Source organism: Podarcis muralis, chromosome 5 (genome assembly GCF_964188315.1).
Source record: "Podarcis muralis chromosome 5, rPodMur119.hap1.1, whole genome shotgun sequence".
Lineage (NCBI taxonomy): Eukaryota > Metazoa > Chordata > Lepidosauria > Squamata > Lacertidae > Podarcis > Podarcis muralis.
In genome coordinates, this window is record NC_135659.1 from 100,826,283 (window position 1) to 100,896,723 (window position 70,441).

A 70,441-nucleotide genomic window follows, 5' to 3' on the forward strand; every position below is an offset into this window, starting at 1 on the left:
GGCTTGCAGCCTGAGATCCAGGAGGGGGCATATGGCCATTGCGACTAGAAGCCACTGGCGGAGTTCTCTTCCTCCTCCGTGAATTAGAGACCACTGTCGCAGTGAGTTCCACAGTCTAACTATATGCATATATCCAGAGATTCTTAGAAGACAGGAGTAAATATATGAACTATCTGGAAAGCAATTGTGATGAACAGATCACACTAGTAGGTTTGCCAGAAGTTTTGTAAGGTGGACTATTGGAAATATTGCAAGAAAGACTATGAGATGAACTATTAGTTAATGATAATTAAGAGTAATAGAGAAATTAAGAAATGCAGAATAAGTGATAAAGCATGGGAAATCATCAGAGGTGTTGACAGAAGTCTAAAACATGGTATAAGAAGGGAAGTTATGTTGTATGACTGGTGGAACTGATATGTTAAAAAAATCAATAAATATGTGTGTGTGTATATATATAAAATAACTATATGCATACCCTCCAACATTTCTCCAGTGAAAATAGGGACGTCCTATTCAATAATAATAATAAGAAGAAGAAGAATACCCCGCCCACCTGACAGGGTTGCCCCAGGTGGCTTCCAACATACCGTATTGGCCCAAATATAAGCCGCACCCAAATATAAGCCACACCTTTAAAATTCATGGGGGGGGGGGGGAGAGAGAAAGACAATACCCAAATATAAGCTGCTCCCTTAAAATTCTGCAGGCTCTCACACCCGTTCCGTTTTACTCTATGTCTGTTTCAGCAGCGATATCATAAAAGCCAAATTTTGTAAGGTTGCGAATTGAAGCCGCGCTTTAACTTTTCACAGTCAGAATTTTTTGCGGGGGGAGGGAGGGTTATATTCAGGCCAATACTGTATATTAAAAAATGTAAAATCCCTATACAGGGCTGCCTTCTGATGTCTTCTAAAGGTTGCAAAGTTACTTATCTGCTTGACTCTGGGGTCGGAGAACTCCCTACCCTCCAACATTCCTCTGGTGAAAATAGGGATTTCTTAAGGAAAAGAGGGACATTTCAGGATCAAATCAAAAACTAGGATGGCTTCTGTAAATCCAGGACTGTCCCTGGAAAATAGGGACACTTGGCGGGTCTGTATGTGCCCTCTCTGTCCCTGGAGGGGAGTCCTGGCTGGGCTTGTTGCCTTATTGTCCATTCTGGGTGAAGACTAAAATTATCAGTCTTGCTGTAGACAAACCAACACGGCTTCTGTGAGGTTTAGTTCTGTCTTACTAGCCTAAACTGCTTTGAAGGGTTTTTTTATGAAATGAAAATTAATAAATCAATTTATCGCCAAGGATCTCCTCCACCAAATCCTCTCCTGACTCTGGCCGAGAGAAGGAAAGCCTTTAGTCAGGATGAGTCCCGTGAGGCTGACGCTTGCCTCCTCTTCTCCCCACAGCCTAACTAGGATGCTGGAGAAGACAAGATTCCTCTGAGCACCAGCTGAGAAGCAGTTGAGAAGAGGGGAAAGATTCTGCACCAGGCAGCATCTCCTGCTGGGGCTTCGCTTTGTGTTTCTCCTCTCCAAATAAATGGAACCTGACTAGTACCTGATTCTGGGTGAAATGGTGTTCTTATCAGCGTGAGTGCAAGGGAACATATCTTCCAGGCAGATTTCCCTGGAGGGAAGTTTGCAGACAAGAGGAATCAAATCTATTTAATTCAAACGCTCCACATTTGGTATGTCTTATACCTCCGTTGAAATGGTATGGGGAAATGATTGTTCGTTGTGTTGTTAACAGGAAACATAACTGGCTAAACAAATGAAGCAAAAGGCTTAATATTAATCAGTTTGAAACCAAGTGAAAAATGGTATATACTGGAATGCAGTTTGGGCTTTATGAGAGAACAGGATGCTGCGCTAGATGGGCTGTTGGCCTGATCCTGCAACCTCTTCTTGTGCTCTTATGAGCTGCAGTCCAGCACATATGGAGGGCAGAAGGCCGCTGACATTGAGGTTTTCCCCAGCCATGCTGGAGATCTGACCTGGACCAGCTCCTAAAGACTCCTGCAGCGTCAAAGCCTTTATCAGAAGAGCAGTTTGGCTTGTGGGTGCCTATAGCTGGAAACCTGCATACATTTTTATTTTCTCCAAAGATCAAAACAAGATCATGATGTGTCGGGAGAGAGAAATGAAGGCAAAATGTCCTGCCAGACTCCTACATATCTCATCTTGATGCGAAAGAGACCTTTTTCTCCCTTTGTGTAGGCAGGATAATATGACCACCGAAATTTCCAAAAGCTGCAGGGTGCATGGCAGAGCACCTAGCAGGGGTGAGCATTGGGCTTGGTGCAGCCAAAGACACAGACCTCAGGGGCAGAAGCAGGCGCCTCTCTGTGGGGAAGGAGTGCCACAGCTCAGGGGACACCACTGAGAAGGCCCTCTCTCCCGGGGCCACCACCCTCAGCCTCTGAGGGCAGAGGACCTACCAAGAGGGCCCCTCTGCTGCTCTCAGCTCCCGAGAGGGTCTGCAGGGAAGAAGGCGCTGTAGCCACCCAGTCTGGGAATCGGGGGGGAGGATCACAGAGCACTCACAGTGATCCTGCAGGGTTTGGGTTTGGCCCACCACAGGGGATTTATTTCTGCTCAAGGCAATCTTGTGCAATATTGCTGGAGACACATGCCATTGCCGGATGAGGTCAGTGGCTAAAGGTGGGCAGCGCCACGTCACCTTTGTACCACGGGTCAGTCTCCGGCCGTGCAAAAGTGGTTCCTTGTAGGGGTGCAAATATCCAGAGTGTGGGGGTCAGGTGGGATTGCTATGAGGAATTATGAAATATGGAGCCAGCCATTGCATCCGTGATGAACGCATTGCGTTGACTGGGTTTAATTCACTAACAATAATTTCTGATCGAATCCCACAAGCCTCTGCATCTCTGCTTTCTCTACACCCGACAGGCACGTATCAGCATTCTAAATACACAGGCCAGTTGTTCATCAGGCATCCTGGGTCATAAAGCTAGAAGGTAGCTTTGATGTACTTTGTTAATCGTTCACAAGGAGATGGTAATACTACCCATCCTTCCTCTCCTGTTTATTGCTGCTTATGACCTCCGGAGTTTCCTAAAAGCATTCCTCCTGGCTTCCTCCTTTATTTACTCTGAATTGCATATGCATGCTCAAGTAGGAAATTAGCTCTTTGTAGTTTTAATCTTTAACTTTGTCCCGCGTAGGGATTTTTTGAAATGCTCAGAGGAAATCTGATTGGTTCTTACGAACACTGTGTAAAAAGTTCTTTTGTGAATAAAATGACCTGGGCCGGAGGGTGGAGAGGAATTATTATTGGCACCCCTCCCAGAGTCTTGCTGGTCAAGCCTCGTGTGTATTGTATTAACCAGAGTCCAATCCTTCCTTGCTTTGGGAACGCTACAGTTCCTCTGTTCACCCCCCTCTCCACCTCTCTCTCTGGGCAAGCAAGGGGCATCCTCAGACAAATCCCAGCCAGAGGAAGGAGTGGAGCCATGGCCGAGTGCGTGTGGCCTCTGGAGCAGATTCCTCCTGAGGGCTAGTTTATCTGCAAGGTTGCCATACCTGAGATGCGCCCACTCAGTTGCTTCCATCTGCAGAACCGGCACAGTTACATCTGCCACATAATACCTTTTAGCATGGCGGCACCTACCTGCATTCAAGATCTTCCTTTCAGTGCCTGCTAAAAGCATTTTTGTTTAGACAAGACCACCCAGATGTGAGTTTTAATCCTGATGTGAGTTTAAACTCAATGTGAGTTTAAATCTCTTTTTAGTTTATTCTTATTTTTGTTACCTTCCCCTCCAAAAACCGCTTTGAAGTTTGTTAACAATCGAGCAGTGTATACATTTTACAAAATAATAAGAAATTTTGGGGAGGTTGGGAGAGTTGCATTTGCTTTCCCGCCCCCCTGCCCAGACCAACAAACTGTGCTCCCATCTTTCTATCCCAGGCTGGGCACCCTCAGCTCACACCCATCAGCACAGGAGGCAGGGCTGAGCGTGTTTACTCCAAAGTAAGCCCCACTGAGTACAATGGGAACCACTCCCTAGTAAAGGTATTTGGGATCGCATCCTTTCTTCGCACAGCTGATGGCCAAGAAGGGTCCAGGGTTTGGGAGAAGAACAGGATACCATTGGAGGGAAGAAAAAGTGAGGCAGTCAGTCAATTGCATAAATTTATTGTTTTGTTCTACCCAGCATGTTCCAGGAGCCCGTCAGCCCCCCAGGGCAGGCTCCCAGGGGCCACAGAGGGGTGGGAGAATGGGGTTCAGGAAGGAGGGAGGAAGGAGCCCAGCAGGAGGGCTCCGTGGGTGCTGCTCCATCTTCTTCCCCACAGGGCAGACCCTCACCTGCTCCCTCCATTGCTCTAGGGCGCACCTGAAACAGGAAGACAAGCAGATCAGGAGAGGCAGCTCCTTGAGACTACAATTCTCCTTTCTTTGGTATGTAGGCTTTGTTCTAAACCACAGAGCCTAGGACTTGCTGATCAGAAGGTCAGCGGTTCGAATCCCCACGAACGGGTGAGCTCCCGTTGCTCAGTCCCTGCTCCTGCCAACCTAGCAGTTCGAAAGCACGTCAAAGTGCAAGTAGATCAATAGGTACCGCTCCGGCGGGAAGGTAAACGGCGTTTCCGTGCACTGCTCTGGTTCGCCAGAAGCGGCTTAGTCCTGCTGGCCACATGACCTGGCAGCTGTACGCCGCCTCCCTCGGCCAATAAAGCGAGATGAGCGCCGCAACCCCAGAGTCGGTCATGACTGGACCTAATGGTCAGGGGTACCTTTACCTTTATGCTTGTATCTATGTAAGCTTCAAAACTTTAGAAGCGAGGGGCCTTAGAAGGGCTGGACACATGTCAAGTTGCAGGCTGGACATCTAGAAAGTTGTATCCAGTGAGTGTTCTGCCAACTACCCTCTGCAAATGTCTGCAGCGCTCTGGTTGGATTTTATATTAATTCTTCGTCTGTAAACCCTATAAAGGTTCTCTCTCTCTCTCTCTCTCTCTCTCTCTCTCTCACACACACACACACACACACACACACACACACACACACGTTCAGCCTTTGTGGAAGTGACCCCGCTGAACCTATTTACTGCAGTAAATAAATTTTGGACTCTTTCTTCAACCCGACTCACAAGTAGTTAATAGTACTAGTGCGACAGCAGATTTGCCCTGCAACAGGATGGCCACCCGTCAAGGATGCTTCGGTTTTGATTCTTGCATTGCTGGCGGACCAAATGATTCTCCAGGGTCCCTTCCCGCTCTACTAGTCTAGGATTCTATACTTGGGGATCCAGTCTTGGCCTCTTTTCTGGACCCCTTCTCAAGGGGACTTTCTCCCCTAGGGCCCCCGCAAAGCCCAGAGCTGGAGCTGTGCTTACCTTGACCCCCACAGGCTTTCTGACACATCTCCAGGGTGTCGAACCGGTTCAGGTTGCCCTGGCAGCCCCCATAGATGAATTCCTCACACCTCTTCTTCCCCCAGTTGTAATACAGTTGCCGTATTAAAGCCTTGCAGGGACCTGTGACAGGAGGAAGTCTGCAAAGATCTGGAGGAGGAAGAAGAGGAGGAAGAGAAGTGCTGGGGGGGGGATATTTGTGGCACACAAACAGCAACACTGCGTGCCACACAGAGTCTCGTTCTGCACAGCTGCCCACCCGCAGCACAAGCCTGGGGTGCCACTTCCCCCTAAGGTCCCAGGGTAGCTTACAGCAATTAAAAACAGAACATTTAAAACAGCTTAAAATGTGTTTCAAAGCTCCAGAGCGGACAGACACATGCAAGCTCATTCCTGAAAGCAAAGAGCAATTAATCAAATGCTGACAATTTTGACTCCCATTTGCAGGTCTTCCGGGACATTTTCACCGTTTGGCGTTACGCAATCTGGCTTTTCCAGTTGCAGGACAGAGTCTTGCCTGGAGGGAGTCTGGAGACGTGAGCGTTCTGAGGAGATAATGACAGGTCGCAAGGTGGCAATAACCTTCCCTGCTTTTCCAAAAGAAAACGAAGGGGGGGGGGAAGATGTGCGTAGTAAACAGGCCAAAAAGGAAAGAAGCACAGAACCCGGAAGGGAGGGTGTTCTTACTCGGCTCAGGTGCCTGGCAGGTGTTGCCACAGGGCGAACCACAGCACTTCTTGCCTGGTGGGCAGTTGGCATCCACGCTGCACTCGTTGCAGGAGCCCCCACCAGAGGGGTCAGTAGAATGGACAGGGAGTTCCTGGCAATAGCCAGGTCGGTCTGGAAGGAAAGAAAGACAAGTGGGGAGCAGTTTAGCCGCTGCGGGAGAAGGAAGACATTGAAAGGAAGGCATAGCTGAGCAGCTGCCCCAAAGGGAAGCTCACAAGCAGGATTTGAGCTAAACAGCCCTCTCCCCTCATGTGGTTTCCAGCAACTGGCGTTCAGAAATGTTGCAGCCTCCAGCCCTGGAGACAGAACACAGCCATCTGAAGAAGTGTGCATACACACAAAAACTCATACCAATAACTAACTTAGCGTATTTTTCGCTCCATAAGAAGCACTTTTTCCCTCCTAAAAAGTAATGGGAAATGTCTGTGCGTCTTATGGAGCGAATGCGTGGTCCCTGGAGCTGAATTGCCCAGGGGTGAAAAGCAGGTGGTGCTTTTTTTTTTGAGAAAGAGGGAAGGGGGCGTTGAAACAAAACCACTGAGCAGCTGAGTGGCAAGCGATCAGGAGGGAGATAAGGGACTCTAGAGATAAAGGAGGCTGTCTGGGAGGGGGGAGGTAAAAGCACAAGGATCCTCAGGATTTTTGCATTGAGTCACCCCAAATTCACCATCAGATCATGGCTACAACCTGCACCAAAAAAATCACGCATCCACTGTTGCCTGGGGCCACAATGGCACAAAAACGTGGTTACAAAGCACGGATCCACATGGATCCTCAGGATTTTTGCATTGGGTCACCCCAAATTCACCATCAAATCACATATCATGTCTGTGGCCACAGCATGAACCACAAAAATCATACACCCACTGTTTCATTCAGAATATTTTTTTTTGTGTGCTTTCCTCCTCTAAAAACTAGGTGCGTCTTATGGAGCAAAAAATACGGTAGTTGGTCTCTAAGATGCTACTGGAAGGAATTTTTTTATTTTGTTTCGGCAGCCATCTAGGTTAGTGGCCATGCCTGCCTCCTGTGGCAGGGAGTTCCATAGTTTAACTGTGTGAAGACGGGCTTTCTTTTATCTGTCCTGAATCTTCCAACTGTCCACAAGTTGTAGGTTTTTAAGCAGAGGCTGGATGGCCATCTGTCCTGGATGCTTTAATTGAAATTCCTGAATTTCAGAAGGTTTGACTAGATTACTTCCAGGGTCCCTTCCAACTCTTCTATGATGCTTGGGAGAAAAGCTTTTCTCTATCCTCGTTCTCCATGCCGTGCATCATTTTATAAATTTCCACCATGCTGCCTCTTGGCCTTTTCTCTAAACTAAAAAGTCCCAAATGCTGCATCCTTTCCCCATAAAAGAATCTCTTCATGCCCTCAATCATTTTGGTTGCCCTTCTCTGAACCTTTGATGCAAAGGATCCTGGGGGATTGGGGGGGGACACTCTCTGGCGCAGCTGCTCTGGGGTTCATAGCTTATCTTTGGTTGGCAAAGCATCAGGGGTTTCCTGATGATCCATGCAGTTGGTTGGGAGCTTCAAGAAAGGATCGGAGAGGGTCTTGCAAGAGCAACCTTGCAGTTTGAGATCCAGGTGGGTCCACTTAGCCCAGCCTCCTGCTTCCAAAGGCGATCAGCTGCCAGGAAGCTCCCAAGGAGGGCATGAAGTCAGGAGATGCTCCCTGCCAGCCACCTGCCCCACAGAAACTAGCCAACTAAAGGTGAAAGAAACATTGCCACCAGACCTCACCCCCACTCACCATTCCCCCCTCCTTCCTAATGTAACACTAATGTCTCAGCAAATGAGACTGGTCTGTAGAAAATGTAACTTGAAAAAAGGAGGCATTGCACATACTTTTGTAAACCAATAAATCTTTAATTAAAATACATTAAAATATAAAATAAAATAGAACAGCAGAAATGTTTTCGACCAGATATTATAATTTCTGTTAAAATCATATCTGACCTAAGTTTATTTTTTTCAAACCACTTGCTTTTTCTTAATCACAGTGCTTTGCTTTGTCCAATGCAAGACAAAGTTAGATGAGACAGTTTGCATATGTATAGTGTGAGATATATATGTATGTGTGTCCTCTGCAAACTGTTCAAATAAATTACCGTTTCATTAAAAAAAGAGAGAAAAATAAAAAAGGAACTAGCCTTCAAATGTATCTTCCTCTCTTTTTGAAAATCAGGCAAATCTTTAAATGATATAGTGATTTCTAGTGGCTAAATGTTCCCATATTTTAAGAAGAAGAAGAAGAAGAAGAAGAAGAAGAAGAAGAAGAAGAAGAAGAAGAAGAAGAAAAAGAGTTGTGAGTCTGACTTAAAAAGCCACCCCAGTAGGCCTAAATAAACCAGCCAGTGAAGCCCTAGTTGGAGGGCATTGGGGAAGCCTAGCATTTCGAATTCATGCCCCACTGGGAGGACAAGGAATGGTCAGGTAGCAAGCCAAACAGAGATGGGAGGGAGCTGGGTTTGGTGGTCTTGGACCGGGAGGCCAGAGGGACCTCTCTTCCCACCCGCCCACCTGGCAGCTCACAGGACTTACCTTGCGACACGATACGTGGCAGGTCAGCTGAGAGAACCAGCAGCCCCAGAAGAAGGGCGACGCCACCTCCTGAGGCCATCGTGGCGCGAAGTGAGAGTGCCCAGCGCTGAGTCAAGTCATCCGGGAGATGTCTCCGTCCCAAGCAAGGGAGGGGCAGTGGGAAAGACTAACCGTCTAACCGTCTGCCAGCCCCTTTCTCTTGCGCAAGGGCACCCGGGCCAGCCAGGGAGGAGCTGTGAGCAGAAAGTGCAAGTCAGCTTGCTTCCCCTCTACGGTGAGCCAGGCTGGGATGCCTGGACACACAGGAGGAACCTGAGCCTCTGAGGCTCCATCAGGAACTCCTGGAGTGTTGGACGTGCTGGATCCCTCTTCACAGAACCCCAGGAATTGCAGCAAAAGAAGACCTGACAGGTGCTCATGCAACCTCTGCTGAAAAACCTCCACTCTCCTTTGTTGTTTTTTGAATCTGCTGTTCAGGTTCCTCCTGTGCAGCAGAAAACAAGCTTGCTCCTTCAGATATTTGAAGATGGCTATCATCATGTCACCTCTCAGTGTCCTCTTCTCCAGGCTAAACATACCAACTCCATCCATTGTTCCTCACAAGGCTTGGTTTCAAGGTCCTCTTGGTCGCCCTCCTCTGCACACCTTCCAACTTCTCCATATAATAATAATAATAATAATAATAATAATAATAATAATAATAATAATTTTTATTTATACCCCACCCTCCCCGGCCAGAGCCGCCAGGGCAGCTAACACCAGTAAAATTACAGTAAAAACATAATAGGGGAAAGAAGAAGAAAAACCGATTTAAAATACAGGTTAAAATGCAATTTTTAAAATGCTGCCTCATTTTAAAGTAGCCAATAAATCAAGACCATAAGGGGAGGGAAACCTAAGGGTCAGACTGAGTCCAAACCAAAGGCCAGGCGGAACAGCTCTCTCTTGCAGGCCCTGCGGAAAGATGTCAAGTCCCGCGGGGCCCTAATGATTCTTTATTGTTGATTAAATTTGCATACTGCCCTTCACCTAAAGATATCAGGGTGGTTCACAGCAAAAAACCCCAAACCCTGTAGTGCCCAGAAGTGGAGACAGCACTCCCCCCAGTGAGAGGCATTTCAGGCTCCCCAACGGCCACCATCGAGAAGGAAACCAGAGTCTTCCCTCCCCAGTCTTACCTGCTGTGAAAGGGGGGGCCTTTTCCTACTCAGGAGGGTAGGACTTGAACCCATGGCTTCAAGTTACAAGAAAGGAGATTCTGATTAAACATCAGAAATAACTTTCTGGCATTAGGAGATGTTCAACCATGGAACGGTGGTGGACTCCCCTTCCTTGGAGGTTTCCCAGCAGAGGTTGGATGAGCATCTGTCATAGATGCTTTAGCTGAAATTTCTGCATTGAAGGCGGGTTGGACTAGATGATCCTCAGGGTCCCTTCCAACTCTACAATTCTATGATTCAATATTCTATTATTCCTATGAGCCACAGTTACAGACTATAGGTCCAGATTCCAGAAAGGGGTGGGGCAGGAACATGCACAGGGCATGGATGGCAAAACGGGTTGTGGGGACCTGGCTGTGAAGGGGATGGGACAGAGAGAGCAGCTCAGGATTTGAAAAGCAGGGGCTAGTGGGAAGCAAAAAGAGATGTGAGTGCAGCCTTGGAGGGGGTTTCTGCTGGGGATCTGCTCCAAAAACAAGACCTTGGGCTCCAGCAGAGCTTGCAGTGATCTGGTGACCTGGACAAGCATATCTGATCTCCCCCTTCCTTGTTCTGTCATGGCAAATTGTCCCCTCTTGTGAGTGCAAGCAGGAGAGAACCTGAAGTATGTAGGTCACACAGCCATGCAGACCCAGAGGGGAAGTTTAGCAACATCTTTTCATACTTTCCAGATGCTTCGTCCATGCCGGCTGCTGCTCATCGTCACCTCCTAACTGGGCCACAATCGCCGCCACTAGCACAGGAATAGCAGGACAAAAAGGACAAGAAAGTAGCCAGTGTAACAACAATTTTTGAAAATGGGATCCAGAGGGCATTCTGGGAATTATAGGCCGGCTAGCTTAACAACTGTTCTTGAAAGTGGAAAGTATTCTTAAATACAAGATATCCAAGCGTAGAGAAGGACAAGCCTTGCTGAATCAGAGCCAGCGTGGCTTCTGCAAGGACAAATCATGTCTCACGAACATATTGGAGTTCTCTGAGAGTCTCAACAAGCAGATAGGTAGTGGTGATCTGGTTGACAGTGAACACTTGGAGGTTCGTTTTCTTTTTTTCTTTTCTTTTCTTTTTTGAAAAATGACCTCACCCAAGACTTCTGAGTAAACTTAGTAGTCGAGGAATAAGAAGAGAGGTCATTTACTTTCTTGGTCTGTGTCCTCACCTCTGGAGCATCTGGAAACTGTTGCAGGAAACCCCCCCCCCATCATTCAGTTTGTACAAACTTCACACACACACACACACACACACACTCACACTCACACACTACATACGCTACGCTTCTGTTATAAATTCATAGAAAATCAACCATACATCGGATTTGCACTGTTCCACTTTTATTTTACTCCATGAAGGAAGGACTACAAAATGGGGAAGGTTTGATACAGGCCAGCCATAATCCCTTGAGCATCCCAGCACATCCACAGGAGCCCTGCCCAGTTGCTATGCCAACCCTGATGGTTCTAGACAGAAGACCATCAAGATCACAAGGAACTTGCATATGGGAGTGGATTCAGCACGGACTGGAACAAAGGACAATGATCAGCTCTTCCCTCTGGGGGCAGGAAACTGCCAACTCCACTTTGTCACCTGGAAAGTACTCATGGGGAGGGGGAAAGGGGGAACCAGCCAGGTGACAGGACACTCAGGTTACCGCCACAACTCCTCCCTCAACCCCTCCTTTTTGTGATGTAGCTGTGATGTAGTCTTAGGGGTGTAGTTTGGGGGATTAGTAACTAATAAAAGTTGGGGTCTTCTTTTGTTCTGGACTTCCATTTTGCTTCATCTTGTTGCGGGTGGGAGTCCTGTCGCGACAGTATTCAATAAAGGCCAAGCCTACTGGCTGCTGTTTTGCTCCAAGTGATCCTGGTTGGTGTCTTTGTTTTTGTCCAAGGGAGCCCTTGGATTTCTCCGTTAACAAAACAAACTTGCTCCATCTTCTGTGTAACAGCCCTTCAGATACTGGAAGGTTTTTGTGATTCTATGAAATCCAGAGATCCACCGTGCAATTGACGCAGCTCTCCTCTTTGGTTTTTCAAAGTATAGGGAATCATTGGATTGAGGGAAGCGAAGCAGCTGAAGAAGAACATGGCACAGATAAAGGAGGTGCTAGAAGGGATCACATCCCACAACAAGCCAAGGGACAGATGTGCCCTAAATTCGTTTCTGGTGCAGCAGGAGAAAGAGGAGGATCTAAACAAGATCCTCCCTCTCCAGCCCAGTTTCTGAGCTCTGCACCCGTGGTTCACACACTAAGTGTGTCATTTGCTCTGCAGACAAACATCCTGTCCCAGGGAAGTCTCAGGTGTAATTGAGATGCATTAGATGCCTCATTCTGCAGAAAGCATCCAAGCGCTCGTCATCATCAGGCCCTGGTCCAAGGGAAGAGTCTGGCGGGAGCAGCACCTGAGCGTCTGCAGGTGCCCCAGTCACCCTGCAGCAATGAGGAACAAGGAGGAGGAGACGCAGACTTGGCAAATGGGCCTCACATGAAGCAGACAGAGGAACTTCTGCCTTCCTAGTGGAACAATCATCATCCCCTCAGGGCTGGGCTGCACCTAATGCTCCTCTGGAAAAGCATTTCAAAAACAATATCAATCCAAGTGTGGAGCATAAGGAGATGATCTTCCTTAACATAAGAAAAGCCTGCTAGATCAGGCCAGTGGCTCACCTAATCCGGCACCCCCTTCTCACAGTAGCAAACCTGTGGGAAGCCAGCAAGCAGGATTCAATCACGAGGGCCTTCTTGCTACCCCCAGGTTCCAGCAACGGGTATGTGGAAGCAGGGCCAGATTTAGGTTCGATGAGGCCCTCAGCTCCTGAAGGTAACGGGGCCCTTTATATGTCCAGCTGCCCTTTGTCAACAACAAATTGTCGCTGTTTTTGTGTGTTTAATAACAACAACAACAACAACAACAACAACAACAATTTATTTATTTATGCCCTGCTCATCTGGCTGAGCCTCCCCAGCCACTCTGGGCGGCTTCCAATTGAGTGTTAAAAACACCCGCGTCCCTATGCGGAATGTAGGCAGCCTATATATAGAAATGAGCAAACCAGTGATATTTTAGGGAGCAGGCGAGCAGGCGGGGTCCACGTCTTACATCATAGGAGCCGACACAACACACAAACACGGTTGCTGTATGTACCGTAGGTTTCATTTTATTTGGTTTTTTATCTTAAATTTTGGAAATGTACATCCAGGTGTGTATTTTTCTTTGATTTTTTTGGCGGGGCCCCAAGAGAGTGGGGCCCTAAGCTAGAGCTTGTTGTACCGTATTTTTCGCCCTATAGGACGCACTTTTTCCCCTCCAAAAATGAAGGGGAAATCTGGGTGCATCCTATGGGGCGAACGCAGGCTTTCGCTGAAGCCTGGAGAGTGAGAGGGGTCGGTGCGCACCGACCCCTCTCGCTCTCCAGGCTTCGCGGACCTCTCCGCAAGCAGCGGGAGCGCTCCTGCTGCTTGCGGAGAGTTGCCGGCATGCCGAAGCCTGCGCACGCTGAGATCAGCGCGTCCAGGCTTCGCGGACCTCCCCGCAAGCAGCGGGAGCCAGCGCTGGGCTCTCACGGCTTGCAGAGAGCTGCCTGTTTGGGGGCTGGGGTCGGGGGAAGCTCAGGCCTCCCCCGCCCCAGCCCCGCGCCTGGGGGGGAAATAATTTTTCCCCTTTATTCCCCCCCCCAAAAAAAACTAGGTGCGCATTATGAGACGGTGCGTCCTATAGGGCGAAAAATCATTTTTGGAGGTGGCGCTGTGGGTTAAACCACAGAGCCTAGGAGTCACCGATCGGAAGGCCGGTGGTTTGAATCCCCGCGACGGGGTAAGCTCCCATTGCTCTGTCCCAGCTCCTGCCAACCTAGCAGTTCGAAAGCATGTAAAAGTGCAAATAGGTACCGCTCCAGCGGGAAGGTAAATGGCATTTCCGTGCACTGTTCTGGCTCACCAGAAGCGGCTTAGTCATGCTGGCCACATGACCCGGAAGCTGTACACAGGCTCCCTCGGCCAGTAAAGCGAGATAAGCGCCGCAACCCCAGAGTCGGCCACAACTGGACCTAATGGTCAGGGGTCCCTTTAGCTTTATGTGTGGAATATAGCACTTATGGAATGCTTAACACACCGTGGGAGGGTGATAAGAGGAATGACAAAGAAAGATGAGTTTGACACCGTATGGTTATGTCATTTTTTAACAACCGAACAGTGCTCCCCCTTCTATCTCACTCACAGCAGCCACTATGGAGAAATTAGCTTAAGGCTTGAGATTGAAGCATACCCTGTGGATGTGAGCCGAATCCATAACATGAAAGGTTTTCCAGGGGCCCTTCCACACTTCCCTTTGTCCCACAATTTCTTCCATTTGGTCCGTGACTTCTAGCCATGCATCCAAGAGGTTTTAGTTTTGTGCAATTGCTTTCCCAGGGGAAAACCCCTGTGGATGTTTGCTCTGATTCATCGGCAAACCTCAGCTTTTCCTGGGGGAAGCAGTGGGACACAAAAAACCCCCACCTCTTGGACCCATGCCTAGAAGTCATGGACCAAACAGAGCCCCACATTTGTTTTGATGCTGTGTGGATGGCTGCATACAGGACTCAACATCTGTAGGTGTATTTGTCTTGGAAGACAACACCGCACACTTGGAAACGGTTCCCAAAATTGTCAACAAACTTTGCAAAATAAAAATAGAAGGCTCCTGCTTGCCAAATGCATGACTCACCCAAGCAGAGAGGAGTGGGGGCTGCATGTGCCAGCCTGCCCCCTCCCTTGGTTGTTTGTCTGGGAAGGGCGCAAGTGCCACGGGGCACAGGGAGCAATTATCTCCTTCCACTTCCTCACACCAGGAATGTTGAGTCAGTGGCTGAATCAGGGCATGGCAAGAGGAGCAGTTCCCTGAAACTGAGCGTCCCAAGGGGGGGGGGGGCTGCTGGGGGGGGGAGGGGGAGAGATTGCACAACTGGCTTTGCCAGGATCCAGGTGTCACCACAAGAGGAAGCGATAGGAAAGGGATTCCCATCATAGGGAAAGTGTCCCATAGAAAGCTCTGGGGGGAGCGTTCCTGAGTCACACGCCATGACAGCTACAACAACAGCAGGGACAGGTTGAGTCAGTGGGATGCAAACATCAGGTCTGAGCCTCCCAAAACCCCTTTGCTAGGAAACTGTGACAGGCATTGTGGGTTCTGGCTGGGGTGATGCAGCAAGTCACCTTGTCCCGATGGAAATAATGATATGAGGTCATTAGGAAACCAAATGCTCCAGTTTCACTGATTCAGGCTGGAAGGGTTGCCATGTCTGAATGTGGCACTCAGAGACATCAGCTCACTTAAGGCCATTCTGAAGGGACACCTTGTTCCATTAAAAAGGTAAAGGGACTCACACCCTGGCCAGCACCTCTTTAATCTTCTACCCTCAGGCAGGAGATATAGAAGTAGAATCAGTCATAGGTAAAGGTAAAGGGACCCCTGACCATTAGGTCCAGTCGTGGCCAACTCTGGGGTTGCAGCGCTCATCTTGCTTTATTGGCTGAGGGAGCCGGCGTACAGCTTCCGGGTCATGTGGCCAGCAGGACTAAGAACCAGAGCAGTGCACGGAAACGCCGTTTACCTTCCCGCCAGAGTGGTACCTATTTATCTACTTGCACTTTGACGTGCTTTCGAACTGCTAGGTTGGCAGGAGCTGCGACCGAGCAATGGGAGCTCACCCCGTCGCGGGGATTCGAACCACCGACCTTCTGATCAGCAAATCCTAGGCTCTGTGGTTCAACCCACAGTGCCGCCTGCATCCCCCTTGTTCCATTATGCAGCATTAATTTGGAAAGGGAAGGAACTTCAAACGGAGAGACGGGTGTTTTCTTTTGCAGACCTCTTGTGTGCAAGCTGCTCTTAGTGCCATGCACACATCTGCTCTACTTCTTCAACCCACAATTCCCAGCGTCGGACATCTGGACAGGCAGGGGTGAGAGCAGGCCAGACACGTACATCTCAGAATCATAGGCCCGTGGAGCTGAAAGGGACCAACAAAGGTCATCTAGTGCAATCCCCTGCAATTTGAACCCATTGGTTTGAGTCCTACCCTCTGGAGCAGCAGAAAACAAACTTGCTCCGTCTTCTGTGTGATACTTGACGAAGGCCATTATATCACCTCCCAGTCTTCTCTTCTGCAGGCTAGAAGACTTCATTCCTCACCTGCTGTAACGACACGTCACCTTTCCAAATTATAGCTGTTCAACACTTATTCACAAGAACGCACTTGGGAGGGAGGGGGAAAGGAGAAGTCAGACTGGTTGCCCAGCTGAGCCTAAACAGGACACAGCTGCTCCCTCTTGACTGGAGGACCCTGGCCCAGACCAGGTGTTCAGGCCAGGTGCTTAAATGTCACCAAGAGGGAAGGAGTCCACTCCAGCCTTTGGATTTCCTCACCTCTCAACTGCCTGGGCTCCCTTTGCTCACTCTCCCCCTGGATTTCAACATAATTCAGGCCATTCATTAGGTATGGCTTAGACAAGGATGGCATTCCTTCATGTCGCAGCTTCTTGCACAACTTCGCTGGGCTGAGGGGGAATTTCCCAGACAAAGAGCGAGAAAGCTTTCACCTCCCCCAGTGAATTCCTGGCTGTCCAGGCAAAATGAGGCTTTTCTTACCAGCCAACTCACCTCTCCACACGGCTTCTCTTTTTACTGAAATCTATCACAAGATTCGCCACTTCCCTTTTCACCTCTGACTTTCGGCTTGCTTCACTTTCCTGACTCTCTCGGGCCCCCCTGACCCAGCTGCCATTTGCCGCCTCCTCCTTCCTTGTTCAAAGAAATAGAGAGTTGCAAGGTACCCCTTGGGGTCGTCTAGTCCAGCCCCCTGCAATGCAGGAATCTCAGCTAAATCCTTGGAAGATGACCACCCACTCTCTGCTTCAAAACCTCCAGGGCTCTTCTTCCCATCAGAAAGTTCTTCCTGCTCTTGAGTCAGAGTCATAGAGCTGGAAGGGACCCTGCGCATCATCTAGTCCAGCCCACTGCAAGGCAGGAAGATGCAGCTGTACTCTACAGGGATCGAACCTGCAACCTTGCCTACTCTGCCCAATTTTGCTCAAGACCTCTGGAGCAGCAGAAAGCAAGCTTGCACCACCCTCCATGGGGAATCCCTTCAGATACGTGAAGGTCCTCCTTGCCTCCCTTCCCAGACTTTTGCCCCCTTCCCCCACCTCATGCCCCACACATTGCCTTGGTCTCTTTGCCAGTTGATGCTCCTGACCTGCTGTGCAAACCCCTCTGTCTGAGCATCATCCGGGGAGTGGACTAGATGGCGCTATGGGTCCCTTCTAACTCTAAAAGGTAAAGGGACCCCTGACCGTTGGGTTCAGTCGTGGACGACTCTGGGGTTGTGGCGCTCATCTCGCTTTATTGGCTGAGGGAGCCGGCATACAGCTTCTGGGTCATGTGGCCAGCAGGACTAAGCCGCTTCTGGCGAACCAGAGCAGCGCACGGAAACGCTGTTTACCTTCCCACTGGAGCGGTACCTATTTATCTACTTGCACTTTGACGTGCTTTCGAACTGCTAGGTTGGCAGGAGCAGGGACCGAGCAACGGGAGCTCACCCCGTCGCGGGGATTCGAACCACCGACCTTCTGATTGGCAAGCCCTAGGCTCTGTGGTTTAAGCCACAGTGCCACCCGCATCCCTCAGGCATAGTAAAGTTAAAGGGACCCCTGACCGTTAGGTCCAGTCGCGGATGACTGTGGGGTTGCGGCACTCATCTCACTTTACTGGCTGAGGGAGCCGGCGTTTGTCCACAGACTGCTTTTCCGGGTCATGTGGCCAGCATGACTAAGCCACTTCTGGCGAACCAGAGCAGTGCCGTTTACCTTCCCGCCAAAGCGGTACCTATTTATCTACTTGCACTTTGACGTGCTTTCGAACTGCTAGGTTGGAAGGGATCCTATGGGTCGCTTCCAACTCTACCGTTCTATGATTCTACCCTCCAAATCATTTTTTTTTAAAAAATATGGGTATATTAAGGAAATAACAAGAGCCTGCTAGATCAAGCCAAAGGCCAGTCCAGCACCCTCTTCTCACAGTGGCCGATCAAATGCTCCAAATGGAAATGAGCAAGCAAGATTTGAGCAGGAGAGAGAGCCCTCCGCTCCTGGTTTTCATCCCTGCTCCTAATTCTTCTACCACCTTGGCCTGGCCAAGCTGTGTGATCCACCTGAGCGTGGAATGGGTCGTTTTATGGGGGGTGCTGGCTTCGGTCCCTGGGGTCAGGAACGGTGGCAGGTGTGCCCAGACGAGGGCAGCCCAGAGGAAAGGGAACAGGCACTACAGGCCAGGGAAAGGATGAGCTCTTGTGCCCAGCCGAGGCTTCTCCCAGAACCCAGAGCAGGAGGGCTATTTTGGGCCAATGCTGGCTGCTCCCTCAGCAGAACCGGCACAGCTGGCCAGGTAGGTCACTGGGAGCCAGCCCCGCCCTGGAAAGCATTTAATGCTCCTCTGCGTGGCTCAGATCTGGATATTCCAGGCTGGATATTCCCCAGAGCACCATGGAGGCAGGAGTCCTCTGGCTCCTAACAGGACTCCTCTTGCTCCAGGGTTGCGCTGCTGCTGCCGTCCAGTCCCCAGATTACGGAGAGGAGAGGACAGGTGAGAACTTGACTTGAGGATTCGGGTCCCCCTGGGGGGAGGGGGGCCATCCTGTCTTGGGTGCTGAGGAGGAGCCTCCTTCCCCATAGATCCAGCACCAGAGGGAGATGTTTTCATTTAGAGAGAAGGTGAGCAGGAGGCATAGGAGAACAAGAATACCCCAGTCATTAAGTTTGCATATGATACAACGGTGGTTGGTTTAATCACGGCTGGAGAGGGGGAGGCGGCCTATAGGAAGGAAGTTGAGCACTTGGGGGAGTGGTGCAGGAAAAACAACTTACTCCTCAACTTAAAGAAAACAAAAGAGATTATTGTGGACTTTAGGAAATGTAAATTGAATATTCAGCCACTCATTATTGAGGGGAAGTGCGTGGAACAGGTCTCGGTGTTTCGATTTCTGGGAATGGAGTTGAGAGATGACCTAACCTGGGGAGAAAACAGCAAAGACCTGACGAAGAGAGCACAGCAGAGGTTACATTTTCTGAGAATCCTCCGGAAAAACAATCTCTCAAAGGACCTGTTGATGGCATTTTACCATTGTACTCTGGAGCGTGTATTAACATGATCTGTGTGTGTGGTTTGGGAGCAGCACAGCCAGGGGAAAAACAATGCCATCCAGGGTTGTAAAGACTGTGGAGAATGTCTTATGTAGATTTTTCAATTTCATTGTTCTGTATGGGACAGTGACAATAAAGATATAAAAAAAATCGAAAGAAGCAACATGATAGACATTTATAAGATTCCACCTGACACAGAGGAAGTGGAGAGAGGTCTTTTCCCCTCTCTCATAGAACTCGTGGATGTCCAACGAAGCTGAATGTTGGAAGTTTCGGGATGGATGAAAGAAAGGAATTGTTTGCACAGCGCAGAGTTAAACTTTGGAACTCCCTTCTGCAGGAAGGAAGCAGCCACCAACAGAGATGGCTTCAGAAGAGGGTCAGACAATTCATGGAGGAGGAGAGGGCAATGGATGGGCTCTGGAGGCAGCAAGGCTTCTGCATCCCAGTTGCTGCAAAACTGCCAGGGGAGGGCTCCTGTGTTCGAATCCTGATTGCATGTTTCCCTTTGGGGCACCTGGTCAGCCACCGTGAGAACACAAGGCTGGACTAGATGAGCCCTGTTAAGTTGTGGGCGAACATAGCAGATGACGCAGCGATTTCTCCAAAGCAGCTCTTTATTTGTAAGCTGGAACAGAACTGAACAGCCAACAGCTCAGCCGGCCTGCTTTTATAGGCAGCCGGCTGTCAACATTGTAGCAACAACAATCCAGGGTTTCCCACCTAAAATAACTGACATGGACCTGAGTGAAAACTACATACACAATACTCCTGGTGGCCAGGGTGAGAACTTCAATACGTAACAAGCCCCCTTTGGCCTAATCCAGCAGGCTCTCCTTGTGTTCTTAAGGTGGGGGTTTGGGGTGGGGAGGGGGCTGGAGTCACAGCAGCTGGAGCAGAGCAGAACCAGCCTGTTTCCCCCCTTGGGGCAACAATGTGCTCCTTGGTTCCCCACCAGCTGGGCCTGCAATGCTAGCTGGGTCCCCTGCTCCAGGCCGCCATGGGGTGGCTGAGCCAGAGAGGCCCCTCCAAGATCAGGAAAGCAAGGTGGGGGGGGGGGTTGAGAGGGATATTCTTCAGGACGCACCTTAATAATAATTAAGCCCATCGCCCAGCCCTTCCCAGCTAGCTTTTCTAAGCCAGGATGAGTAAGGATCAAGGAGACAGGTGGTTGGTTTCACTCGTCCAAGCAGCCTGTCCACATCCTCGGAGGAAACAGATTGGAATTGATCCCACGCCACTTGACTAGACAGGACTCTAGCACTCTCCCACCCCGGCCCTGCTCCCACAGTGGAGTCTACCTCTTCCCGAACCTGAGCGATTTTATCTGCAAAAAACTTTGCAAAATCATTGCAGGAGATCATGTGGCCCCTACTGGGCCCCGATGTAGCAGGTGGTTCCGCTAAATTGCGAACCACCTGAAAAAGTCTCCTGCTGCTGTTTTCTGCAGATGCAATAGAGGCGGTGAAGAAAGTCTTCTTTGTCGTTGTTATCGCCACTTGGTGGGCTCAACATTGAGCTCCAACCCGTGTCTGGTTGGCTTCAGAATGAGTTATCCGCCACCGACGCTCTAGCCATCTGAGCAATTGTTCCATTGCCCTCAGATCCGTGGAAAACCACAGGGCTGTCTGGGCTCCATGCAACCGGAGAGGGCGCTTCGGAGCCAAACTGTCAATAGCCCTGGTTAACTCCACATTCCAGCGGGCCACCAGGGAATCTTGTTGTAGCTACTGCTGACATCTATGTCAATAGCTCTTTAGAGGGACAAGTGTTTGTGTTATCAGCCCACATACTCAGTTGCGGGGAGGTTGGAAAAGGGGGTTTAATTAATTTAGATACTTCTTGATATACTTGGGACCAGAATAATGAAACCCAGGGGTCACTACAAATGGAATAACGTCCCTTCGAGCCCACAAGCCCAGCTAGGAATCTGGTTTGGACTGTGAGACATCTTTTTCTGCAGTGGGGATACGATGGCATCTGTGCAAAGCTTGGAGAAAACATCCCCTCTTGTATGGATGGGGGCAGCCCTGCTATTAGGCAGAGTGAGGAGGCTGCCTCAGGCGGCAGCTGCTGATGGAGAAGGTAAGGGAGTGGTGGCAAGAAGGCACTGAAGGGCAGGGCTGGCACATGCCACCCACAGCAATACAGTGGTACCTGGGGCTACGAACTTAATTCATTCCAGAGGTCCGTTCTTAACCTGAGGCGCGCTTTCGCTAATGGGGCCTCCTGCTGCCGCCGTGCCACCGGTGCACAATTTCCATTCTCATCAATTAAAGTTCTCAACCCGAGGTACTACTTCCAGGTTAGCAGAGTTTGTAACCTGAACTGTTTGTACCCCAAAGTGTTTGGGGTACTGCTGGAAATGGCAGGAGGGGAGAGAGTTCTTGAACTCGGGTCCCCTTGGGAGATTTGGTTAGCTCATGCGAGAGAACAAGATGCTGGACTAGAGGGGGGCATTGGCCTGATCCTGCAGGCTATGTCTATCTAGTCCAGAGCTTCCCAGACTGTGCATCACGACACATTAGTGCGTCGGCTGCAGTGCGTAGGTGTGTCACACAACACACCCAGAGCTTCTCCTGGGGCCAGAAAGGGGTTAGTTTAACCTCTGGTTTGCTGGTAAAACTGAATCACTGCGTCATGAAATGATGCATGTCCAAAAAGTGTGTCACGAAAATGAAAAGTTTGGGAAGCTCTGATCTTTCTTTCTTTTTCAAAAATTTTTTATTGGTTTTCACAAATTCAAAACAAACAAACAAACAAACATACATACATCCTGTTTAAATCTTGGTAACATTATTGAGTGACTTCCTCAAATCCCCTTGGTTGAATTTCATTATATCTCATTTTAACAGTTTTCCAAAATCGATTTTCTCAAAAAATTAACTTGGTCACTTAACGTCTTTCATTCTTTCTAATTTGACTTTAAACATCTTAAATCTTATCCTTACCTATTTAAATCCTAAGCCTATCTATTATTTGCAAGCTTTTCCAATTAAGTTACCTTAACATATTTAACCAAATAGTCTTTAAATTTAATCCATTCTTCCTGGTACTCCTCCTCCTTCTGGTCGGAGACTCTTCCAGTCAGGTCTGCCAGCTCCGAAAAATCCACCATCTTCATCTGCCAATCTTCCACTGTTGGGACTTCCTGTGTTTTTCCAATTCTTGTCCAGTCCCCTGCAGTGCAGGAAACACAGCCAAATTATCCCCAAAAGGCTTCTGTATGTGGAACTGGGAGAGGCAGCCATCTTCTCCTTTGCCTCGGGCGGCAAAATATCTTGGTCTGCCCCTGAACGGGGGTTTAGTGGACAAACTGCCCCCTTGCACCTTCCCTGGGGGGGGGGGGTGCACACCCTCAAAATGCAGAGCCCAGGACTGGCAGGGAGAGGGCCTGGAGCGTGCTCACACCCAGCCTCTTGGCTGCTCAGCCTTCTTTCTCCCCATCTCTTTTGCGTGCAGGGAAGGATGGATTCTGCCCCGCCTCCCCCAATGGGCTGTATGACCCCCCCTGCAAGGTGGACTGCGAAGCGGACAGCGAGTGCACCGGGGGGGAGAAGTGCTGTGAATTTGCCTGCAAACACATCTGCCTGCCTGCCAGCCAAGGTACCTGTGCTTTGCCAGCCACTGATGACGCGTTTGATTTACCTGCAAGATCGCCTTGCCCAGATGCACAGCTTGGGCTGCTTGGATTGGTGGAACTGACAATATTATGAGTGCCACGTTGTACCCATTCTGCACTTGTAAGAACTTGGTATTTTAGTGCGGCAGTGCCAAACTTTGAAACTCCCTGCCTGCTGATATCAAGCAGGTGCATTTAGTATACTCTTTTTGGAAGCCGCTAAAAGCATTTTTGTTAGGCAAGCAGATGTTGACAAAGTTCATGCAAATTTTAATCTGTTTCTAGTCTAATGACATTTTCACTTTGTGAATGTCTTAAATTATTGCTGCTGATTCTTCTAATGGTTTCCTTCCAGATTCATTCCAATAGTTAATAGTTTCATTGTTGTTGTAAACCACCTGGAAGTTGGTTTGTTTGTTTACAATCAAGCAGTGTATAGATTTTATGAAATAACAGATAAATAAAATCTCATGGGGAGGGTCTTCAGCTCAAAGTTGGTGGGTGCAAATGCACCCCAGATGACATGAGCAAATCTACCCATGTTTTCTGGAGGCCTTTTGTTCCTGGGCCAGCGAGAGAAATGGGGTTGAATTTAAGTTGGTTCCTGAGTCCCAGAAACAGTTCTGGAGCAAAGTGCCCTCCCTTGGAACATGACCAAGTGCCAAGAAGATGTGTGTGCTTCTGAGCATGGGCAGAGTGCCTTCCCTGCTGAGCAGCCATAGTCAGATCCCGAATTCTGGGCTTGGGAAGAGATTGCAGTGGGCCTGTGGCTCAGTCACTGTCCTATTAAGAACAGAGAGAGGGGCTGTGCAGTCATCCCATCGGACCATGAGACCTTGCCAACCTCAAGAAGGAAGGGGCACTGGGTGGTACAGAGAGACAAGGCAGGGCTGCGCAGGCTGTGGGCGACCGGCGATACTGCAGTGCTCCACTGTAGCCAAGGTGCTGTGATTCCCACATTGCATGGGGTTTGACATAATAATAATAATAATAATAATAATAATAATAATAATAATAATAATAATTTATTTATACCACGCCCAGCAAAGTATACAGAGTACGGCTTCTAGCAAAGTATACAGTAGTCTCTTAAACATTAAAAGCCTCCCTAAACAGGGCTGCCTTCAGATGTCTTCTAAAAGTCTGGTCGTTGTTCTTCTCTTTGACATCTGGTGGGAGGGCGTTCTACAGGGCAGGCACCACCACCGAGAAGGCCCTCTGCCTGGTTCCCTGTAACTTGGCTTCTCGCAGCGAGGGAACTGCCAGAAGGCCCTCGGCGCTGGACCTCAGTGTCCAGGCTGAACGATGGGGGTGGAGATGGTCCTTCAGATATACTGGACCGAGGCTGTTTATGGCTTTCAAGGTCAGCACCAACACTTTGAATTGTGCTGTGAAATGTAGATGACTGTTGGGGTCCCCTCCACTCTGCAGTTCTGTGATTCGAAGGCAGCAGCTGCCTGTCTCCAAACCCTTCTCAGATCCACCTCCCCAGCACACCTTCCTTGGCCACAGAGTCCCGGCTGCCTGCCCTCCTCAAGATGTGACCCTCTCTTGCTCATTCTCTGCTTTCTCGTCTGCTCCCAGAGAAGCCCGGGAGCTGCCCGCCACCGCTGCTGAAGAAGCTCCAGGCGCCTTTGGTGTGCAACTCTTCCTGCACAGACGACGCCAGCTGTCCCAGGGCGCAGAAGTGCTGTGACTCAGGCTGCGGGAGCCAAGTGTGCAGGATGCCCATTGAAGGTAACGAGGAAACCGGCCCTGACCTGGGGCAGGACGGAGAAAAGAAAGTCCTTCTTCGTCCACTGCATAGTTAAACTATGGAACTCCCTTCCACCAGAGGCAGTGAGGACCACCAACCTGAATAGCTTCAACAAATTATCGTATTTTTCGCTCCATAAGACGCACCTGATCCTAAGCCTCACCTAGTTTTTAGAGGAGGAAAGCAAGAAAAAAAATATTCTGAACGAAACAGTGGATGTATGATTTTTGTGGTTCATGCTATGGCCACAGACATGATATGTGATTTGATGGTGAGTTTGGGGTAGCCCAATGCAAAAATCCTGAGAATCCATGTGGACCTGTGCTTTGTAACCACGTTTTTGCACCACGAAACAGTAGATGCGTGATTTTTTTGGTGCAGGCTATAGCCACGGACATGCTATGTGATCCGATGGTGAATTTGGCTCCAGGGACCATGCATTCGCTCCATAAGATGCACAGATATTTCCCCTTCCTTTTTAGGAGGGAAAAAGTGTGTCTTGTGGAGCAAAAAATACGGTAATGGAGGAGAGGGGCATCAGTAGCTACGAGCCAGGATGGCTTTGCTTTGCCTCCACAGTCAGAGGAAGCAATACATCTGAACACCAGTTGCTGGAAGCTACAGGAAGGGAGAGGATTTTTGGACTAAGTGGGCCATTGGCCTGATCCAGTAGGCTCTTCTTACGCTCTTATTCGGGGCAGGACCAATTTTATTCATGCAGTGCAGTTAAACTATGGAACTCTCTCCCACAGGAAGCGGCAAGGACCTCCCACCTGGATGTCTTTACAAGAGGATTAGATAGGCATCTGGTTGGCCACAGGATGCTGGACCAAATGGGCCACTGACCTGATCCAGCACCCTGCTTTGTTTTGCTTGCACCCTGTTGACTCAATGTCTCTAGCAGTCGTTCTTTCTGCCACAGGGTGTGGCCCATGAAGGCTATCAGTGGCCATCTAGGATGGCTCACCTCTGCTCTCTGTTGTTGTTGAGTCGTATAGTCGTGTCCACCTCTTCGTGACCCCCTGGTCCAGAGCAGGCCAGGCCCTCCTGCCTTCCACTGCCTCCCACAGTTTGGTCAAACTCATGCTGGTAGCTTTGAGAACACTGTCCAACCATCTCGTCCTCTGTCGTCCCCTTCTCCTTGTGCCCTCCATCTTTCCCAACATCAGGGTCTTCTCCAGGGAGTCTTCTCTTCTCATGAGGAGGCCAAAGTCTTGGAGCCTCAGCTTCAGGATCTGTCCTTCCAGTGAGCACTCAGGGCTGATTTCCTTAAGAATGGATAGGTTTGATCTTCTTGCAGTCCATGGGACTCTCAAGAGTCTCCTCCAGCACCAGAATTCAAAAGCATCCATTCTTCGGCGATCAGCCTTCTTTATGGTCCAGCTCTCACTTCCATACATCACTAGTGGGAAAACCATACATGGTAGGAGGCAGCAAAGCTGAAAACTGGCCAGTCTCTAAAACACAGGGCCTTTCCCTGCTGTGCCCCAGGAGAAGAGATGCAAGGGGTGCCCATTGCCAGGGCATCAGGTCTCTCTCCTGAAGGCTGCATCAGCTCCAGACTCGGCTGCTCCTGTCAGTTGGGTTTCATGTGCATGTGCCAGGCTCAAGGTCCCCACAAGACTCTGTGCCACTGTGGCATCTGGCTGGCCACTGGGAGAACAGGAGGCTGGACTAGGTGGGCTCCCTTTGGCTTGATCTGGCAGCCAGGCTCTTCTGATCTTCTGGTGGAACCTCCAGGTCCAGGGGCAGTCTATCTCAATTCCTAGGTTCTCTGAAGCATTTGGCAGCTGAGACCACATAACACCGGTCCTAAAATACCTACATTAGCTCTGGCCAGCCACCTCAGCACCTCGCTAGCTCACTCGCTCGCTCCCGAACTCGTGGCGCAGACCTGCCTGCAGCAGAAGAGCCCACTGCGGCGCTCCGACCGATGGGCAGGCTTTTCCCCGGACTCTAACTCTTGGGCACCGGAATCTCAGCCTGGCGCCCCAGAGAGCCTGGCGCTCAGGTGCCCCTCACCCCTGGCGCCTATGGTTAAGACGGCCCTGGGTGGAAGTAAACCTGTGGGAGAAAATTCCCTTTTGGGGGTTCAAGTACAGAGGCTCACCCCAAATCCCCAACTAGCCAGACGTGATTCATTAATGCATTACCAGACAGAATCCAAAAGTGTCTGTGGGTGCATTTCCATTAGCACACGCCCTTTACAGGAAAGAAACGAGCCATCTTGGCTGCTTATTCTCCAGCCACAGCCCTGGGAAAAACTTTGGGCTCATGCACAATCCCTTCCTTCCTGAAACTCCATCTGCCCAGCGCCAAGAAGACTCACCCCCCTCTCACTCTCTGCCTCTCTGTGTCTCTTAGAGAAGCCTGGGAAGTGCCCCCTGGTGCAACGGAAGGCGCCCTCGGGAGGAGGAGAGCCGTGCAGCGACACCTGTGCCCACGACTGGCAGTGCAAAGGGGACCAGAAGTGCTGCTTCTCCGGCTTCTCCATGGAATGCACCAACGTCCCCCAAGGTGCCAAGGCAGGAGGGGGCAGGCCAGGTGAGGAAGCTGCCAGAGGCGGCACCATGGGAGGATGGGCACTGTTGTAAACAAAATCTGCCCTTTTCCCTTATAGAGCCCTTAAGTGGGTTCCCTATTGGTAGGAGAAAATAGCAGAGGCCAACCAGAGAATATTGAGAAGCAAAGCAGCTAGTAAGCCTGATCTTTATTAAGCTGTTGCAACAGGGTCCTCACTCACACGAAGGAAAGGAGGAGGACCCAGAACCCAGGTGTGTCCGCCCTTATATAGACATTTTAAATTGCCCGCCCTGGAGTCAAAGACCACCCCCAGATACATCATACCTACATCACAGAAGGGGCTGTCTACAACAGAAATCTGAGTGCGTTGTTTACCTCGTGTCTGGCAGGTTACCTGTTAATGCTCACTTGATTGGATACCCTGGGAAGCCTGGCCAGTCTTTCGTAATGATAACTACTTAGTTCCTGAGCCAGGTCACAAGCTCACCCTATTAATACACAGACAGACATACCCTTAAGACAGGATTTGTGAAGGAAAAGACAATGGAGAGCTTTTTCCATTTTCCTTTGACTTTGCAGAGAAAACATCTGCTCAATTTGGGAGCCAAAATGGCCTCATGGCTGTTTTCCTGCGCTGTTTCAGACATGTGGGTTATATATTTATGTACGTGTTTGCTTGGTGCATTCATGAACATTTATTATATATCGAGGACCTTAAAATTCTTATCACACTGGGAAAGGGCAGGGTTCGAATCCCTCACTCAGCTAGGAAGAAGCTCCCGGGGCGTGACCTTCATTGCCCCTCGGCCTAACCTGCCTCGCAAGGTTGTGGTGCAGATTGAGGGAGAATGTGAGAACCATTCAGACCACCTTGAGCTCTTTGGAGGAGAAGGTGGGACAGAAATGAAATAAACAAACAAACAAATAAGAGGAAGGGGCACAGCTCCAAAGGCCCGTGGGGGGGTCAGCCTCTGTGCTTTTTGTGGGGAGGCCTGGTAGGGTGAAGGACAGCGCACACACCCTGACCACTGAGCTTTCTCTTCTAGGGTCCCCTACATCCAGCACTTCCTAAAGGAAGACTCCAAGGACTGCTGGGTCTGGCCGTGGACTTGAAGACTTTCCGTCCGGAACACAGCATGGGGGGGGGGGGCTTCTGCAGGAAAGAGCCCCATGAGGGTCCCCAAGAAACCAGTGCGGCCACTTGGGGTGCATTGTCTTCCAGATGGGGAGCTGCCCTCTTCTGCCCCCCCTCTGGCCTCCTGTGGTACTGCTTCTGGCATGCCCTTTCCCTTCCCAGACTGTCCAGCTAGGCTTGCTTTAACCGGGGGCAAAACCAGACTTTGTTTCACCTGAGTCAAAGACCCAGTTTGGCACACACTCCCATGTGCAATTGCATACACACACACACACAACACACACACAGGCTGGGAGCCTCATTGGCGTCCCTCTGGAGAAGGGGTCAGCAAACCTTTTCAGCAGGGGGCCAATCCACTGTCCCTCAGAGCTTGTGGGGGGCCGGACTATATTTTTGAGGTGGAAATGAACAAATTCCTATGCCCCACAAATAACCTAGATGCATTTTAAATAAAAGGGCACATTCTACTCATGTAAAAAACAAGCTGATTCCCGGACAGTCTGCGGGCCGGATTTAGAAGGCAATTGGGCCAGATCCAGCTCCCGGGCCTTAGAAGAGGGCCTTCTCGGTGGTGGTGCCTGCCCTATAAAACACCCTCCCATCAGATGTGAAGGAAATAAGCAGCTATCTTATCTTTAAAAGACTTCTGAAGGCAGCCCTGTTTAGGGAAGTTTTTAATATTTAGTGCTGTATTGTTTTTAACACTCGATTGGGAGCCGCCCAGAGTGGCTGGGGAAACTCAGCCAGATGTGCGGGGCTTCACCCTGGGCAAAATACCCAGCTAGCACAGCCCCCCCGCCCCCCACTTTAAGCAAGAGCTCAGTGCAGCTGCAGAGTTGCAGGATCTGAGCCAGAGGGGGATGGCTCACACCTCCCTTCCACAGGCAATGACTAAATCTCACACCGGAGGGGGAAGGTGGAGTTCATCCCGTCCACAGAGATGGAGGCCTCCGCAGTCCATTAGCGGGGGAGGAGGGCAGAATCCGGAGCCCAAAGCACAGCTCAGAGCAAGCCCCCCTCTCCAGGCGTGCAAAGGAAGAGCCGGTAAACAATCCTAAACTGCTTCTGGCTCCCTTTGACCAGCGACCCCCTGAAACCAGATGCCATATGAGAATCTGTATGAATGTTTGGCTCTGTATGTGTGTTGGGCATTAATAAAAAGAACCCACCTGTGCCATTGTAGGGTTGCTATTGTCGCTGACTGTTTGTGAACCACCATTTGCATACAGAACCATTGAGTCGGGAGGGACACCATGGGTCATCTAGTCCAACCCCCAGCAATGCAGGAATCACAGCTAAAGGACCCGTAACAAATGGCCATCCAGCCTCTGCTTAAAAACCTCCAAGGAAGGAGAGTCTACGGTCTCCTGAGGTCATCCGTTCCCCTGTCTGACCGCTCTTACTGTAAGAAAGTTCTTCCTAAAGTGTAGCCAGAATCTCCTCTCTTGTGAGACCTGCAGGATGCTCCCCCAGCAGAGTATATTTCACCCTCCATCCCCTGAAATCTCCCTGCCATTTCTCCAAAGCTTGGCATAAGCGCTGCATCTGCCAGGAGATACCAGCCCCCCTATAGCACCCTGGTTCCTTGTGAGCAAACTGAAATTGTGTAGCACAGCGGCCAATAGGCTAAGGAGCCCTGCCCCAGGACGGGGCCTCTTGTTCCCCCTTCAAACTGCCCTAGACAGGACTGTTTGGACAAGACTCACGCCCCACGCCCTGCATTATTTCAGCAATTCCTCCAGAGTCGAACAGTGCGGAGGATTCCCCAGATAACGTAAGTGACATGCCTGGAACGCTCAGAAACGCACAGCCCTTAGCTGGATTTCACGTGGTCCCAAGAGCTCTGTGACTCACACTTCTTTCCTAACCAGCTTCAAAGATTAAAAGGGAGATGGGGTGGGGGGTAGGAGGGAAAAGACCTGTCGGAGCCTCTGCTACAACTGAGCTACTCCTCCTCCTCCAGTCGAGTCCTTTGGAATCGCCTCCGATGATAATTAACGACCTGAGCCTCTGATAAGGCTCCAAGCGCATTCCCATTATGCAGAGAATCAAAGCAGAAGAAGTGATGAGATTTATGAGCTACATGGCTAAAGAGTTTTATTGCTAAGCTACACAGACAGAAATGAAAGACATCCTCTCTCTGTGAGAGCAGAGAGCAACTGAACAACAAAGGAACAGGAAACCAGTAACGTCACATCCGTCTCCTGTCTTCCGTGAGACTTCCAACACTCTGGAATGTGTGGAATGCAAAACAGTGTCTTGTGACTCCAAAGCAATGCACAGTGGCAAACAGAAACTCACAAGACCTTGGCCCCAACTCCCAACTTCCTCCTTCACAAACTGAAAAATTCACAAATCGAATGCCTGGTTAGGCATGACCCTTGCCACCTTGCCCGTATCATGGCAGGTTCCCCATTGCACACACAGTTTTTTATTTTAAGTGTAAAGCAGCTCTGGGAATTGTGGGGAGGGGGGTCCATTGGAGGCATTGGGGGGAACCAGGTGATCAGCAGCTTGTCTTGCAGAAACAGCCCCCTACCCCACCCCCCGAGTTCAAACGGCTATGAAATGCCCCAACCGCCAAAGCTGCTATGAGAATGGCGAAAACCAGAGAGCTGGAGCCCATTTTCCAAGTGGGAAAATTCCAACCTGGACCCGAATACAGCAACCAATTATGCCATAACAAGGTCTAGCAGAGCAACAAATGACAGCAATATGTTGTTGTTGTTGTTGTTGTTGTTGTTGTTGTTGTTGTTGTTGTTAATTTATTTGTACCCCGCCCATCCGGCTGGGCTTCCCCAGCCACTCTGGGCGGCTTCCAACAAAGATCAAAAATACATTAAAATATCAAGGGAGGGAGGGTGGGAGAGCCAAGGAAACATGGCTGTAGTGCAAGCCACAGGCCTTCATTATATACCGGAAGGATAGGGTGAGCCCGCCCCTGGGGGCACATGCCTGCTCACAATTCGCTGATTAGATGAGTGGGCGGGACCAATTACCTGGGCAGCAAGCTCAGCCCAGAGGAAACCTTTACTGCCTGGGAAACAATACCTGGTACTTCCCCTGTCAAATCCCGGCACTGGAGTACTTAAAGAATGCAAATGTGAAGTCATTAAAAAAAAAAATGTAACTTGTCCCTAAGATCAGCCTCTGGACCTTAATTGGACATGCCATGCTATTTCTTTATTTTTTTAAAAAAAGAACCAGGGGGAATCTGGGAAATTATGGGTTGATTACCTTATCATGTGTTTTAAAGGTAAAGGGACCCCTGACCATTAGGTCCAGTCATGGCCGACTCTGGGGTTGCGGCGCTCATCTCGCTTTATTGGCCGAGGGAGCCAGCGTACAGCTTCCGGGTCATGTGGCCAGCATGACTAAGCCACTTCTGGCAAACCAGAGCAGCGCATGGAAACGCCGTTTACCTTCCCGCCGGAGCGGTGCCTATTTATCTACTTGCACTTTGATGTGCTTTTGAACTGCTAGGTGGGCAGGAGCAGGGACCGAGCAATGGGAGCTCACCCCATCGCGGGGATTTGAACTGCCAATCTTCTGATTGGCAAATCCTAGGCTCTGTGGTTTAACCCACAGCACCACCCGTGTCCCTTAACGTGTGTTTTAGAGCATTATTAAAGACAGAATGAACAAGCCTGTAGAAGAACAAGCTTGGTGGAGCAGAACCAGCATAGCTTCTCCAAAGGTAAGACCTTCCAGTCAAACCAGTTTCCCCAGAGACCAGCAGGCCATCCCGTTTACACAATGCTATACATTCACAGCAGCCCAGTAACCTCTCCTTTGTCTTCCCAGTAACTTGATGGCGGAGACCAAGGTTCATGGGAAACTCATATCATTTTTATTGGGTGAGCCTAGGGTTTCGGGCCACTGTACAGTCTTCTACTCCCAAGGAAGCCAGAGAGAAGTCGGCTGCGGTGCCTGTTCAAGGTGAGGAGTCTCACGGAGGGGCTCATCCACTCTGCAGTCCAAGTTACCCTAGGACAGAAGAGAAAGCGTCAGAAGAGTCTGGCAGCAGGATCAGACCAGTGACATATCTGGCCCAGCATGCTGTTCTCAAAGCAGTCAGATGTCCCCAAGAACCTCTGGATAGGCTGTCTCTGGAGGCCCCAGAAGAACATAAGAGCCCCTAGATCAGGCCAGTGGCCCATCTCGTCCAGCATCTTCTCCTCAGAGTAACCAAATGCCCATTTTGGTGAGCCCAGGAGCAGGACCTGAGCACAATAGCAGCCCTCTCCCCACTTGTGGTCTCCAACAACTGGTATCTAGAGACATGCTGTCTCCAGGAGTGGAAACAGAGCATCACCCTTGTGACTAGTAGCCCTTGATAGCCTGAATTTGTCTAACCCTCTTCCAAAGCCATCCAAGTTGGTGGCCATCATTACTTATTCTGGGAACGAATGATGTAGTTTAACAATGGAGGTCACTCATCCCAGATGCTTGTTGGTTGCTAATTAGCCATGGAAACCATCAACACAAAATCATTGTGCTGTATTGTGCGACGGATTATAGCCAAGCAATTCTGGAAACGAGCTTTATCAGCACTCTAATTAGCCGTTTTTCCCAAGCCACCTGGTGCTCATCGTCACTATTAGCTCGCCTCCCCAGCTTTCCTTTAAAGAATTTAAATAAAACAGCAAGCCGCTGGCCCTTGCGGAACCCAAGAGAGGGGGCAAAGTGTGCAGCTGCTATACTATCTAACTCAGCGGTTCCTAAACTGGGCTCCACGGAGTGCTTGGTGCCCCGTGAGGCATCTCCAAGGGCTCCGCAAAGAGACTGCAAATAAAAATAAATAAATATGTGCCTTTGGCATCAGGGAGGCAACTGTGCTCCATAAAATACTTCTCTCCTCAGAAGTGCTCCACGACTCAAAACCTTTGGGAATCGCTGATCTAATCATTTGGTGGAGAATAATCATTTCCACTTTCCATCCTCCTTACCCAACGAGAGGAGTTGCCTCTCCCTTCTAACACCTCAAGCTCCTGGCCTAACTCCCTTCCTGCCACAGCTCTTCTGGGGGCCTTGCTGTGAGTGACGGGCTTGGCACCCGCTGGCTTCTCTTACCTTTAATGGCTGTCACGCATTGGTGGCCACAGCCATTGCTGCAACACTTCTGCCCAGGTGAGCAAGAGGCATCACCCTTACAGAGTTCTGCGCAGACCCCACCTCCAGTGGGCCGGGGACACCGTCCAGGATGCACTGGAAGAGAAAATGGTGACTCCCATACTGGGATGCTCTACTGGGGATTTGGTTTTCAACGGGTAGCAAGCAGTGGAATGAAAATGGAAACTCCACACAGCACTTTGAAAGAATGCTGTATCTTGATATAGAATAAAAAGGCAAGCTTGTCATCAGGCAGCACTTTGCTTGGCTGCCAACAGGTAATGCTGTGAACTACAGTGCGATAACTTCTGAGAGCTGCTGGGCCATGACAGCAGTGCTGGCAAGCGAGATGGGGGGGGGGGGGCTGGAGGAAAGAGATGCAGCTGGGCCAAAAGTGCAAGCAGGACCTGCCGGAATGCTTCTAAGGATAGGGCAGCGGGGCCTAAGGGAAGTATGGGTGGTCTAGTGAGCTCTGGACAGGTAATGGTGAGGTGTCAGGGTACAAGGTGTAAGGTTTGGTGGAATATCAGGGGAGGGCAGTTGGATAAGAGGATGGGGGGTTGGGTGGGGGCAGGTTGGTAAGTGAAGTGAACAGGGGTACAACCCCTGGGCCATCATCCATGGGGTGAGAATGAGAATTTGGACTTTGGAAGATTAAAATATAAAGGTATGGAATACTGTATGCATGATCGAGCTAACAAATGTTTTAAAGAGGGCAGACAAGGGATAATCTTTGTGGAGAAACGGAATGAATGTTTCTATAATTTATTGGTGTAGTAAGGTACAATAAAATTGAAGAGTTAGAAGGGACTCTAAAGGTCATCTAATCCAAAAATGAGCAATGCAGGAACCGCAAGAAGATTGAGTGGTATGGGGGTGGGGGCCTCGATGCAAGTGGTTGTGGACAGAAATGCAAGCCTGGCCGGCATTTTGCTCAGGGGGCTCTGTTCCCCGGTGGGCTGGATTCTATCCTGATTCTAACAATGCCCACTGGGGCCTGTCTTCTCCTGTAACCCTGGCTCTCATTTAAAACAGGAGTGGGGTTCCTCCAGGTACCTCGGCCTCCCCATTTTTCCTGCCCACCTGCCCTGCCCTTGATGCCAAATCTAACGGGAGGTGCAGGGCAGGTGAAAGCAGACCATTCCCAGCCGGTTGCCGTGGACGTGCTGCATGATTGACACGAGGCCCCAATCTGCCTGATGTCACTATGACAGTCGGATGATTGAGCAGGCGGTTTCTTCCACCCACAAGTCACGCCTGGCCCTTGGGATCATGGAGAGAGAAATACCTGGCCCACGTGGCCAAAAGGTTCTCAGACCTTTCTTTGAGAAGGAACTTTCTAGACCATGGAGAACCTGTGATAGGAGGCCAAATACGCCGCTGCTATACCAGCCAATCATTTGGTGAGAAACAAACTCCCGCCTTCCATCACCCACGGCCAGTGAGAGGACTCACTGCTCCCTTCCAAGACGCCTAGCTGCTGGGTCTGAGCGTCTTCCTGCTACTGCTCTCCTGGAGAGAGCAATGGGCTTGGCACCTGCTGGCTTCTCTCACCTTCAACGACTCTTTTGCATGCAAATCCACAGCCAGTACTACAACACTTGCTCCCAGGGCCGCAAGACTCATCACTCTGACAGGAGATTGCACATGTGCCAGGGCCTTTAATCGGAGGACACTGTCCAGGACGCACTGCAGGAGAGAAAGATGACTCCCACACCACAATGCTGTGGAAGTTTTCTTTTCCACAAGCATTGTTGCCCGTGAGCTGAGTGTCCATCCCCCGGAATACAGATCTCAGGCCAGAACAAGCACAAGCCTCTGTGAGAATCCAGGACAGCCCCACTCAGCCCCCCATCCCAAGATCTCATGGGGGTTCAGTATCTAGAGAGAGAGGACCCCAGACAGTTATGTCCAGTCGCAGTTATCTCACTCTATAGGCCAAGGGAGACGGCATACAGTTTCCAGGTCATGCGGCCAGCATGACTAAGCCGCTTCTGGCGAAACCAGAGCAGCACTTGGAAACGCCGTTTACCTTCCCGCCGGAGTGGTACCTATTTATCTACTTGCACTTTGACGTGCTTTCGAACTGCTAGGTTGGCCTGAGCAGGGACCAAGCAACGGGAGCTCACCCTGTCACGGGGATTCAAACCGCTGACCTTTTGATAAGCAAGCCCTAGGCTCAGTGGTTTAGACCACAGTGCCACCTGTGTCCCCCGGTTCAGTATCTACTGGAAGGCTAATGCTGTGAGCCCTTCCACCTTCTGCTCAACCAGCTCCTATGGGAAGATGAAACCATCTATCACAAAGACACCAACACAGTCCTCAGTGGCCAGCCTAAGAGATGTCCTGGCACCCCTAAAATGTCAAACAGCTCTGACCACCAAAAAGTTCTCCCTAATGTTGAGTCGGAATCTCCTTTCTGGCCATTTGAATCCATTGCTTCAGGTCCCCACCTCTGGAGCAGCATCAAACAAACTTGCTCCATCCTCTATGAGACAGCCCTTTGGATATCAGAAGATGGCTATCAGGTCAACTGTGGGGCTTCTCTTCCCCAGGCTAAACATACCCAGGGGCTGGAAACCAAGCCTTGTGAGAAAAGTTGAGGGAGCTGGGTAGGCTTCGCCTGGAGAAGAGAAGACTGAGGGGTGACATGTGGACCATTCTCAAATATCTGGAGGGCCGTCACATGGAAGTTGAAGGAAGCAGGTTTGCTGCTGCTGCTCCAGATTCAAATGACAAGAGCCCAGCTTCGGCTTCGGCTGGGCAGGGTGGGATATAAATAAATAATAATAGTACCGTATTTTTTGCTCCATTGGACGCAGTTTTCCCCCTCCAAAAATTGAGGGGAAATGTGTGTGCGTCCCATGGAGCGAATGCAGGCTTGTTCCATAGCCGCGCGCAACCCCTCCGGCAGGGAGAGGCTATACGGGGCTATGGCTTCTTTAGCTTCATGCAGCCTCTCCCGGGAGGGAGAGATTGCGTGGGGCTAAAGAGGAAGCCAAGGCAGTGAGTGGGATGGATCCCGCTCGCTGCCTTGGCTTGTTCCATAGCTGCGCGCAACCCCTCCGGCAGGGAGAGGTTGTGTGCAGCCTGTACGCTGCTCTTTGGGGCTGGGGGGTGGAGATTTTTTTTTTTTTATTGATTTCCCCGTCTAAAAACTAGGTGCGCCCTATGGTCCGGTGCGCCCTATGGTGCGAAAAAATACGGGTAATTTATTATTATTATTATTATTATTATTATTATTATTATTATTATTATTAAGAGCTTTCTGATGTTAAGAGTTATTCAACAATGGAAAAGACTTCCACAGAAGGTGGTGGACTCTAAGAAGGGTGGAGTCAGATTGGAGCAGGTTCAGAGGAAGGCTGTGCAGATGGTCAACACCACCAGAGGAGAAGGAAGCCTGGCTGGCCTGGGATTCTGCCCTTACCTTGTTGTCCAGCTGCAGAAGGCAGCTCAACACAGATGGTGAGGAGGCCCATGAGGAAGAAGACGAGGAAGAGCCTGGCTTTCATGGTGCTGTTCCTGATGCAGCTAGCAGAAGAGTCTGGGTGCTGTGGCTGATCTGGGCCAAGATTTAAACCCTCGGTTAGAGAGAGGTGAACACAGCCCTTGGTTGGGCAAGAGGAAACTTCAGCAACAAAGGTGACAGTTGGCTTTCATCACCGGGATGGCAGAAGAGTTACACTTGTGCAACAGAACTGCTTCCCCCTATGTGTGCACCCCACACCCTCCCCAAATTTGCCCAGAGGTGTGCAGGATGCAATTCTCAGAGTAGGAGCAAGTGAGCATCTCCTCCTGCAAGGATAAAGAGTTTTTCCTAAAACCCGATGTTAAGCTAATAAACTGCAAGGATAAATGAGTCACTTCTCCTTCATTGCACCCAAGGGCTCCTTGCTGAGCAGGAACTCTGTCCCTTTGTAGGTGAGTGGCCTCCAAAGTAGGTTGCAACAGCTCTACCTCTCTTTTAAATCAGAACCAGTGAAGGCGGTGAAGGTCCTGTGTGAGTGTCTGGAGGATGGATGGCAGCTAACAGATTGAGGTTGAATCCTGACAAGACAGAAGTACTGTTTTGGGGGGACAGGAGGCGGGCAGGTGTGGAGGACTCCCAGGTCCTGAATGGGGCAACTGTGCCCCTGAAGGACCAGATGTGTAGCCTGGCAGTCATTTTGGACTCACAGCTGTCCATGGAGGCACAGGTCAATTCTGCGTCCAGGGCAGCTGTTTACCAGCTCCATCTGGTACGCAGGCTGAGATCCTCCCTGCCCATGGACTGTCTGGCCAGAGTGGTGCATGCTCTGGTTATCTCCCGCTTGGACTACTGCAATGCGCTCTACGTGGAGCTACCTTTGAAAGTGACCCGGAAACTGCAATTAATCCAGAATGCGGCAGCTAGACTGGTGACTGGGAGTGGCCGCCGAGACCATATAGTGGTGCCTCGCAAGACGAAAAGAATCCGTTCTGTGATTCTCTTCGTCTAGCGGTTTTTTGGTCTTGCGAAGCAAGCCCATTGACGGATTAGCGGATTAGCGCTATTAGCGGCTTTTAGCGGCTTATCTGCTGATCGGATCAGCTGATAAGTGGCTTAGCGCCTTAGAAAAAGGGGGGGGAGGAAAAAAACCCAGCAGGAACTCGCAAGATATTGTCGTCTTGCGAAGCAAGCCCATAGGAAATTCATTTTGCGAAGCACCTCCAAAACGGAAAACTCTTTCGTCTAGCAGGTTTTCCGTCTTGCGAGGCATTCGTCTTGCAGGGCACCACTGTATAACACCAGTTCTGAAAGACCTTCATTGGCTCCCAGTACGTTTCCAAGCACAATTCAAAGTGTTGGTGCTGGCCTTTAAAGCCCTAAACGGCCTCAGTCCAGTATACCTGAAGGAGCGTCTCCACCCCCATCGTTCTGCCCGGACACTGAGGTCCAGCTCCGAGGCCTTCTCGGTGGTGGCACCCGCCCTGTGGAACGCCCTCCCATCAGATGTTAAAGAGAAGACCAACTACCAGACTTTTAGAAGACATCTGAAGGCTGCCCTGTTTAGGGAAGCTTTTAATATTTGATGGATTATTATCTTTTAATATTTTGTTGGAAGCTGCCCAGAGTAGCTGGTGAAACCCAGCCAGATGGGTGTTGTTGTTGTTATCAACATGTTCCTTTTAAATGCCTAACTGGGGTGGGAAAAAGAGGGGAGCCTGCAAAACAAGCCCAGCCCCTTAGATGGGCCTTGTCACCCATGCAGATGCTGCCCCCAATCCCCTCTCCCTGACCTTCAGAGGACCAGGAGTCACACAGGAATTCATGGGGTCTGAACTGGTGGTGGTGGATCAGGAGCTAGACCTTGGTTTGATGAAGATATTGACCCAATGTGCAGCAGCTGTTGTAGGACCAGAATAATATGCACGTATTCACATAGCAAATAAAGCATTTTCTGATTAAATACAGGGGATATCAAGGAGGAACGCAAGACTATGAGGACACAGAACCGCAAGATGAATACATAATCATGGCGATAGCGACATAAGCAGAAGTTGAGCTTAGCACACAGAGAATCCTTGAGCAAGATTTTTAAATGCAAAGTTGACACACACAGATTTTGGGTAAGGGCACTTTGATGAATGTCTAAATAAGTAGCCTACACAATCTACTGTGTTAGAAGAACAAATTTCTTCAGCTACTCTCTTCCTCTCTGGTTCTATCTTTTAGAAAAACTGGCATGCAGGACCCAGTCAACATGAGGGAGGGGCAGCATTGGGTGGGCTGCAGGTGTCCCACCCCCTATGGCCAAGATTACAGGCACAAGGTATGTGAAGAGGTTTGGATGTTCTAGGTGCCACACCCCACCCTCAGCCAATCAGCACACGACACACCCCATGATGTCACCCCTCCCTCACCCCTCCCTCCCTGCAGTCATGCCTTAACTAATAATAATAATAATAATAATAATAATAATAATAATAATAAAAACAAACTTTTATTTATATTCCGCCCTCCCCGGCCAAAGCCAAGCTCAGGGTGGCTAACATCAAATATATAACGTTGGTATAAAATCAAACAATAATTAAATTACCTCCTAAAAACAGGTCAGGGTCAAATTAAAATCTAATTAGATGGCTTTCCGCAGGATTAGGCTTGGGAACAGTAAATGTTCATCAGGCCCAACTGTTTATGCTGATCTAATATGGGCCTGTGAGAATGCTAGGAGGCCTCTTTCATACTAGTTCTTATACAAAAAGAAAGCTAGACAATGATGGTTTGACTCTGCCAACAAACCATCCAGATTATTGCCAATTTAGCTAAAAGACATTCATCAAATATACTGATAAAACAGCAACGTCTGAATCTGAAACTGCAAGACAATTTCAACATTCATCACAACATCCAGCTGTCACAGAGGCAGATCAAATATTTGCAAATACATCCATGACAAAAGTAAGAATTTGCAACTCCTTAAGGCACCCGTATAAGAAGTGGAAGATAAGAAGAGGAAGCGAAAGATACCATCACCAACCTGAAAAACAATATGGAAGGATTTATGGTTCGTTTTTTAAAACTCTGCTCTGCAACAATGACAGCACAATACTCCGCAATGATAAACCATTCACTGCAACTGAAAACACTACCTATGAAACCTGACACAGTTAAGGAAAAATACAACTAACATAAGAGCTATCTTATGAGCCTTACCTTACCTTATATCTCACTAATAGTATATAGACTCTACTGAAATATGTAAACCAAGACTTGAAAACTTCACATATGTATGGGAAGAGGTGTGGATGTTCTACGTGCCACACGTCACCCTCAGCCAATCAGCATACGACACACCTCAATATGTCGCCCCTTCCTCATTCCCGCCCCCTCTCCAAACTCGTACCTCAACTTACATCTCACACGTGCCAATGGCTCTAGCTGGAAAAATACAGTAATTCGGAGAGACAATGATGGCCTGAGTCTGGCAAGAAAGCACGCAGATTATTGCCAACTTAGCTAAAAGACAGTCATCAAATATACTAATCATCAACCTTTTATTCGACCGTCAGTCAGAAAAAAGTACATTTGTCAATACACAGTTAAAAACATCCAGGAAGATTTTAGAACTTAGCCAACACTAAATGGGCTAAACAGATAGCCCCATATCAATACAGTCAATTATAGTCTTGCGACACTTAAAAGCTAAAAAAAGAAATTTGGCCACCAAGGAAGGTATAGCTCTAGTGACATTATTCAGCAAGTGTAAAACCTGGTTTTCTCCGGGTAGGAAGCTAAATTGAAATAGGAGTGGGTCTATAAAATTTTGTCTAAGCTCTGCATAAGAAGGGAAGTCAAGAGAATGTGTTCGGTGGACTCAACCGCACCCATGGCACAATGACAGGTTCTCTGGGCGTATGGTACTCCCCTGTACCTTCCCCACAATATCGCAGAGTCAAGGACATTCAATCTAGCCGCTGTAAGAAGTCTGCGGTATTCCACATAGTGGATTTCTGCAAGGTAAGGGGCTGGTATGGTCCGATAAATCTGGTCCCCTAGGAACATCCCTGGTTTTACCTGGGCTATGTCCTCTTGTCTGGCAATGTCACTCAGTCTCCGGGAGATCACAGCTCTAGCTTGATTGTACGTCATAGACTCAAAGTAAAGGTGAGACAATCCGCAGGATTGAACCTCGTTAATGACCTCCCTTTCCCACGATGTTTGGAAATCGTCCCTCAATATCAAGGGGGCAATACCCACTGGTTTAAAACAAAGCTTGAGCCATAGCCAGAGCTTCGTCTTCAAGGCCACATACCGTAGAGCTTGCCATCCAACCTCTAATCTCATAACCGCACCCGCTACCGAGGGGGGAATCCTAAGGATGGCTCTAAGGAATAGAATCTAAGGAATAGAAGCGTTTGGATAGAATCCAGTTTCAGAAAATCCCTGCGGGAGCCTAAAGAGATGCCCACCAAAAGAAGGGGGAGGACTTTCATTTGAAAGAGTCTCAAAGCTATCTTCACTGATTGAGCCTGATTCTTAGCATATAGAGATCTAATCTGGATGGCTGCTTTAGATGCATTAGTTGTTATATAGTCTCTATGGGCCAGAAAAGACCTATTTGACCGTATTACTTGTCCCAGATATTTAAAGTAGTTAACCTGCTCTAGGGGGATCCCGTTCATCGACCATCGATGGAGTCTCGGTCGGGCAGAGAAGACCATGATCTTGGGTTGGAGCTCATGCTGATCACAGTATTCATGTAAAGCTTGCAAAATTCTCCTCAGTCCAGTAGGGGATCTGGCAAGAAGTGTGGCATCATCCGCTTACAGAAGAACATTCAGAGATCGGCCTGCTAATTTGGGGGGGTGGAAAGCATCATTGGCCATGTGAGTCACCAATGAGTTAATGTAAAAATTAAACAATGCTAGGGCCAATAGACAACCCTGTCTTACCCCTCTAGTGGTGGTAACAGGGTAAAACAGCAACGTCTGAATCTGAAACTGCAAAACAATTTCTACATTCATCACAACATCAAGGTGTCACTGAGACAGAGCAAAAATTTGCAAATACATCCATGCCAAAGGTTAACTGGAGAGAATTTGCAACTCCTTAAGGCACCCGTATAAGAAGAGGAAGATAAGAAGAGGAAGCGAAAGATACCATCACCAACCTGAAAAACAATATGGATGGGGAAGGAAATCAGCAGATGGGGAAGGAAATCAGCGCAACACCAGGGATAAAGGGGGGCAGATGGGGGAATCGGCGAGAGGGCTCCAGGACTCTTTGCCGGACACCAGCGGGGAGAGCACGGGTCCTCCGCTACCCACACCCTCTCTGCGCAGGGAGAGTAGGAGGAGACTTGGTGTCAAACAGCTTTTATGCTGGAAAACGTTTAAGAGACGCCCACTGACGGATTCTGCTAGTGACTGAGACAGCCACGAAGTGAAGGGCTGTCCAGACAGGAAAGGTTTAACCAGGCAACCTAGCCAGGAGTGGCGGCAACTTACGCACGAGCAACCCCTATTATTATTACAGCAATCCGTCAGTCACTGACGTTGCTTGTGCGCAGCGACAGGCAGGCAGCATAATGAGCCAAACTGGAGAAGCTGGCGCCACGGAGGGAGCAGCTGGAGTGCAAAATCTGATGGAGAGGAACCGAGATTTGGAACAGCATGTGGCTCTTCTGACGGCGCGGTTGGACGAAAGGCGGGCTCAGGATGCTCAGGTCAGACCCACCCCCATCGCAAGGAAGGTACCGGGACTGGTACACAAGTTTGGGGGGAAGCCCCAGGACTACAACGCATTCCGAACGGAAATAGAGTACACTTTGGAACTGCAGCAGAAGGATTTTGCTGACGATGGGGAGAGGGTGGCCTATATTGTCAGGCATCTACAGGATGGGGCCAGGGAATGGATCAGGCCCCTAATGGCAATGCAAAATGCCGCCTTGAAAGACCTTAGGAAATTCTTCCAGGCGATGGATGCGATGTATTCCAGTGATGTGCAGCAAAGTGTGACTCGGCGGGAACTGATGGGATGCAAACGGGAACCAGTCAGTGAGAGACTACTGGTCGCGCTTTGCGATGTTAATCCACCGGCTTGGGTGGGAATTGTACTCTGAACCCATTCAAATGTTTGAGGAGGGATTGTCCCCAACGGTGAAGGACGAGCTTTCCCGCGCGCCACGCCCGCAGTCGATGGATCAGCTGACCAAGGCTGTGCTTGCGATTGGCGTAAGACAGGAAGCACAGGCTCAGGAGAAGCGTGAAGGGAGAGGGGAACGTTGCCATGACTACCGCATTCCTGAAATACCGAGGCAGCCTTCCCCGCCGGCGGAGCCAATGGAAACAGGTGGCGCGCGCGAGAGAGAGGTTTCAAACTCCAGTGAAGGTCGCAAGAGGGAGGGAAAGGATTGGAAAACCACCAAGAAGTGTTTCCTCTGCCAACGGCCAGGACATTTTGCCAGGGTCTGCCCTCAAAGAAAGGCCTGGCAAGGGATGGTGGGAGCGGCTGGCGGTGAGGAGGAGGTGGAAAAGGGGCAGGAGCAGGGAAACGCCAACACTTGGCTGCCAATCAGCGGGCACAGCAGCCAGGCCAGCAACCAATAGAAGTGCCCCAGCCACACACCCCCAAGGCGGCTATAGCCATAGAAGTGGTGCTAGAACTCCCGAATGGGCACCCAGTCATGGTGAAGGGGCTGCTGGATTCAGGCAGCTCCTGCAATTTCTTCAGCAAGGACTTCGCCCTAGAGCACCAGCTCCACCTTCTGCCCTTGGATTTTCCCTTGCAGGTGACCACCATTGATGGCAGGGAGCTTCTGGGAGGGGAAGTGATGCACCAGACCCCACCAATGAGAATGAGGGTTTCCAGGCACACGGAGACCATTGCCTTTCACGTAGCCACACTGGCAGGACCCCCAATAATATTAGGGATGAGCTGGCTGGCACTACATGATCCAGTAGTGGCATGGCATCAGTGGACGGTCAGATGGGGGAATCTTGTTAAACCTTTTTGTCTGGACAGCCCTTCACTTCGTGGCTGCCTCAGTCGCTAGCAGAATCCTGGAGTCCTGGAGCCCCCTCGCCGATTCCCCCATCTGCCCCCCTTTATCCCTGGTGCCACGCTGATTTCCTTCCCCAGCTGATGAGCTGCCTCTCTCCCTGCTGGGCCCTTCTCCAGCATCACTTGGGAGCCTAGCCTCCGCCTCTGGCTCCGATGTCAGTTCCCTGACATTATCCTTAAATAAATTCACATTCTTAGCAGTCATGTTAACCCCTAAATATTTCACTTTCTTAGCCAGTGTCAATCCTGTCTCCTTCTGAAACATATCTCTCTCAATCTCTGTTAGATTCTTCTCTAAAACCTTAGTTTTCGTCTTATTCAACTTAAAACCTGCTACCTGACCAAATTCTTGAATTAGTTCTAATACTCTTTTAGTACCCTTGAGGGAGAGATACCCGGCCATGCGGAAGCAGTCCGCTGTTTTTCGGGGGGGGGGGGTTATTGAAGGATCTCGAGGCAGCGAAACTGCAAGCACAAAGGGAAAGCAACGACCCTGTATTACGATGCCTCTGGCTCCCACTGAAGAGGGCGACGGACCTCCAAAACTGCAAGAACGGAATCCTTAGTGTGAGTAGACTTCGTTACCGGAAAAAATTTAGAGAATACACTAAGAGAACGTCGGATGTTAGAAGATTTAACTTAGGAGTTCACCTTGGTAAAGGATTAAAATGGCGCAGATTACAAAGTCACAAGGTGGAGGAAGGAAGTACCCCCTCGCCTGACTGAGTGATTACAAAGCAAACGCCCCGGGCTTCTTTGTGGGGGATTAAAGAATTTGAAACACTCCACTGTATGAAATATTGAGATATTGCTTTCTCCTTTTGGGGGAGGCAGATAAAAAAAGGGAATCATCTAAAACGGAGCCTCTTAGAACTGTTTAAAAGGACAGCTGGAAACACGCTTTAAAGAAACTAAAGAGGCATTCGGGGGGGGGGGGAGAACTTTCTTAATTTTTTGTAACTTTGGGACCTAACTATTGTCTTTGGGACCTATTCAACGTATGTTTATTTGGAACATTTAGAACATTAATTTGGAACATTAATTTGAAGCACCACAAGATCCTATGACTCCTAGAACTTTCTGCAGTACTCCAGAATTTTTTTTGTTCTGGTCATAATCCTCAAGGGTCCGGTTTTTTTTCTTTCCTTCTCCTCCTTTGCATTTTCCTTTCCCCCCAGGTTATTTGATGTTCTTTCCCCACATTTTTCTTTTTCCTTTTTCCCACTACTTTCCTTACTCTTTTCCCTCCCTCCTTTCCCTTTGTTCTAATTTATAATAACATAATTAACAACCCCCCCTACTATCAACTTTGAGGAAATTTAACAGGACCCCACCAATTTGAACAGGACTAGTATGTACTCCAAAGTACCTTTCTACATCTTGAGATGAACAACTAAATGAGGTTACTACCTGAAATAAACATTGAGAACTTTTTGAAATACCCACATCTTTCTTAGGACTGCAAAGGAATCTGTTATATCTCCCGTGAAATGGATTAGGCCGACAAGTGGCTGAAAAATATAGTGACTGAACTATCCTTCGGACGGTAAAAAAGGATATATTGTTTCTGATTTTTGCCTTTTGTTCTGTCTCTCTTATTCTTCTGTGCCGAAACTATTATACTAATTTACTAACATAACCTAAATTTATGATAACAAAAGACTACTGGGAGAGCCAATGAGATTGGATAATTCTGAATAAGTCATAGAAAACCTCTTTTTTCTTCTGGGGGGTGCAAAGTATGATAAGAATAGGATATAAGAACACATAAATAAAGAGGTTGAAGCAGCAGAGAGGGTAGAAGGAAGGAAGATTGTGCGCCCCCTAGGGGGAGAGAGTAATAAGTAAAGCTAAACACTGGGATTTAAACCACAAAATGTCGGGGAAGAACGGGAAAAAAGTAGGAGGGACACCAGGAGAGAGAAAGGCATCCCGGCAGGAGGAAATTAGAGACTTAGACATTTTATGGTTAACGATTAAAGAGGAATTTAAGCAAAATGAATTACATATGGAAAGTAAATTAGGAGAAATACAGGAACAGATAGACAAGAAAATAGAAAGTGCGGTAGGAGAACTCTCCAAGAAGGTACAAGATCTGACAACCAAGTCAAAAATAATTAAGGAAACTAATAAAAGAACCCCAAAACACCTGAGAGATCAAAAGAAAGAAACAGAAAAACTAAAGGAAGAAGTAAAAGATTTAAACAAAATGCAAGACCAGTTATGGGACAATTTAGCCATGACAGAAATGCGTCAGAAACAACTTAATTTAAAATTCCGAGGAGTTGTGGAAGAGGTAAACGAGGACATAAGAGGGATAATGGTTAAAGAACTTGCAAGGTGGTTAGAAATAAAAGAAGAACAAGTCGCGTATACGATAGAAAGTGCCTTTAGAATAAGAGGGAAACAGCAACGAACTAAACCAAAAAAAATCCCAGGTGATTGTCTAGTAATATTCAACTCATTGGAAATGAGGAACACTATACTAAGAACAAGCTATAGAAGAAAGTTAATGATTGGAGGTTGCCCAATTATTGTCTTTAAAGAAATTCCAATCAGGATTCTGCGCAAAAGGGAAGGATACAGACAACTAACAAACGTCCTAAAGAGAAACACAATACAGTATAAATAGGAATTCCCAGAAGGGATTTCCTTTTTTTACAAGAATAAAAAGTTCAAACTAATAGATACACAAGAAGCGGGAAAGTTTCTGAGAAGATACGAAAAAGAGCTGGGTAAAGAAAAAGAAAGATTTGGAGGAGAAGGAAAAAGCACAGGAGAGGGGAGAGGAGAGAAGGAGGTTGGGGGAGCGGAGGGGGATGAGATAGAGGCGGAGGAGGAGGTGGAGGATGTGAGATTGGGAGAGGAGGAGGAGGAGGAGGAGGAGGAAACCATTGGAAACAGAGGCACTAGAATTTAAGTTGAAAATTAGGATAAAGTATAGATAGTTGAAATGACCCTTAATTTTTTGTCGTGGAATGTGAACGGTTTTAATGAAAAGTCTAAAAGAAATAAATTTGAGAAAATTATAAGGGAAAAAAATATTGATGTGATTTGTTGTCAGGAAACACATGTTGCCAAAAAACACAAACATATCTTAATAAACAAAAAGTTGGGAATAGAATTTGTTAATTCAGACTCAAAGAAGAAAAGAGGGGTAGTAATTTATGTGAAAGAGAAGTTGGAACCGAAACTAGTATGTAAGGATGAGGAAGGGAGAATCCTAGGAGTACAAATTAACCACCAGGGAGAAAAACTCAATGTGGTAATGGTCTATGTGCCAAATACAAACAAAATGGAGTTTTTCAAAAAATTGGAACAGGTTCTATTAGATTTAGAGAATTACAAATTAGTACTACTTGGAGACCTAAATGGAGTGCCAACACCGGAATTAGACAGAAGCTCGAAAAGGAAGAACTTAAATCAAGGAAAACTTCCGAGATCGTTTAATGATCTTGAGGAAAATTTAGATTTAATAGATATATGGAGATTCAAGAACCCCATAACCAAACAATTCACACATTTCTCAGAGCCGCATCAGAGTTGGAGTAGGTTGGATCAGATATGGAATCAAGAGAATTAACAATAAGTGTCGAAATGTGAGATACTACCTAGAATACTATCTGACCACAACCCAATAATATTACACTTAAATTGGAAGACCCAGGGCATTTACAGATGGAGAATGATGTCAGGTTTGGAACTTAACAGGTTAAGAAGTTCCCAGGATGCCTCAATTCTGACGTCAGCTTCTAGAAGCTGGGAGGAGTTTGGGAGGAGTTTCCTGTTCTCCTCTGGTCTTTGAGGGAAAAAGACGCAGCTTTGTGTAATGGCTGCAAGGAGCCCAGGGGCCCAGGAGATCCCTGGGGGAATGTCGGAATAAAGAGCTGAAAATGGACAAACCTCGGACTCTGTGTGTGTTTGTCTGGAAGCTAAGTGAAGGACGTGACAGTTTATCACCGCTGTGTTTATCTCTGCTAAGGTGTGACTGGAGCTACCGGACGACGGAGCTGAGCGTGCGCAGCTGAGGGAAGCGCGCCGGACCGGGCTGCCATAAAAGCTAATTGAGGACCAATAAATCAATTAGCTGGGGTCCCAATAAACCGTTTTTGCCACAGGTTATGGGTAATTACCGCTTGTAAAACTGTCACTGAAGAGGCTGCCGGGATGCGTTTGAAGTCTGCGGTCGAAGGCAGAGAAATACGGCAGGAGTTTGGCGGAGTTTTTTGCCTGGTGTTGAGAGGCAAGGAGAGCTGCGGAGCTAAAAGCAGCTGGCTGAAAGACACAGAGTGGCTGCCTGTGTTGCTGAGGAAACGTTTCTCCACGGAAGGGAGTGCCAGAGGAGCTTGGGAACCGTAAGTAAGCTTGGGGCCCCTTGGGAGAACGGAAGAAGATGGCAGGCTGCCAGGTCTTGGAGGACATTCCATGCTCACTTTAAGAAGTTGGGCAACCTGGCTGCTGATCTGAAGTCTACTGTTCTGGGTGTCAGGAAGCCAGAGGCCGTTTGCCTAGTGCTCCAGGGAGTTTTATGAGGCTGGAGGCAACAGCAAGTGCTGGGAGATGGCTGCTTCAGAGCAGAAGGCAAGATGGCGCTGACCACCTTCGTGAGAGCTGGTGCACAGCTGGGAAGGGCTGTGGGCCCCAGAGGGGGGGCGAAAGGGCTATCTGGGAATGTGCTGCATTTGCTGGGAAGCTTCAGCAAAAGGCCAGAGCCCTGGAGAAGGAATACAAAAGCCTAGAGACGGCTGGAGCCCCTGTCCCTGATGCTTTAGCCACAAGGAGTGCTGCTGAGCAGGTGGGGGGGGCGGACTTTTCCAAAGGCACGTTCAAAAAATTTTCCACTGTACGTGCTGGAATGAAGTGGAGGTTCAGAGGGGGCGGAGCTGGCAAGGAGTGCTTTTCCGGAAGAAGGAGAAGGAGGCCAGCGGGAGGAGCCCAAGAGCAGTGATTTTCCACTGGAGTTCGTCATTGCTACACGTGATGCAACGTGTCTGCGTGAGGAGCTTGGAGAGAGGCAAGCTGCTGGGAGCCCTTTACCTACCACTGGGGGTGCAGGAAAGCGTCCTGGGAGCCCTGGGAGCAGTGGGGGGGGCGGTGAGCAGTAAAAGCACAGAAAAGCCTCTTTTTCCAAAGGCTGCCAAGAGATGTTTGCGTCGAAAGTCGAAGCCTGGGAAACAGGACACAGCTACAGGCTTCAAGGCCAGCCATCTGCTGCAGAGGGAGATACGTGCTGCAGAGTTGTCTGGGAACTCTGAGATAAGTCCAGTCTTCAGAGCAACGCAGGATGTTGCGGTTTCGGACGCTGCCAAGGACAGAGGCAGCGGGACGTTTGTTGCTTCTATGGCAACTCCAGCCAGGACACGCTGGGTGTTTTGGTTTCTGCTATCAGGCAGCACCTGATAGGCAAGCCTGCAGGCGGAATGCGGAACTGCAGGGCTGCTTCAACAGGAAAAATCAGTCTGTGATGTGGCTAACGTGTTTTTCTCTCCTTTACAGGAGGAGCAAGAGGTCTACTTTGTGCCGGGACTGAATAGTTGTCGGTTATCTGTATCTGCTCTAACGAAGCAGGGGTTCAAAAATGCTTTGAAAATGATACCTGTTCCATTTTCAGAGGGGGGCGACAACTGGAAAAGCACAGGCGCAGTGTGCTAAGGTTCCCAAAGATGTGCAAAAGTTGCACAGGTGCACAAAAGGGTACAAACTCCGGAAATGTGGGAGGTCCCAAGGGTGCAGGGCATGCAAACGTGCAAAGGTGCTTGGTTTTCCCGGGTTTGGGAGGGTAGCCAAGGAAGCTTTTGAGCTTGTTCACACACAGATCTGTCAGGACCCATGAGGTATGAGAGTCTGGGTGGGGCCAGGTATGTGCCATTGCTGACAGATGGCCACAGCCAGGTTGGCTGGTGTCTCTCTCTCAAATCACAGGGGGAGGCGGTGCAACTGATCCAGGATTGGGTTGCGGAGGTGGAACTAAGGTTTTCCACCAAGGTGCAAGGGTTCAAGAGCGACCGAGGGTCACAGTTTACTGGGTCTGCTCTGGAGGATTTTTTCAAGGAAAAGGAAATACGTCACCAGGTGACGGGTGCAAAGTCTTCTCAAGGGAGAAGGGGGGCTGTTGCTGAATCCGGTGACGGGGACCAGGTCCAGAATCAGGGTTCAAACCCGGTGATGGGGACCAAGTCCAGGGTCAGGGTTCAGGGCAGGTGTGGGCATCTCCAAGGGTTGTTAAAGGAGTGTCCAGGTGTGAGGCTTCATCTCCGGTAATGGAGAAAGCTCACAAACTGGGTGTCAAGTCAGAGGGGGAAGAGTCTGACGGAGAAGACACAACTGCTGGCCCTAATGGGTCAGTAGGGTATCAGGTCACAGGTGCGTGGAAAAGTGTCGCACAGTGTGATTCTGGGAATGTTGAAGGGGTTCAACAGGTGCCTGGGAAAGATGCCGGGAAGGGGCACAAGGCAAAGGGGAAGGTGTTGAACTCAGAAGGTCTCGTCAGAATGGTTTCGGCATAGAGGGGGTGTCAGGTTTGGAAATTAACAGGTTAAGAAGTTCCCAGGATGCCTCAATTCTGACGTCAGCTTCTAGAAGCTGGGAGGAGTTTGGGAGGAGTTTCCTGTTCTCCTCTGGTCTTTGAGGGAAAAAGACGCAGCTTTGTGTAATGGCTGCAAGGAGCCCAGGGGCCCAGGAGATCCCTGGGGGAATGTCGGAATAAAGAGCTGAAAATGGACAAACCTCGGACTCTGTGTGTGTTTGTCTGGAAGCTAAGTGAAGGACGTGACAGTTTATCACCGCTGTGTTTATCTCTGCTAAGGTGTGACTGGAGCTACCGGACGACGGAGCTGAGCGTGCGCAGCTGAGGGAAGCGCGCCGGACCGGGCTGCCATAAAAGCTAATTGAGGACCAATAAATCAATTAGCTGGGGTCCCAATAAACCGTTTTTGCCACAAATGAACGACTACTTATTTGAAAAAGAAGAAGTGATTGATAAGGCTAAAATTACGTTAAAAAACTATTTTGATTTAAATATCAACAAAGAAACCAATATTGAAGTAGTTTGGGATGCCAGCAAGGCAGTGTTAAGAGGTTTTTTGATACAACAAAATAGCCAAAGACGAAAGGCGAGAGAACAAAAAAAGGAAGAGCTAATTACTAAATTGAGAGAATGTGAAAAGATTTTGATAGAAAAGCCGAGTGATGAAGCGATCAAGAAACTGTACAAGATGACACAAGCACAATACTCAACATTAATAAATCAAGAGGTAGAATGGGGAATTAAGTTGATGAAACAAAAAAATTTTGAATCTGCAAATAAAACTGGAAAATTCCTGGCGCGGCAGTTGAGAAAAAGAAGAAAACAAGGTCTTATTAATAAAATAAAAGTAGAAGAACAAATCTTGGAAGACCCCAATGAAATAAAAAAGAACTTCCTTAAATTCTATCAAAACCTATATAAAAGAGGAGAAGACGAAATAGAAATCCGAAAATATCTAGAAGAAAATAGAATCAACAGTATATCGGAAGAGGAAAGAAATTTATTGAATAAACCTATAAAAACAGAGGAAATTAAGAGGCGATAAAGAGGATGAGACTGGGGAAAGCCCCAGGCCCAGATGGATTGTCGGCCAAGTACTATAAAGTCCTAGAAGAACTTATTACACCAGTGTTATGTGAAGTAATGAATGAGATCTTAAGAGAAGGAATGACACCAGCATCATGGAGAGAGGCATACATTACGCTGATCCCGAAACCCGACTCGGATAGGCTAAACATCAAGAATTACAGACCGATTTCACTATTGAATAATGATTACAAGATCTATGCAGATATAATGGCGACCAGACTTAAAAAATGTCTAATTAACCTTATTCACACCGATCAGGCTGGTTTTTTACCTAATAGGCAAATAAAAGACAACATAAGACATACAATAAACATCATTGAGTATTTAGAATGCCAAAACGAGATTCCGGCAGCTTTACTGTTTATCGACGCTGAAAAGGCATTCGATAACGTATCCTGGCGTTATCTTATAAAATGTTTGGAGATGACAGGGATAGAGGGCACATTTCTGGAAGGAATAAAAGCAATTTATTCACAACAAAGTGCCAAATTAATCATTAATAACAATTTAACAGAATCATTTGAAATTTCGAAGGGCACTAGGCAGGGATGCCCTCTAGCACCTCTTTTGTTTATCATGATGTTAGAGATAATTACAAATAAGATAAGAAAAACTCCAGAGATACGTGGAATAAGAATAGGAGTGAAAGAATACAAACTGAAAGTTTATGCTGATGATCTTATGTTGTCTGTGGAGGATCCAGAAGAGAGTGTTAGTAGGGTGTTAGATTTGTTAGAAGAATTTGGAAAACTATCCGGTTTCAAATTAAATAAAACGAAAACCAAAATGTTGATTAAAAATGTAGAAGAGAAGGTAAAAAACCACATCGAATCCCAGACTGGAATTAAAGTAACAAAAAAAGTAAAATATCTTGGAATCTGGTTAACGACAAGGAACATTAATTTGTTGGAAGATAATTAAACAACTGCATGGAAAGAAATAAGAAAGGATTTAGATACTTGGAACAGATTAAGGCTATCCTGGTCGGGGAGAATGGCAGCAATAAAAATGAGTCTATTACTGAAATTATTATTCCTATTTCAGAATATACCGATAATCAGGGGAACATCAATATTCAAGGAATGGCAGAAAATACTTTCTAACTTCATCTGGCAAGGAAAAAGGCCAAGAATTAGATTTAAATTACTCACAGATCAAAGAGATAGAGGAGGATTCGCAGTCCCAAATTTAAAGTTATATTATGAAGCCGCATGCCTCTGTTGGGTTAAGGATTGGATCATTATAAAAAATAAAGACCTCTTAGATTTAGAAGGATTTAATTTAAGATTTGGCTGGCATGCCTATCTATGGCGTAATAAGGGAAAGACCCATAAAGGATTTTCTAACCATATCTTCAGAGGGCCATTACTGGAGGTGTGGGAAAGAAATAAAAAATTATTGGAACAGAATACCCCTTGGTGGTTCTCGCCAATTGATATCCTGACAATAAAAAAAAAAAAAATATCGAAGGAGAAAGATGGACCTACGAAGATTTACTAGTAAAAACAGAGACCGGTTGGAGGATTAGGCCATATGAAGAAATAAAGAACAAATTGACAGGGTGGATTCAATTTCATCAAATTAACTCTATCTGGACCGAGGACAAAAAAAATGGGATAAGTGAGAAAAAATCTAATATTCCAGATTGAAATATTAGAAAGTAAAACAAAACTTCTATCGAAAATGTATAGCCTGTTGCTCGAATGGGACACCAAGGACGAAGAAGTAAAGGAGGCGATGGTGAGATGGGCAATGGACTTTGGGTATAACATAGAGTTTGTTAAATGGCAGGCACTATGGAACAAAGGTATGAGATTCTCAGCATGTACAACACTCAGGGAAAATATGTACAAAATGATGTACAGGTGGTACGTAACGCCCGTAAAATTGGGAAAAATATATAAAACTGGTGATAAATTATGTTGGAAGTGCAAGAATAAGGAGGGCGAGTTCTATCATATGTGGTGGTTGTGCGAGCCTATTAGAAAATTTTGGGAATCTATTTACAACCAACTAAAAAAAAATCTTTAAATATACCTTTATAAAAAGACCCGAAGCCTTTCTGCTGGGGATAATTGGAGGGGAAATCAAAAAGGAAGACCAAACACTCTTTCAGTATGCGACAGTGGCCGCTAGAACTCTAATAGCGCAGAATTGGAAGACAACAAGAATCCCAACTATAAATGAATGGCAATCTAAATTACTTGATTATTTAGAATTGGCAAAAATGACACAGAAAATAAGAAATCAAAAAGATACAAAGTTTAATAAAGATTGGAATAAATTCATGGCATACATGGAAACAGAGGTTAAAAAAACTTAAAAATCACTGTAGGCGTTGTAAAACACTTGTGATGCAAAAATTATTATTATTATTATTATTATTTAGAAACTGCAGATAGATAAATTTCTATAACACATTCCAAAACCGAGATGAAGGGAAGTCAATAAGTGTTGTGTGTTATGTAGCTAATGTAGTCAATTTTGTTGTTGTTTTTTGTTAGGAGTATATTGGGGTTTTTTTAAATTTTCTTTTTATTTAGTTTTTCTTTCTTTGATGTGAATGTGTTGTGTATGTCTTTTTGTCTGTAAGGTGTTATAAAACGAAGCAAAACCAATAAATTTAAAATAATAATAATACTCTTTTAGTGCTAGATTCTGGCTCCTGTAAAGTCAATACCAAATCATCAGCAAATGCTTTCAATTTGTACTGTTTGGCTCCTACTTGTATACCTTTTACCAATTGTTTTTTTTTAATATATATTTATTAAGGTTTTTCATACAAAACATACTTAAGAAAAATACAAGTCATCATTATACATTTAACATCTTTCCATTGTTACATTGGACTCCCCCACACCTCCCGCATACACTTGCATCGTTATAGAGTTAATTCCAGACAAATTATCGTTTTGCTCATAATCTTAAATTTGATTAGCATATAATTCACACTTGAATCTAATTTAGTGATAGACAATTGTTTTCTACTCTGACATCCCAGTCAGCACTCAATCAAATTACAATACTTTTGTAAATAAATCTTAAATTTTCTCCAGTCTTCTTCCATTCTTTCTTCTCCCAGGTCTCGAATTCTGCCGGTCATCTCAGCTAGCTGCATATAGTCCATCAGCTGCATCTGCCATTCTTCCAAAGTGGGTAGCTTCTGAGTTTTCCAGTTCTTAGCGATCAGTATTCTTGCTGCTGTTGTTGCATACATAAAGAATGTTCTATCCTTCTTTAACACACTCTGGCCGACGATACCCAAGAGAAAGGCCTCTGGTTTCTTAGTAAAGGTGTATTTAAACACCTTTTTTAACTCGTTATATATCATCTCCCAAAAGGCCTTCACTCTAGGGCAGGTCCACCAGAGGTGAAAAAATGTTCCTTCATTTTCCTTGCATTTCCAACATTTGTTATTAGACGAATGGTATATTTTAGCTAATTTGACTGGGGTCATGTACCATCTATACATCATTTTCATTACATTTTCCTTCAAAGCATTACATGCAGTGAAGTTCAGCCCAGAGGTCCACAACCTTTCCCAATCTTCAAACATAATATTATGCCCAATGTACCTTTTACCAATTGGTCCCTTCTAATCATATTTAACAAAACCTCCAGGACCGATATAAAAAGCAATGGAGAGATTGGGCAACCTTGTCGTGTTCCTTTCTCTATCAGGCAGCCTTTTTCCAATTCAGGTACAGTTCTAATCCTCAAGTTTGTCTGTTTTTCCTTAAGCTCAATCATAGAAAGCGCCAGATGAATGCCCGAGAACGGCAGATGAAGCTGATGGACTACATGGAACTGGCAGAAATGACTGGCAGAATCCGAGACCAGGGAGAAGAGTCGGTGGATTGGAAAAAGATTGGAAAAAATTTAAAGTATATTTACAAAAACATTGCAAAATTAATGAATGTTAGAAGGATGCTGGAATGAAGCTATATGGTTTTAGCAGAAATGTAATAAAGAATTAAGTAAAAGCTGATTGATAATGGGCAAAAATGAAAAAATTTAAGGTTAGAGCGTTAAGATAAATTATAGAACAAAAATTGAGAAAGATGGAAAGAATTTGCTGAAATAGTGAATTGAACTAGAATACAAAAAAGGGAGGTGCGAGGAGGTCGATGAAACAAGTAAATGAAAGGTAAAGATATGGAATATCGGATGTGTGCTTTAGTGTCTTTGTTTCTTTTTGCTGTATTGTTGTACTTTTTATGTTTTTTCTTTTTAGGTATTGTAAGGTATGTTTTGTTAATTTTTTTATTGTTTTCCTTTTTTCTTTTCTCTGTAATCTGTAAACTTTTAATAAATATCATTTAAAAAAAAGAAAAGTTTCTACTACTTGTTGTTGTTGTTTAGTCATTTAGTCGTGTCCGCCTCTTCATGACCCCATGGACCAGAGCACGCCAGGCACTCCTGTCTTCCACTGCCTCCCGCAGTTTGGTCAAACTCATGCTGGTAGCTTCAAGAACACTATCCAACCATCTCGTCCTCTGTCGCCCCCTTCTCTCTTTTTTTTAATAATATTTTTATTCATTTTCCACAAAAGAAAAAAAACCAATTTCTTATACAATCAATTCACATTTTATCACACATTCATCTGGTTTTTTTGACTTCCCTCAGCTCCTTTGCCGTCCCCTTCTCCTTGTGCCCTCCATCTTTCCCAACATCAGGGTCTTTTCCAGGGAGTCTTCTCTTCTCCTGAGGTGGCCAAAGTATTGGAGCCTCAGCTTCACGATCTGCCCTTCCAGTGAGCACTCAGGGCTGATTTCCTTAAGAATGGAGAGGTTGGATCTTCTTGCAGTCCATGGGACTCTCTCAAGAGTCTCCTCCAGCACCATATGGTCTTTCCCTATTTCATGTTCATTGAGCAAGCGCAGAAAGAACACTCTCTAAGCAGCACCGCGCTGCACGGGATCTCTTTGCATTCCTATCTCTATATGGGTATGCCTGAGGGAACAAGATAGAGCAAGGCCATCCATAGTACAATAAGAACAAAGGCAGCTCTTAGAGTGTGGGGACTGGAAATCATCCCTTTCTTATGCAGACACTTTGGAATGTGGTTTCACAAGATAAAGCAGCTTTGGTGCAATAGGCCTGGAAGCATTTTTTGGCTTGGAGGTCCCTATATGCATCAGTAGGACTCGAACCCATGGCTTCAAGATACAAGAAAGCAGATTCTGACCGAACACCGGGAAAAGCTTTCTGACAGCAAGAGCCATTATGAAAAAAGTACTGTTGGAGGAGATTCATAAGGACCAAGTTGGCTTTCTCCCAGGAAGACATTTGTCAGATAATGTGAGGAACATAATAGATATTTTGGAATTGTTAGAAGTGAACATAAACACTAAAGCAGTATTGATATTTGTGGATGCGGAGAAAGCCTTTGACAATATTTCTTGGAGTTTTATGAAGAAGAATCTACATGGGATGGGGGTAGGCCAAGGCTTTGAGAACGGTATAGGTGCAATATACTCTGAGCAAAAGGCTAAACTAATTGTAAATAATGTGATTACGGAAGACTTTAAAATAGAAAAAGGAACATGACAGGGGTGCCCAATCTCCCCATGGCTTTTTATATCGGTCCTGGAGGTTTTGCTGAATATGATTAGAAAGGACCAGCTGGTTAAAGGTGTACAGGTCGGAGCTAAACAGTACAAATTGAGAGCATTTGCAGATGATTTGGTACTTACATTACAAGAGCCAGACTCTAGTACTAAAAGGGTTTTGGAGTTAATTGAAGAGTTTGGTCAAGTTGCAGGATTTATATTGAATAGATCAAAAACTAAGGTATTAGAGAAAAATTTAACAGCTATTGAAAGGGAGAAGTTCCAGAATGAAACAGGTTTAACTGTGACCAAGAAAGTTAAATACTTGGGGATTAACATGACTGCTAAAAATGTGAATTTATTTAAAGATAATTATGAGAAATGTTGGGCAGAGGTCAAAAAAGATCTAGAAATCTGGTCAAATTTGAAGCTTTCATTGTTAGGCCGTATTGCTGTGATCAAAATGAATGTATTGCCTTGAATGTTGTTTTTATTTCAAGCATTGGAAATTGTGGACAAGATGGATTGTTTCAAGAAGTGGCAGAAATATATTTCCAGATTTGTCTGGCAGGGCAAGAAGCCTCAAATAAAATTTAAGATATTAACTGATGCTAAAGAAAGAGGTGGATTTGCCCTGCCAGACCTTAAACTTTATTATGAATCAGCTGCTTTTTGCTGGCTGAGAGAATGGCTGCTTCTTGAAAACATTGACGTGTTGGATCTAGAAGGCTTCAATAATGCATTTGGCTGGCATGCATATTAGTGGTACGATAAGGCCAAAGCACATAAAGCATTTAAAAATCATATTGTAAGGAAAGCATTGTTCAATGTTTGGATAAGATACAAGGATTTATTGGAAAACAAAACCCCAAGGTGGTTATCACCGATGGAAGCGAAAGCTGTGAAAAGGCTTAATATGGATGCCAATTGGCCGAAATACTGGGAAATTCTGGAACAAGAAAGAGATAAATTGAAATTGCAGAGTTTTGAAAAATTGAAAGATAAAGTGAGAGATTGGCTTCATTACTATCAGATAATGGAGGTTTATAAATTGGAGAGGAAAATAGGCTTCCAGGTGGAAAAGTCAAACTTAGAAACAGAGTTGTTGGAACCCAAAACTAAAAATTTGTCTAAGATGTATAACTTGCTGTTGCAATGGAATACGCAGGATGAAACAGTCAAATCAGCTATGATTAAGTGGGCACAAGATATTGGTCATAATATTATGTTTGCTGACTGGGAACAGTTGTGGACCACCGGTATGAAATTTATGGCATGTAATGCCTTAAAAGAAAATATTATGAAAATGATTTATAGGTGGTACATGACCCCAGTCAAGCTTGCAAAAATCTATCATTTGCCCAATAATAAATGTTGGAAATGTAAAGAAACTGAAGGTACTTTTTTTCACCTTTGGTGGACAGGCTTTCTGGGAAATGATATATAATGAAATGAAAAAGGTATTTAAATATACCTTCCTTAAGAAACCAGAGACCTTTCTCCTGGGCATGGTCGGCCAACTGGTGCCAAAGAAAGACAGAACATTCTTTATGTATGCCACAACAGCAGCAAGAATACTCATCGCAAAGTATTGGAAGACACAAGATCTACCCACCTTGTAAGAATGGCAGATGAAGGTGATAGACTATATGGGACTGGCAGAAATGACTGGCAGAAACCGAGACCAGGGAAAAGAGACGGCGGAAGAAGATTGGAAGAAATTTAAGAACTATCTTAAGAAACATTGTAAAATTAATGAATGTTAGAATGACGTTGGATTCAAAAAATTAAGTTTTATAGCTGTAAGGGTTAAGTTAAAAGAAAAAGAAAGGTTATAAATTAGATAAAATTAAGAGTAAGGATTTGCTGAACTAAAATTTCAAACTGGAATGCAGAAAGGGGAGGTATGGGGAAGTCGGGGAAGTAAGATATAAGAAAATAAGGATTTGAAATTATACTTGTTATTTGGTTTGTGTTTGTGTTTTTATGTATGTTTATAAAATTTGTGAAAATTTTAATAAAAATTTATATATTAAAAAAAAGACAGCAAGAGCCATTCGACAGTGGAATGGTCTGGACTCTCCTCCCTTGGAGGTTTCTCATCAGAGGTTGGGTGGCCTTCTGACATGGATGCTTTAGCTGAGATTCCTGCATTGCAAGGGGTTGGACTAGATGCAATGGGGTCCCTTCCGACTCAATAGTTCTATGATTTTACGGTTCCGTGATTCTACAGATGAATGGGCCAAGTTCTTTCTGATGTTTAGTTGGAAACTCCTTCCTTGTCGTTTGTCTCCATTCTGGATTCTGGGAGGACTCTAGAGAGGTCCTCTCCATTTCGTGAAGTAACTCCGTGGTGTGCAGGAATGCAATGGGGAGGGTGGGTGGGTGGGTGCTCTTACTGGTGAAGGAGCTGCCCTGAGCACACATGAGGGGGAGACGGCCAAGGCCTTTGGCGCCGTTGCCCCTCCCCCTCCTCAAACCCCTCTTTCCTTCTGCTAAATGGCTCCAAGCAGGAGCAGCGCCTTCCCAAAGGACCCTGACAGATGTCCGTGCCCCTCATCCATTTCCTGCAAACCCTTCTTTGTCCAGGAAAGCAGACAGAGGGAAATCAAATCCATTATTTTCCATGTGCTTGTTAGGCCAAGACTAAATCTCACACTGGAGGAGGGAGGTGGAGTTCGTCCTGTCCTAACAAGCACCTAACAAGGAGAAGCAGGACTAAGATGTGGAGATCTGCTCCAGAGATCTAGACCGTGGGGAGCCCCCAGAAATTAATAAATACAATTTGGACTATAATTGGATCTTTTTTATTTATTTTTATTTTTTTAGTTTTATAATTGAAGTATTATGATTGGATATTTAATTGGATGTTTTTAATTGGAAAATCAATAAAAATGATTTAAAATGTGAGTGGGCGGGACCAATTACCCAGACAGCAAGATCAGCCCAGAGAAACAATACCTGGTACTTCCCCTGTCAAATCCCGGCACTGGAGTACTTAAAGAATGCAAATGTGAAGTCATATATATATATATATGTAACTTGTCCCTAAGATCAGCCCGTGGACCTTAATTGGACATGTCATGCTATTTATTTTTTTTAAAAAAGAACCAGGGGGAATCTTGGAAATTACGGGTTGATTTCCTTAACATGTGTTTTAGAGCATTATTAAAGGCAGAATGAACAAGCCTATAGAAGAACAAGCTTGGTGGAGCAGAACCAGCATGGCTTCTTCAAAGGTAAGTCCTTCCAGTTGAACCAGTTTCCCCAGAGACCAGCAGGCCATCCCGTTTACACAATGCTATACATTCACAGCAGCCCAGTAACCTCTCCTTTGTCTCCCCAGTAACTTGATGGCAGAGACCAAGGTTCATGGGAAACTCATATCATTTTTATTGGGTGAGCCTAGGGTTTTGGGCCACTGTACAGTCTTCTGCTCCCAAGGAAGCCAGAGAGAAGTCGGCTGCGGTGCCTGTTCAAGGTGAGGAGTCTCACGGAGGGGCTCATCCACTCTGGAGTCCAAGTTACCCTAGGACAGAAGAGAAAGCGTCAGAAGAGCCTGGCAGCAGGATCAGACCATCTAGCATAGCATGCAGTTCTCAAAGCAGTCAGATGTCCCAAAGAACCTCTGGATAGGCTGTCTCTGGAGGCCCCAGAAGACCATAAGAGGTCCTAGATCAGGCCAGTGGCCCATCTCGTCCAGCATCTTCTCCTCAGAGTAACCAAACCAGATGCCCATTTTGGTGAGCCCAGGAGCAGGACCTGAGCACAAAAGCAGCCCTCTCCCCACTTGTGGTCTCCAACAACTGGTATCTAGAGACATGCTGTCTCCAGGAGTGGAAACAGAGCATCGCCCTTGTGACTAGTAGCCCTTGATAGCCTGAATTTGTCTAACCCTCTTCCAAAGCCATCCAAGTTGGTGGCCATCATTACTTATTCTGGGAACGAATGATGTAGTTTAACAATGGAGGTCACTCATCCCAGATGCCTGTTGGTTGCTAACCAGCCATGGAAACCTTCAACACAAAATCATTGTGCTGTATTGTGCGGCGGATTATAGCCAAGCGATCGTGGACACAGACACGAGCTTTATCAGCACTCTAATTAGCCGGGCTTCCCAGGCCAAATGGTCTTATCGTCACTATTAGCTCGTCTCCCCAGCTTTCTTTTAAAGAATTTAAATAAAACAGCAAGCCGCTGGCCCTTGCGGAACCATAAAAGAGGGGGCAAAGTGTGCAGCTGCTATACCATCTAACTCAGCGGTTCCTAAACTGGGCTCCACGGAGTGCTTGGTGCCCCGTGAGGCATCTCCAAGGGCTCCGCAAAGAGACTGGAAATAAAAATAAATAAATATGTGCCTTTGGCATCAGGGAGGCAACTGTGCTCCATAAAATTCTTCTCTCCTGAGAAGTGCTCCACGACTCAAAACCTTTGGGAACCACTGATCTAATCATTTGGTGGAGAATAATCATTTCCACTTTCCATCCTCCTTACCCAACGAGAGGAGTTGCCTCTCCCTTCTAACACATCAAGCTCCTGGCCTAACTCCTTTCCTGCCACAGCTCTTCTGGGGGCCTTGCTGTGAGTGACTGGCTTGGCACCCGCTGGCTTCTCTTACCTTTAATGGCTCTCATGCATTCGTGGCCACAGCCGTTGCTGCAACACTTCTCCCCAGGTGAGCAAGAGGCATCACCCTTACAGCGTTCCACACAAAGCCCAGCTCCAGTGGGCCGGGGACACCGTCCAGGGTGCACTGGAAGAGAAAAAGGTGACACCCATACTGAGATGCTCTACTGGGGATTTGGTTTTCAACGGGTAGCAAGCAGTGGAGTGAAAATGGAAACTCCACACAGCACTTTGAAAGAATGCTGTATCTTGATATAGAATAAAAAGGTAAGGTTGTCATCAGGCAGCACTTTGCTCGGCTGCCAACAGGTAATGCTGTGAACTACAGTGTGATAACTTCTGAGAGCTGCTGGGCCATGACAGCAGTGCTGGCAAGCGAGATGGGGGGGGGGGGAGAGAGCGATACAGCTGGGCCAACAGCGCAAGCAGGACCTGCCAGAATGCTTCTAAGGATAGGGCAGTGGGGCCTAAGGGAAGTATGGGTGGTCTAGTGAGCTCTAGACAGGTAATGGTGAGGTTTCACGGTGCAAGGTGTAAGGTTTGGTGGAATATCAGGGGAGGGCAGTTGGATAAGAGAGTGGGGGGTTGGGTGGGGGCAAGTTGGTAAGTGAAGTGAACAGGGGTACAACCCCTGGGCCATCATCCATGGGGTGAGAATGAGAATTTGGACTTTGGAAGATTAAAATATAAAGGTATGGAATACTGTATGCATGATCGAGCTAACAAATGTTTTAAAGAGGGCAGACAAGGGATAATCTTTGTGGAGAAACGGAAGGAATGTTTCTATAATTTATTGGTGTAATAAGGTACAATAAAATTGTAGGGTTAGAAGGGACTCTAAAGGTCATCTAATCCAAAAATGAGCAATGCAGGAACCGCAAGAAGATTGAGTGGTATGGGGTTGGGGGCCTCGATGCAAGTGGTTGTGGACAGAAATACAAGCCTGGCCTGCATTTTGCTCAGGGGGCTCTGTTCCCCGGTGGGCTGGATTCTATCCTGATTCTAACAATGCCCACTGGGGCCTGTCTTCTCCTGTACTCTGGCTCTCATTTAAAACAGGAGTGGGGGGTCTCCAGGTACCTCGGCCTCCCCATTTTTCCTCCGAGGCCATCTTGGCCAAGTCGCGCCCACCTGCCCTGTCCCTTGATGCCATATCTAGCGGGAGGTGCAGAGCAGGTGAAAGCAGACCATTCCCAGCCGGTTGCCCTGGACGTGCTGCATGATTGACACGAGGCCCCAATCTGCCTGATGTCACTATGACAGTGGGATGATTGAGCAGGCGGTTTCTTCCACCCACAAGTCACCATTGGCCCTTGGGATCATGGAGAGAGAAATACCTGGCCCACGTGGCCAAAAGGTTCTCAGACCTTTCTTTGAGAAGGAACTTTCTAGACCATGGAGAACCTGTGATAGGAGGCCAAATACGCCGCTGCTATACCAGCCAATCATTTGGTGAGAAACAAACCTCCCGCCTTCCATCACCCATGGCCAATGAGAGGACTCACTGCTCCCTTCCAACACGCCACGCTGCTGGGTCTGAGCATCTTCCTGCTACTGCTCTCCTGGAGAGAGTGATGGGCTTGGCACCTGCTGGCTTCTCTCACCTTCAACGACTCTTTTGCATGCAAATCCACAGCCAGTACTACAACACTTGCTCCCAGGGCCGCAAGACTCATCACTCTGACAGGAGATTGCACATGTGCCAGGGCCTTTAATCGGAGGACACTGTCCAGGACGCACTGCAGGAGAGAAAGATGACTCCCACACCACAATGCAGTGGAAGTTTTCTTTTCCACAAGCATTGTTGCCCGTGAGCTGAGCGTCCATCTCCCGGAATACAGATCTCAGGCCAGAACAAGCACAAGCCTCTGTGAGAATCCAGGGCAGCCCCACTCAGCCCCCCATCCCAAGATCTCATGGGGGTTCAGTATCTAGAGAGAGAGGACCCCGGACAGTTATGTCCAGTCGCAGTTATCTCACTCTATAGGCCAAGGGAGACGGCATACAGTTTCCAGGTCATGCGGCCAGCATGACTAAGCCGCTTCTGGCGAAACCAGAGCAGCACTTGGAAACGCCGTTTACCTTCCCGCCGGAGTGGTACCTATTTATCTACTTGCACTTTGACGTGTTTTCGAACTGCTAGGTTGGCAGGAGCAGGGACCAAGCAACGGGAGCTCACCCCGTCGCGGGGATTCAAACCGCTGACCTTTTGATAAGCAAGCCCAAGGCTCAGTGGTTTAGACCACAGTGCCACCTGTGTCCCCCGGTTCAGTATCTACTGGAAGGCTAATGCTGTGAGCCCTTCCACCTTCTGCTCAACCAGCTCCTATGGGAAGATGAAACCATCTATCACAAAGACACCAACACAGTCCTCAGTGGCCAGCCTAAGAGATGTCCTGGCACCCCTAAAATGTCAAACAGCTCTGACCACCAAAAAGTTCTCCCTAATGTTGAGTCGGAATCTCCTTTCTGGCCATTTGAATCCATTGCTTCAGGTCCCCACCTCTGGAGCAGCATCAAACAAACTTGCTCCATCCTCTATGAGACAGCCCTTTGGATATCAGAAGATGGCTATCAGGTCAACTGTGGGGCTTCTCTTCCCCAGGCTAAAGATACCCAGGGGCTGGAAACCAAGCCTTGTGAGAAAAGTTGAGGGAGCTGGGTAGGCTTCGCCTGGAGAAGAGAAGACTGAGGGGTGACATGTGGACCATTCTCAAATATCTGGAGGGCCGTCACATGGAAGTTGAAGGAAGCAGGTTTGCTGCTGCTGCTCCAGATTCAAATGACAAGAGCCCAGCTTCGGCTTCGGCTGGGCAGGGTGGGATATTAATAAATAATAATAGTACCGTATTTTTTGCTCCATTGGACGCAGTTTTTCCCCTCCAAAAATTGAGGGGAAATGTGTGTGCGTCCCATGGAGCGAATGCAGGCTTGTTCCATAGCCGCGCGCAACCCCTCCAGCAGGGAGAGGCTATACGGGGCTATGGCTTCTTTAGCTTCATGCAGCCTCTCCCGGGAGGGAGAGATTGCGTGGGGCTAAAGAGGAAGCCAAGGCAGTGAGTGGGATGGATCCCGCTCGCTGCCTTGGCTTGTTCCATAGCTGCGCGCAACCCCTCCGGCAGGGAGAGGTTGTGTGCAGCCTGTACGCTGCTCTTTGGGGCTGGGGGGTGGAGATTTTTTTTTTATTGATTTCCCCGTCTAAAAACTAGGTGCGCCCTATGGTCCGGTGTGCCCTATGGTGTGAAAAATACGGGTAATTTATTATTATTATTATTATTATTATTATTATTATTATTATTATTATGAAGAGCTTTCTGATGGTAAGAGTTATTCAACAATGGAACAGACTTCCCCAGAAAGTGGTGGACTCTAAGAAGGGTGGAGACAGGTTGGAGCAGGTTCAGAGGAAGGCTGTGCAGATGGTCAACACCACCAGAGGAGAAGGAAGCCTGGCTGGCCTGGGATTCCGCCCTTACCTTGTTGTCCAGCTGCAGAAGGCAGCTCAACACAGATGGTGAGGAGGCCCATGAGGAAGAAGACGAGGAAGAGCCTGGCTTTCATGGTGCTGTTCCTGATGCAGCTAGCAGAAGAGTCTGGGTGCTGTGGCTGATCTGGGCCAAGATTTAAACCCTCAGTTAGAGAGAGAGGTGAGCACAGCCCTTGGTTGGGCAAGAGGAAACTTCAGCAACAAAGGTGACAGTTGGCTTTCATCACCGGGATGGCATAACACAAAGAGTTACACTTGTGCAACAGAACTGCTTCCCCCTATGCGTGAACCCCACACCCTCCCCAAATTTGCCCAGGGGTGTGCAGGATGCAATTCTCAGAGTAGGAGCAAGTGAGCATCTCCTCCTGCAAGGATAAAGAGTTTTTCCTAAAACCCGATGTTAAGCTAATAAACTGCAAGGATAAATGAGTCACTTCTCCTTCATTGCACCCAAGGGCTCCTTGCCTAGCAGGAACTCTGTCCCTTTGTAGGTGAGTGGCCTCCAAAGTAGGTTGCAACAGCTCTACCTCTCTTTTAAATCAGAACCAGTGAAGGCGGTGAAGGTCCTGTGAGTGTCTGGAGGATGAATGGCAGCTAATGGATCGAGGTACAATCCTGACAAGACAGAAGTACTGTTTTGGGGGGACAGGAGGAGGGCAGGTGTGGAGGACTCCCTGGTTCTGAATGGGGCAACTGTGCCCCTGAAGGACCAAGTGTGCAGCCTGGGAGTCATTCTGGACTCACAGCTGTCCATGGAGGTGCAGGTCAGTTCTGTGTCCAGGGCAGCTGTCTACCAGCTCCATCTGGTATGCAGGCTGAGACCCTACCTGCCCTCAGACTGTCTCACCAGAGTGGTGCATGCTCTGGTTATCTCCCGCTTGGACTACTGCAATGCGCTCTATGTGGGGCTACCTTTGAAGGTGACCCGGAAACTACAACTAATCCAGAATGCGGCAGTTGGACTGGTGACTGGGAGCGGCTGCTGAGACCACATAACACTGGTCCTGAAAGACCTTCATTGGCTCCCAGTATGTTTCCGAGCACAGTTCAAAGTGTTGGTGCTGACCTTTAAAGCCCTAAAAAAGCCTCAAAGGCCCAGTATACCTGAAGGAGCATCTCCACCCCCTTCATTCAGCACAGACACTGAGGTCCAGCTCTGAGGGCCTTCTGACGGTTCCCTCACTTTGAGAAGCCAAGTTACAGGGAACCAGGCAGAGGGCCTTCTCAGTGGTGGTGCCCACCCTGTGGAACGCCCTCCCACCAGATCTCAAAGAGAAGAACAATTACCAGACTTTTAGAAGACATCTGAAGGCAGCCCTCTTTAGGGAAGCTTTTAATGTTTGATGGATTATTATCTTTTAATATTTTGTTGGAAGCTGCCCAGAGTAGCTGGTGAAACGCAATCAGATGGGCGGGGTATAAATAAGTTGTTGTTGTTGTTGTTGTTATCAACATGTTCCTTTTAAATGCCTAACTGGGGTGAGGAAAAGAGGGGAGACTGCAAAACGAGCCCAGCCCCTTAGATGGGCCTTGTCACCCATGCAGATGCTGCCCCCAATCCCCTCTCCCTGACCTTCAGAGGACCAGGAGTCACACAGGAATTCATGGGGTCTGGACTGGTGGTGGTGGGTCAGGAGCTAGACCTTGGTTTGATGAAGATATTGACCCAATGTGCAGCAGTTGTTGTAGGACCAGAATAATATGCACGTATTTAAAGGTAAAGGTACCCCTGCCCGTACGGGCCAGTCGTGTCCGGCTCTAGGGTTGTGCGCCCATCTCACTTAAGAGGCCGGGGGCCAGCACTGTCCGGAGACACTTCCGGGTCACGTGGCCAGCGTGACAAGCTGCATCTGGCGAGCCAGCACCAGCGCAGCACACGGGAACGCCGTTTACCTTCCCGCTATAAAGCAGTACCTATTTATCTACTTGCACTTAGGGGTGCTTTCGAACTGCTAGGTGGGCAGGAGCTGGGACCGAGCAACGGGAGCGCACCCCGCCGCGGGGATTCCAACTGCCGACCATGCGATCGGCAAGTCCTAGGCGCTGAGGATTTAACCACAGTGCCACCCACGTCCCTGCACGTATTTACATAGCATATAAAGCATTTTCTGATTAAATATAGAGGAAATCAAGGAGGAACGCAAGACTATGAGGACACAGAACCACAAGATTAATACATAATCGTGGCAATAGCGACATAAGCAGAAGTTGAGCTTAGCACACAGAGAATCCTTGAGCAAGATTTTTAAATGCAAAGTTGACACACACAGATTTTGGGTAAGGGCACTTTGGTGAATGTCTAAATAAGTAGCCTACACAATCTACTGTGTTAGAAGAACAAATTTCTTCAGCTACTCTCTTCCTCTCTGGTTCTATCTTTTAGAAAAACTGCCATGCAGGACCCAGTCAACATGAGGGAGGGGCAGCATTGGGTGGGCTGCAGGTGTCCCACCCCCTATGGCCAAGATTACAGGCACAAGGTATGTGAAGAGGTTTGGATGTTCTAGGTACCACACCCCACCCTCAGCCAATCAGCACACGGCACACCCCATGATGTCACCCCTCCCTCACCCCTCCCTCCCTGCACTCATGCCTTAACTAATAATAATAATAATAATAATAATAATAATAATAATAATAATCTTTTATTTATATCTCGTCCTCCCCGGCCAAAGCCAGGCTCAGGGTGGCTAACATCAAATATATAACATTGGTATAAAATCAAACAATAATTAAATGACCTCCTAAAAACAGGTCAGGGTCAAATTAAAATCTAATTAGATGGCTTTCCGCAGGATTAGGGTTGGGAACAGTAAATGTTCATCAGGCTGATCTAATATGGGCCTGTGAGAATGCTAGGAGGCCTCTTTCATACTAGTTCTTATACAAAAAGAAAATACCAATGGCTTCAGCTGGAAAAGCTGGAACGATGCACTAATTCAGCTAGACAATGATGGTTTGACTCTGCCAACAAACCATCCAGATTATTGCCAATTTAGCTAAAAGACATTCATCAAATATACTGATAAAACAGCAACGTCTGAATCTGAAACTGCAAGACAATTTCTACATTCATCACAACATCCAGGTGTCACTGAGACAGAGCAAATATTTGCAAATACTTCCATGCAAAAAGTAACTGAAGAGAATTTGGAACTCCTTAAGGCACCCGTATAAGAAGAGGAAGATAAGAAGAGGAAGCGAAAGATACCATCACCAACCTGAAAAACAATATGGAAGGATTTATGGTTCGTTTTTTAAAACTCTACTCTGCAACAATGACAGCACAATACACCGCATTGATAAAGCATTCATTGCAACTGAAACCCCTTCTGGATACATAATTAGGGTCAAGCGTATCTGTAATTCTAGGCCCAAATAATAACCCACATAAAACACAATCTGACTGATGAATTGCATAACTAAATCAAGATGCAAACAGGATGCTAGAAGTTAAAATAAAACAATTCCAAGATGCTTACTTACTAAACAGGTTTTTCTAAAAATAATAATAATAATCCGGCTTGACATTTGAAAAGTACATAAGGTTCTAACCTGGGTCAACAGTGTGATGCAGCAGCAAAACAAACTAATGATATTCTGGGCTGCATCAACAGATGAAGAGAAGTAATTGTGCTGCTCTCCTCTGCTTTGGTCAGACCACCTGGAGTCCAGTGTCAAGTTCTGGACAGTTGGGTATGGAGAAGAGGAGACTGAGAGGAGCTATGACGCCCATCTTCAAATATCTCAAGAGCTGTCAGATGGAGAATGGAGCAAGCTTGTTTGGGGCTGAAAGAAAACTCATGCAGCAAATGAGGAAAACAAAGGGTTTTATTTTGCTAGCCAGCCAAACAGGCACAGAATAAATTCCAAAGTCTGGCCCCTTGCATCGGGCGGGACTTCTTAATATACATAATTGTTACATCTTAAGCCACTACATTGCGTGGCTATTCCCTCCCCCCCACAGGTGAATTAAATAAAGACACAGGACACCAGAATTTAGGTTAATGGGCGAAAATGGCCACAACTTTATTGATTACAGGAAAGGAAAGGGTATTGGCATAGGCATTGGCCCCTAACCGACTATCCGGTCTAACCGGGAAGGGTTAAGCACCAACAGGGGGAGCCACCCGAGATGCATATCCCTAGGCGCTCCCCGAGGGGTTACCGCTCGGGGGCGCGCTTTAGGCCCTAGCCTCCGTAGGTTTCGGACGAGGCGTCGCCCCCCGGAGTCCTTTAACGAACTACCCTCCAAGCATTGGGGGAGGTGATGGCGTACCTCCCCCCCAACCTCATCTGCATAACAATACCCCGGCCAATGCCTACCGCCACCGAGCCGTAATCCGGCTCGCCGCCAATACCCTCAGACCTGTAACCAATCCCTAACTCCTTGGAAAACATCCGCCAACCAAATATCATTGCCAGCATCGGAAAGATGCACGCCATCCCCGCGATAAAGCGCTTCATCACCAAACCGTATGCTTGGGTGCTGAATGACCCGACCACCCAATGCAGCCACTCTACGCGCCACCGTGCGTTCCACAATTCTCCTTGCTTTATTCACCGCCACGGGTTTCACTGCATCCCGCCAACACCGCCTTTCCAGCAAGGAAGACCAAATTATTGTGATTTTATCATGGGATGCCCTCAACGATTCCAGGTCGTTGATGATGTTCCACATTAAGTCAACACCTTTTCTATACGCAAGGTCGTTCTCGCCCAGCTGGATAACCAAGGCGCTGGGCGGTCCCTCGGCCGCAATTTTTTTGGATACCACTGGGAAGAACTCCTCCCAGCGCATACCCCTCCTAGCTATCCATGACAGCTTGACCCTGCTTGGCAAACACAGCTCTTTATCCCAGCCCCTTTGTTCAGCACGTTGCTTTGCCCAATAAACGATGCTGTGGCCCAGGATCCACAGACGCACCACATCAGTACCTGAAATAAGAAAAATGGAGAACCAGATCAGGAGGGATGCCAGGAGGAGACCTGAGGGGAATAGCAAAAAAGGGGGGGGGCTACCTAATGTAACCCCGGTATGCATTAGATTTCCAGCGCCCCATGTCCATAATTCTTTCTACCGGTAAACCCATATGGGCGGCCGTGGTCGCCGCCCCAATGCGAAAGGAATGTGCGGCGTACTCCTCGTGGGGGAGCCCGATGGCGGCGATTGCCTTGCGCATCACTCTCGTGAATTGTTGCTTTGAGAGGGCAGAACCGTCGGAATGCAAGAAGAAGGGGCCATTAGACTCAGGTCTTTCACACAGGTATTTCCTAGCATCCTTTACAGGGCAAGGGCCCGCCCTAAGGGTCGCCTGCAGGCGAACTAAGGCTCCCCTGCCCAGCTGGTCTGTCTTTGAGCTACGGATTTTTAACAACACGTGCTCACTGTCCACTGTTACGTCATCCCACAACAGCCCCTTGGGGGATGTGCGGTCCTC

General features: G+C 47.6%; 3 protein-coding genes across 3 annotated transcripts; 1 reads left to right on the plus strand and 2 right to left on the minus strand.

The window, feature by feature from the left end:
* Nucleotides 1–4,139: 4,139 nt before the first annotated feature.
* Nucleotides 4,140–8,951, minus strand: LOC114599874 (kunitz-type serine protease inhibitor mulgin-3-like). The gene is made up of 4 exons (XM_028735668.2): nucleotides 8,650–8,951; nucleotides 6,062–6,214; nucleotides 5,357–5,524; nucleotides 4,140–4,354 (listed from the first exon to the last, which is right to left on the minus strand). Exons 1-4 carry the CDS (start codon nucleotides 8,726–8,728, stop codon nucleotides 4,344–4,346), a joined length of 411 nt encoding a protein of 136 aa, XP_028591501.2. The 5' UTR covers nucleotides 8,729–8,951; the 3' UTR covers nucleotides 4,140–4,343.
* Nucleotides 8,952–18,298: 9,347 nt separating this feature from the next.
* LOC114598394 (whey acidic protein-like) lies at nucleotides 18,299–29,267 on the plus strand. The gene is made up of 5 exons (XM_028732056.2): nucleotides 18,299–18,487; nucleotides 22,507–22,650; nucleotides 24,251–24,403; nucleotides 26,787–26,966; nucleotides 27,992–29,267. Exons 1-5 carry the CDS (start codon nucleotides 18,388–18,390, stop codon nucleotides 28,015–28,017), a joined length of 603 nt encoding a protein of 200 aa, XP_028587889.2. The 5' UTR covers nucleotides 18,299–18,387; the 3' UTR covers nucleotides 28,018–29,267.
* Nucleotides 29,268–60,256: 30,989 nt separating this feature from the next.
* Nucleotides 60,257–65,243, minus strand: LOC114599880 (nigwaprin-b-like). Its single transcript, XM_077928092.1, has 4 exons — nucleotides 64,990–65,243; nucleotides 63,118–63,252; nucleotides 61,506–61,640; nucleotides 60,257–60,416 (listed from the first exon to the last, which is right to left on the minus strand). The coding sequence occupies exons 1-4, from the start codon at nucleotides 65,072–65,074 to the stop codon at nucleotides 60,412–60,414; spliced, it is 360 nt and encodes a 119-aa protein (XP_077784218.1). The 5' UTR covers nucleotides 65,075–65,243; the 3' UTR covers nucleotides 60,257–60,411.
* Nucleotides 65,244–70,441: the final 5,198 nt, after the last annotated feature.

Coding starts and splice junctions, on each gene's coding strand:
- LOC114599874 (XM_028735668.2), bottom strand. CDS start 8,728: ATGGCCTCAGGAGGTGGCGTCGCCCTTCTTCTGGGGCTGCTGGTTCTC. Junction 6,215..8,649: donor GCCACGTATCGTGTCGCAAG/GTAAGTCCTGTG, acceptor CTTTCCTTCCAG/ACCGACCTGGCTATTGCCAG. Junction 5,525..6,061: donor CTGCCAGGCACCTGAGCCGA/GTAAGAACACCC, acceptor TTCCTCCTCCAG/ATCTTTGCAGACTTCCTCCT.
- LOC114598394 (XM_028732056.2), top strand. CDS start 18,388: ATGGAGGCAGGAGTCCTCTGGCTCCTAACAGGACTCCTCTTGCTCCAG. Junction 18,488..22,506: donor TTACGGAGAGGAGAGGACAG/GTGAGAACTTGA, acceptor TTTTGCGTGCAG/GGAAGGATGGATTCTGCCCC. Junction 26,967..27,991: donor GGCAGGAGGGGGCAGGCCAG/GTGAGGAAGCTG, acceptor TTTCTCTTCTAG/GGTCCCCTACATCCAGCACT.
- LOC114599880 (XM_077928092.1), bottom strand. CDS start 65,074: ATGAAAGCCAGGCTCTTCCTCGTCTTCTTCCTCATGGGCCTCCTCACC. Junction 63,253..64,989: donor TTCTGCAGCTGGACAACAAG/GTAAGGGCGGAA, acceptor TCTCTCCTGCAG/TGCGTCCTGGACAGTGTCCT. Junction 61,641..63,117: donor ATGCAAAAGAGTCGTTGAAG/GTGAGAGAAGCC, acceptor TTTCTCTTCCAG/TGCACCCTGGACGGTGTCCC.